General features: G+C 35.0%; 7 protein-coding genes across 13 annotated transcripts; 2 read left to right on the top strand and 5 right to left on the bottom strand.

Annotated features, from left to right (window-relative positions):
• LOC104779895 (momilactone A synthase-like) lies at positions 14,349-17,588 on the bottom strand. Of its 4 annotated transcripts, XM_010504317.2 has the most exons (4): positions 17,450-17,588; positions 17,265-17,339; positions 14,867-15,297; positions 14,349-14,740 (listed from the first exon to the last, which is right to left on the bottom strand). In XM_010504317.2, exons 1-4 carry the CDS (start codon positions 17,479-17,481, stop codon positions 14,364-14,366), a joined length of 915 nt encoding a protein of 304 aa, XP_010502619.1. In that variant the 5' UTR covers positions 17,482-17,588; the 3' UTR covers positions 14,349-14,363. The 4 variants fall into 4 exon arrangements, 1 of the variants encoding a protein (XP_010502619.1); XR_002037667.1 differs by lacking the exons at positions 14,349-14,740; positions 14,867-15,297 and adding an exon at positions 15,973-16,876 and having other exon boundaries at positions 17,450-17,583; XR_766602.2 differs by lacking the exons at positions 14,349-14,740; positions 14,867-15,297 and adding an exon at positions 15,973-16,998 and having other exon boundaries at positions 17,450-17,513.
• On the bottom strand, positions 18,583-20,172 carry LOC104779891 (secoisolariciresinol dehydrogenase-like). Of its 2 annotated transcripts, none has more exons than XM_010504314.1 (4): positions 20,058-20,172; positions 19,880-19,957; positions 19,504-19,772; positions 18,583-19,260 (listed from the first exon to the last, which is right to left on the bottom strand). In XM_010504314.1, exons 1-4 carry the CDS (start codon positions 20,075-20,077, stop codon positions 18,722-18,724), a joined length of 906 nt encoding a protein of 301 aa, XP_010502616.1. In that variant the 5' UTR covers positions 20,078-20,172; the 3' UTR covers positions 18,583-18,721. The 2 variants fall into 2 exon arrangements, with proteins under 2 accessions (XP_010502616.1, XP_010502617.1); XM_010504315.1 differs by having other exon boundaries at positions 20,070-20,172.
• On the bottom strand, positions 23,680-24,651 carry LOC104783562. Its single transcript, XM_010508707.1, has one exon. It carries the CDS (start codon positions 24,649-24,651, stop codon positions 23,680-23,682), a length of 972 nt encoding a protein of 323 aa, XP_010507009.1.
• On the top strand, positions 30,941-32,663 carry LOC104779890. Its single transcript, XM_010504313.2, has one exon. It carries the CDS (start codon positions 30,962-30,964, stop codon positions 32,495-32,497), a length of 1,536 nt encoding a protein of 511 aa, XP_010502615.1. The 5' UTR covers positions 30,941-30,961; the 3' UTR covers positions 32,498-32,663.
• LOC104779889 (transcription factor ICE1-like) lies at positions 34,689-37,270 on the top strand. Of its 3 annotated transcripts, none has more exons than XM_019244541.1 (5): positions 34,690-34,843; positions 35,068-36,151; positions 36,371-36,595; positions 36,701-36,871; positions 36,946-37,069. In XM_019244541.1, the coding sequence occupies exons 2-5, from the start codon at positions 35,135-35,137 to the stop codon at positions 37,027-37,029; spliced, it is 1,497 nt and encodes a 498-aa protein (XP_019100086.1). In that variant the 5' UTR covers positions 34,690-34,843; positions 35,068-35,134; the 3' UTR covers positions 37,030-37,069. The 3 variants fall into 3 exon arrangements, with proteins under 3 accessions (XP_019100087.1, XP_019100086.1, XP_010502614.1); XM_010504312.2 differs by having other exon boundaries at positions 34,691-34,813; positions 36,946-37,270; XM_019244542.1 differs by lacking the exons at positions 36,701-36,871; positions 36,946-37,069 and having other exon boundaries at positions 34,689-34,813; positions 35,068-36,185; positions 36,371-36,462.
• LOC104779888 (light-regulated protein) lies at positions 43,493-44,284 on the bottom strand. Its single transcript, XM_010504311.1, has 3 exons — positions 44,011-44,284; positions 43,783-43,935; positions 43,493-43,675 (listed from the first exon to the last, which is right to left on the bottom strand). Exons 1-3 carry the CDS (start codon positions 44,205-44,207, stop codon positions 43,600-43,602), a joined length of 426 nt encoding a protein of 141 aa, XP_010502613.1. The 5' UTR covers positions 44,208-44,284; the 3' UTR covers positions 43,493-43,599.
• On the bottom strand, positions 47,788-51,701 carry LOC104779887 (RING finger protein 10). The gene is made up of 9 exons (XM_010504310.2): positions 51,432-51,701; positions 51,156-51,205; positions 49,745-51,052; positions 49,412-49,500; positions 49,020-49,122; positions 48,790-48,894; positions 48,449-48,572; positions 48,188-48,361; positions 47,788-48,115 (listed from the first exon to the last, which is right to left on the bottom strand). The coding sequence occupies exons 1-9, from the start codon at positions 51,625-51,627 to the stop codon at positions 47,964-47,966; spliced, it is 2,301 nt and encodes a 766-aa protein (XP_010502612.1). The 5' UTR covers positions 51,628-51,701; the 3' UTR covers positions 47,788-47,963.

Here is a 51,707-nt window from a genome sequence, read left to right as displayed (position 1 = left end):
TCTCCTATGCCGTCCAACAGATTTGTCTCTTCATGCATGATCCCCGGGAGTCTCATTTTCAGGCTTTCAAACGCATTCTCCGCTACATCAAGGGTACTATCTCCCACGACATTCGTATGACGAAATTTTCCTCTCTCTCACTTACGGCGTACTCTGACGCTGATTGGGCTGGTTGTCCTGCTGGTCGTCACTCCACCTCTGGCTATTGTGTGTTTCTTGGCAATAACTTGATATCTTGGTCCTCTAAGCGGCAAAACACAGTCTCCCGTTCTAGTGCCGAGGCTAAGTACCGTGGTGTAGCCAACGATGTGGCAGAGGCAACTTGGCTCCATACTCTTCTTCTTGAAATGAAAATTCCGTTGTCTCGAGCTACAATAGTCTATTGTGACAATGTCAGTGCCATCTATCTTGCCTCTAATCGGGTTCATCATCAACGGACTAAACCCATTGAGATCGATATCCATTTCGTCCGGGAGAAGATTGCGAGGGGTCAAATTCGTGTACTGCATGTTCCTTCCCCTTACCAGTACGCCGACATCTTCACCAAAGGCCTTCCATCCCCATTATTTCTTGATTTTCGGAACAGTCTCACCGTCCAGTCTCCACCACCAACGCTTCGACTGCGGGGGAGTGTTAGACACCATATATAGAATATGTCGATTGTGTAAATATTCTGTGAGATACGCTTAGATATTCTCTAGAACATTCCATTGTACCATATACATATAGTTTACCTAATGAATGATAGACGACACGGAGTTTACCTCTCTTATATAAACATGAAGAAAAAAGATAATTTCCTAATCCATAAAGAAAAAAGAAATTGTCTAAATCCTATTAGAATTAGAATAGGTATTTTGCTAATTGAATAGCCGATACCTAGTTCTATAAATAGGGGTGCTAAGGTTAGGTTTAGCTTTAGCACAAATAAGAGAGAGTTTATCTAGCTACTAAGTTTTAGTCTTTGAAGAAAGAAAAGAGTTAAGAACTTAGAGAGAGCTTAGGATTTCTTTAAGAGTTTTGAGTGAATAGAAAATTGTTTAGAACAAACTTGTAAACAAATTTTCTATTAATCAAAAGAGTATGTGAAGAAATCTTTATTTCCTTGTTCAGATCATTAGTTCTCACACTTTCAATTGGTATCAGAGCAGCACTTGTTCGGATTACTACATGTGAGATTCTGCGGAGAAGATGGAGAGCTACAGAGATCTAATCAACAACAATAAAGTCGTTTTGGATGATGGGAACTATAGGTTTTGGAAGTCGAGAATCAAATCCATAATAGGAGGTATTGATCGCCTTGCTTGGAAGACTGTTCTGGAAAAGTGGGAGGAACCAACGATCAAGGATGAATCAGGCAAGTATATACCTAAACCCGAGGCATAATGGACTGATGAAGAACAAAAGAAATCTAAGTACAATTCTAGAGCTTTAAGCGCTATCCATTGCAGTTTTGGGAGGAAAAAGTTCGAATTAATTCAGGGATGTGAAACTGCCAAAGAAGCATGGGATATTCTCCAAATTCAATACGAAGGTACCACAAAAGTGCAGAGTTCGAGAAAAGATATGTTGGCTTCCAGATTCGAGAATCTAAGGATGGAGGAACATGAATCAATTTCAGACTTTAGTTCAAAGTTAAGTGCTCAGGCTCAAGAAGCTTTAACTCTTGGTAAAACCTATAAGGATCAGAAGTTAGTCAAAAAGTTTCTAAGGTGTCTTCCATCAAGATTCATGGGATACAAGACAGATTTATCTATGTCTCACGACTTAGACAGTCTCAGCTATGGCGAAGTGGTTGGAATGCTTCAAGTACACAAGATGAAACTGAACAGAATTAAGAAACCAAAAGGGATAGCTATAGTTGTTAGCAAAGACATAACTGATCAAGGAGAAGAAGATGTTGTGAGCTTATTGGTAAGAAGATTTGATCGTGCATTGAGAAGGATAGAACAAGGTCAAGGTCAAAAGAAGACTAGTTCATTCAAAAAAACCGGTGAAGACAAAAAGGCTGATATGCATTGTCATGAATGTAAGGGATTTGGACATTTTATCCGTGAGTGTCCTACGATCAAGTTACGAGATGCCAAGTGTACAATCTGCAAAGGTACTGGACACACACATGATGATTTTGTAAGTAATCGTCAAGGTAAGAAGGAGAAATCTATGATCAGTATCGAGGACAAATCAGAATGTGATAGCAGCAGTGAGGAAGACCTCATAAATTTAGTGGCTATGGTGGGAATCACTGAGTTTGAGAATGGAGAAGAATTAACAGACTCAGAATCAGAGTGTGAAGAAGTTCTTGATATTGTTCAAAACTAAAAAGAAGTACGAGAAACACTTATCGCACTAGGAAAGGAAAATCAAGGATTGATAAAAGAGAAACTTCGGCTTGAAGCATTAGTAATATCCTTACAGAATGAGTTGGTGGATGAGAAAAAGATTGCTAAAGACTCGTTGGATCTAATGAAAGAAAAGTGGTTTTGTCTGCAAAAGCAGATAAGCTTGAAGAAGAGCTGTGTAAAGAAAAGAAGAAATCTTCAGAATTACAATCTGAATTAGATCAGCAGCACAGGAAGATTCATATGTTCGCTGGCACAAAACAACTTGACAAGATCTTGAGCTATGGGAGAACTGAGAAAACTCATAGAGTTTTAGGCTTTACAGAAAGCAGAGACACTGAACCAAAGTTCACCAAGTTTGTATCTGCTGGAATGCATAATTATAAGAGAGAAGCATCTACAACTGTCTCTAATAAGTCTTTTAGCTGCTATTTTTGTGGAAAAATTGGGCACTACAAACGGTATTGCTACAAATTTTGGGCTAAAGTGAGTAATTTGAATCATCAAGGAAGCTTTTTCTGGAATGGAGTTAGGAAACAAATTTGGATGAAGAAAGCTGATCTATATCAATCAGGACCAACAATGGCTTCTGGATCGGGATTTAGATGCCATATGGCCATGATTACCGAAGAGCAAGAAGACTCGGAGCCTTGGTTCTTTGATAGTGGGTGCTCTAGACACATGACTGGAACCAAGAGTAATCTACAAATATTAAGAAATTGAAAGGAGGTACAGTAACGTTTGGAGATGGGAGTCATGGTTTCATACAAGGAGAAAGTACAAAACGTGATACTGAGCTTCCACAACTTGTGAATGTCTATCTGGTTCAAGGATTTCGCGCTAATTTGATAAGTATTAGTCAACTCTGTGACGAAGGATTGTCAGTTTTGTTCACAAAAATGGATTGCAAAGCACTGGATGAATCAGTTAATGTCAAGTTGTATGGTGTGAGATCAGGAAACAATTGTTACATGTGGGAGAAGAATGCAATTAAATGCTACAGTGCACATGGAAGCATAGATCTCTGACATCCACGACTTGGTCATTACAACGCTTGTGAATAAAGAGATAATTCGAGGAGTACCCAAGCTCAAAGGAGAAGACAATATGGTGTGTGGACCGTATAAATAGGGAAGTCAAAATTCAACACAAAAAGGTTCCTGATGTACAGTCAAAGTCAGTTTTGGATCTGATTCACATGGATTTGATGGGACCAATGCAGGTAGAAAGCTTAGCAGGGAAGAAATATGTGTTTGTGCTAGTTGATGACTACTCCAGATACACTTGGTTCGCTTTATTCGTGAGAATTCGGATACAGTAGACAGTTTCAATATTTTAGCCTTACAATTACTTAATGAACGAGGTGGAATCAAGAAAATACGAAGTGATCATGGTGGAGAATTTCAAAATGAGGCTATGAAGGAGTTTTGTGAACAACATGGGATTGCACATCAATTCTTGGCACCAAGAACACCACAGCAGAATGGAGTGGTAGAAAGAAAGAACAGAACTCTTCAGGAAATGGAAAGTGCTATGATTCATGGGAACCAGGTTCCTAAGAAATTTTGGGCTGAAACACTGAACACCGCATGCTACGTAGTCAATAGAGTCTATGTATGTAGGGATACGACAAAGACGCCTTATGAGTTGTGGAAAGGCAAAACACCAATCCTGAGCTAATTCCATGTATTTGGATGCAAATGCTACATATTAAATGACAAGGATTATCTTGGTAAATTTGATTCCAGAAGTGATGGGGGTATGTTTTTGGGATATGCTGAGAGTAGTACAACATTTAGAGTCTACAACAGACGTACAGGTCTTATTATGGAATCTGTCAATATGGTGTTTGATGATCAGTCTGTTGCAGTACGAGATGATGATTCAGACAGTGATGCAGAACCAGTAATTATTTCAGAAACACACTATGTTAATTCTGAATTAAACACTTTTGCTCTTGTTCCAAAACCAGAAGAGCAAGTACATAAGAATCATTCGATCTCTGATGTTATTGGAGATTTGAACGAGAAGATGAAGACTCGAGGGGTTAAGATAGACTTTAAGAAGATGACAAGTCACTTTACAACTCTAGAACCAGTTTTCTGTGAGTGTTTTCTGTCACTGATTGAACCAAAGAATCATATAGAAGTTGTTCAAGATGATTTTTGGATTATCACTATGAAAGAAGAACTGGAACAGTTTGAGCGTAATGATGTTTGGGAGCTGATTCGTAGACCAATTGATGTGAATATCATTGGGAATAAATGGATTTTCAAGAACAAGATTGATGAGAGTGGAGTTGTGGTTTGCAATAAAGCAAGGTTAGTTGCACAAGGTTATACTCAGATTGAAGGAGTGGATTTTGAAGAAACTTTTGCTCCAGTGGCAAGACTAGAATCTATAAGATTGTTTCTAAGAATGGCTTGTATTCTGAACTTCAAGGTATTCTAGATGGATGTCAAAAGTGCCTTCTTGAATGGGACTCTTCAAGAAGAGGTGTATGTTGAACAACCCAAAGGTTTTGAAGATCCAATTAGGCCTGATTATGTATACAAATTAAAGAAAGCTCTTTATGGTTTGAAGCAAGCCCCAAGAGCTTGGTATGAAATGCTGACTAGTTTTCTTATGGAATAGAACTATAACAGAGGTATTGTGGACAAGACTCTGCTTATCGTAGAACAAGATGATGATATCATGATGGTTAAAATTTATGTTGATGACATTATCTTTGGAAGTATTTCAAAGGAGTTGGTGGATAGGTTTGTGAGTAGCATGACACAAGAATTTGAGATGAGTCTGGTTGGAGAGCTAAAGTATTTTCTTGGGTTGCAGATTACACAGTCAGATCAAGGAATTTTTATTTCTCAAAGCACCTATGCTAGACAACTTCTTAAAAAGTTTCAGATGGATAAATGCAAAGAAGCAATGATACCTATAAGTACTTCGTTGAAACTATCAAAAGATATTGATGGTAAGGATGTCGATGTCAAGCAATATAGAGGAATGATTGGCAGTTTGTTATATCTTACTGCTAATAGGCCAGATTTGAGTTTCAGTGTGGGTATGTGTGCAAGGTATCAGTCAAACCCAAAAAAGTCTCATCTTGAAGCAGTCAAGCGAATTATCAAGTATGTCAAAGGAACTGTTGATTTTGTAATTTGGTATTCTAAAGGTTCAAACAAAGGTTTGGTTGGTTATTGTGATGCAGATTATGCAGGGAGTGTAACAGATCGAAAAAGCACAAGTGGGGGTTGTTTCTTTCTAGGTAACAATCTAATAGCCTGGTTGAGTAAGAAACAAAATTCAGTGTCTTTATCTACAGCTGAATCAGAATATTTAGCAATGAGGAGTTGTTGTACTCAGTTATTATGGATGAAGCAGATGTCAGCAAACTATGGTATGGATTCAGGGGTACTACAAGTGTACTGTGACAATAAGAGTGCAATTGATATTTCTAAAAATCCTATTCAACACTCAAGAACAAAGCACATTGATGTGAGACATCACTGTATCAGAGAACTGGTTGAAAGAAAACAAGTTTTGATTGAGCATGTTGATACTGAGGAACAATTAGCTGATATATTCACAAAAGCCCTCGATTTTAATCGATTCTCAACCTTGAGAAATTCGATTGGTGTTTGTGAGATGTGAATTATTCGCAAGGCAGGAGCTGGTACAGGAGGAGATAGGGTTGGAAAATGTGGTACGGCTCAAAATCTAATCATGAAGGTGGTTGAGTTATTAATTATGGTTGTGGTTTAGTGAAAACCGAGTTGAATGGCTGGGATATTGGAAAAGATATTCTCGAGATATGAGCGAATATTGTGATTTTTGAATTCTCCAAAAGTTGAAAAACAAAATATTTTGTTGAGATATGCAAATATAAAAAAATTGAAGAGTCTCTCCAACTTTGGTTGTGTCGAAAAAGATTTTCTGAAAAACCCTAGTAAACGATGGTGAGGGCAACTCGAAGTGGTTTGGTGCAAAGAGGAAGAAGTCAGGAGATGTCTCGAGGTGATGGTGTTGTCAATCGACCCCAGTTAGTTGATGAGTCAAGTGATGCTGAAGAAGTTCACCCAAGGATTGTGTCGTATGGATCTGACAGTGATGATGATTCATCTAAGAGTGAGTCGAGGAAGAATCAAGTAGATCAAGGAGAGGATGATCTCGAAGAAGAAAATCCAATTGATGATGGGGTAAAATTTATTGGTAAAAGAAAAGGGAAGGATCTCGTTTCGGAGTCTGATGAAGAGATTGGATTTGAGGAGATCTCTGTACAAGAGCAGTTTGAGCAACACACACAGAAGCAGAGGAGCAAGAAACAGAGAGCAGTTGCGTCTGTTAACAAGAAGAAGTCTGGTTCTAAATCGAAACGACCATGATCCTCAGAACCAAGTGCTAGAAATGTTAGAGCAAAATCTGGGATTCAATCTGATGTGTTCGTCTCCAAGGCAGTGAAGTTGAGGTATGCTCAGTTCTTCTCTAGGAACTTTACGGCTGAACGACAGTTGGATATGTCTCAATCTGATGAATTTGGTTTCATTAGTAAGATTGTGTCTTTAGGACTTCAAGCTACAATTCATGACACCTCTATTTATGTGAAAGAGGTTGTTTGTGAATTTTATGCAAATTTGCCAAATGAGAAAGCAAGGAATGGTGTTCAAGTGTTTGTGAGGGGACATTGGTATAATTTTTCTCTTAGAGCAATTAATCAAGCTTTTAGTATTGCACCTTTGACTAAAGCTGAGAAGAAAACTGATGTAGCAGTAGATAAGCTGAGTAAGGATGAACTTGCAAAAGTTCTAAGTGACAGAGACAGGTTGGCTTGGACTAATTTGAAAGTTAGGGATCTCCCTGGAGAAAGTGCAGCTCTCTTAATGTTGGCAGCATATAATTGGGTTCCCTCGGTTCACAGGAATCATCCTTTATTCAGGCGAGCTCAGGTAGTATACAAGATTGTTAAGAGCATCCGGTTTGATCTAGGGCATTTGATTTATGATCAGATTATGGACATGAGTTGGAATGATGCTACTCGCTATGTGATTTTTCTAAGAACAATCTTTGAAACTCTTAGAGTTCAAGAAGGTCCACTCGAATGGTCAGATGAAGAGGAAGCTGTGTATGCTGAGTGTTATACTAAGGATGTTAGAACAGGATATGCATATGGTGTTAAGCATAAACTGATTCTAGAGAATGAAGAACCGACGCCAGTTCCTCCAGTTAGCAGGCAAACAGATGAGGGAGCTTCTTCTACTTATGAGGTAATTCAGTTAGGTAGCATTCGTATGCCACATATTGGTCAAGAAAGTGTTGAGATCTCGTATGAAGCATTGGTTGATACTGCACAAGCTCTACAGCGACTTACAGGTGTAGTACATAGGCTCATTCAGAATCATCCACTGTCCAAGATGCTTTAGGTGTTTTTAAATGTTGTGTTCTCAAGCAGGGGGAGAAGGAGCAGAGATTCTGGAGGAGCTATTGTAAGCAGGTCAGAGATTCTGGGGTAGTTGTTTATTTTCAATCTACTTTCAACAATCGTATTTGAGTTGGTTCTTTGTGTTTGAATTAGTCTGACTCATGGTTCTTGTTTTGAATGGGATTATGTTTTAAGACTTTATTTGAAGTTATTTGTTTAAGTTTCTTGAGGATGTTTGTGTTTTTAAACATAAGTGACTGATGCTTGAGAAGCACAAAGTTAAAAAGGGGGAGATTGAAGATGCAGTATTTGAACAAGAGGATGAACTACTTCCGAAGGACAAAACACTAATACAAGAACAGAGTATCAAGTTATTCATGTCGGCACTTAACAAGGAAAAATCTAGAAGCAGGAGGCTTCACGGTGACTTAGAAGACACTAGAAGCATCTAGAAGATCAAAGAGCTTCATGTTTACAATGGGAATGTAAACATGAAGAAAAATGATAATATCCTAATCCATAAAGAAAAATGAAATTGTCTAAATCCTATTAGAATTAGAATAGGTAGTTTGCTACCTAAATAGCCGATACCTAGTTCTATAAATAGGGGTGCTAAGGTTAGATTTAGCTTTAGCACAAATAAGAGAGAGTTTATCTAGCTACTAAGTTTTAGTCTTTGAAAAAAGAAGCTAATAACTTAGAGAGAGAGCTTAGGATTTCTTTAAGAGTTTTGAGTAAATAGAAAATTGTTTAGAACAAACTTGTAAACAGATTTTCTATTAATGAAAAGAGTATTTGAAGAAATGTTTATTTCCTTGTTCAGATAATTAGTTCTCACACTTTCAGTGATCTTGTTGTTGTTCAGAATCATAAGCCCTCTTGTCCAACTTCTTGACAGCAAACAACAGTAAAAGACAACATTAAGGGATGTTCGAAGAAATCAAACGAAATCAAAATCAAAATCAGAAACCAAAGAGAATAGAACAGTATAATTAAGGGATGCGAAATAAATCGCCGAGGAGAAGTTTGAAGAAATCAAACAAAAAATCAAGATCGAAATCAGAAAACCAAACTGAGTTACTCAATCGTGTTAAACGATGGAACATAAAACCATTGCAAAAAAGACATGTAAGCAACAATTGTGCTAATTTGTATTAATTGTTTTAATTTGATTGGCTAGCCATTTTAACTGATTGAATTGAAGTATACGTTTAAAAAATAGTTGGAAAATCCATTTTACAAATTTACAAATATTAGTTAATTACGTTATTTAATGTTTATAACTTTAGTGAGTGACCTTGGAGAGTCAAAACTAAAAGTATGTGTTTATAAATAATTTTGTAATTGCAATTGAGGCAAAATCAATCTCATAACAGTAACAAAAAGTGTTATGTACATAAGTGAAACCGCCAATAATTGTGCTAATAATATTAGTTAGATATAATAAATCTGTTTGATGTTATGTTTTATTATAAATTGTGTATAGTATATTTTTAGCTTAATTTATTACAAAATTGTTTGATGTTAAATCTATTATGTATTTTAGTTACTAAAATGACATTACAAAATAGTTTTATAATACAATGTCTTGTAAAATATTTAGAGGTGTTTGCTTGTTGTCTTTTGATAACAAATTAAATATATGTTATTTATGTAGATAATACACATTTAAATATATTAATTGGTTGGTCAACCATAAAGTATGTCATGGTGTTTTTTTTTTTTATTGTTGTATGATATATTTATTTTTTTAATTAGTTATTTAAAATATAATAATATATTTAAATTTAGTTAATAATAGATATTAGTGTATTTAAATTTAAAGAAAAATACATATGTATTAATATATTATTCAAGGTGTTAAGTAGTTTTGTGAATTTTTGATAGGTGTCAAAGCTCTCATATGACATGTGTCATTCTCTCTTATTTGAAAGTTTTAGAGAAACTCTACTGTATTATATAAGATGACTAGAATTTGTACCCGTGCATGAGTAGGATTTTGATTTAAAATATTTATAATCAATAGAAATTGTTGAGCTCAAATATAATCATTCTAACTTTTGAGTATAAATCTATATAAATACTAAACTTACTTTACTTAGTGATATACAACATATATATTTTTGAAGATAATATTTCTTTGTTATATCTATTTGCGATTTTACGTGGAATTTTAGCTAAATTTTTTATCAATAAGAATTATTGAATATAAATATAATTTGAAGATTAAAAGATAAATCTATATAAATGCCTTACTTATTTTACTAATCTATATATAACATATATTGTCTAGTGTCGCAATAATTTTGTCGACAATCTTCTGACCTTTTATCTTTAAAAGAGTTCGTTTCATATTCATATCTCATGAAAACATACTTTTAAAAATTCTGACGTCAATGTCGATCGTTGACCTAATTATAGAGACCATTTAAACATATCGATATTCTACATTAAATGCAAATATACAAAGTTTTATGAACAGTTTTAATGCTATGTCGCTACAATGAGGTTGTCCAAATGCATCATCTGCCATAATAAAATTTTTGACTACGTCAAGAATGCTTAAATGATGAAATGTTTAAACCCCATAATGAATATCTATTCACTAATCCAAGTTACATATTTTTCTAAAATCTCATATGTTATTTGCAGATGTTAATTTTGTGATGCAAATCCGAGCTTCGTCTTCTCAAAAAAAAAATATAGTGTACTTTAAATATGTTGTTTTTACCAATGTTTTGGGTTAAAAGCATTTGATAATATATATATATATATATGTTATATTTTTATATATGTTTTATATCATTCTATAAAATTGTAGATCTAGTTGATAATATACCTTATGAGATATGCTACACAAATCACATGCCACTTTTTGTAACAGCTTACATATCACTTTTTCTATATTTTCTGACCTTTGATTTTTGTTTTTATAGGTATATTATTTTTTCAAAATTCTTTTTCATACTTTTCCCAAAAAAAAGTGTGCCCCTTACAATGTCTTTGTTTTAGATCAAAACTTTTAAGTTAAGTTAAGTTAAGTAATTAATTTTTCTTTCTTATAAGTAAAATTTAATAATAAATCTTTATGGTAGATGTTTCTTAGAAACTAATGTTTCACTTCAATTTTATTTTCATGTTTAGATTTTTATAAATACAATTACATAACTTGCTTTTTTTACTCCACCATGCATTAAAATCTTACTTACATTCTAAAACTCATTAACACATTCTAAATTTTGGAATATAATCATTTTTTTGATTATAATTTTAATAATAACATTAGTACTAAAACAACTTTATTATGAGAAGAGAACACTGTGCTTTGTGCATTCCTAAAACTCATGTTAACATGGCAAAGCCAAAATCATTTTCAAGAAAATTAAATTAAAAAACTAAAACTTTAGCTGCAGAAATTAAGAACAAATAATTAAGAAACAATTCCAATTCTTTGAATGACCAACTAAATCCACAACAGTGGTCTAACGCAATATTATGCAATTTAAGCAATAATAAGGAATAAAACTAATACCAAACAAAATAGGAACAATAGTCTGACTCTGATCAGTACACTAAGAATATGAGATTTGCTTTAATAGGCTGTGTAAACATCATCCAGAGATCACTCTTATCTCTCAATGACAAATCCAGATCAATCTTCCATCATCAAACTCTTCTTTTGAAAGCCCTCTGACCTGAAAATATATAATTTCTTATCATGAGATGTAAGAAAACCAATCAACAATACAGAAGTAACAAATCACCAGGTTTTTAAAATATATCCTTTTGATATAAAATTAGGTCACGAAAAAAAAAATCTATTTGAGAGCAATCTTTTGAAGTTTTGGAATTTCTTCAAGTACTCAAGATTTGGTTCTTTAAATCTCTGCGTTCATTGCCGCAATTGTCGCCTCCTTTTTTTTTTAATGTTCCTCACAATAAAAAGCAAATTCACAAAAATAAAACAAAATCGGATAAATGAAACTGAAGAACAGTTGTAAGAAACCGTCTTCTTGCCTTATTGGTTGCCATGGTGTTACCCATGAAATTTAATAGGAGTTTACCATTCATCAAAGCACATTTGAAGCAGTATTCTCTTAACATTGATAATGTTATCATAACTGCAAGATAACAAAACATCCGTAGTGGATTAAAAGGAGACGAAAACTAAAAAAAAAAAGTTTTATTCTTTTGTGTCGGATACTGCAGAAGCTTGAACTAAATGCTTCACTATGAGAGTTTTCGGGGACCAAGCACGACGGTCGACGAAGTTGCTGCCGCGTATGTTCGGTGGCGCGTCCTTATTTTTTGGAACTTAAGTCAAATGCCCTCATTTATGGCTCGTGGCATTTCTCTACATATTCACATATTAATAATTTTATACAACTACATGAAATACACCAAACCAAATCGATCCATGCGAAAAGTTCAAGTTTAGCATTTGATTTATTCTTATGTGCCAACTAACTTCGGCTATTTAGATTCAAACTTGGTTTGCTAAATATATTTTAACTGAACCGATTAACTCTTATAGATTTTGTAACATTTTATTTCTTAAGGTCTTTAATAGAAGGGTTTTTAGTAATAAAACCCCTCAACTAAAGATAAATAGTAATAAAACACCTCAATTATATATCTAATGAAAACACTCCTCAACTTAAAATCCGTTAATGAAAAATCCCTTCCACCCTCATTTTTGTTAAATTTGGATGATCACGGTTAAGACATAGTTAAGTTATAACGTTGCATTCTAAGGAAACTAAAAAAACGACATGTTTTTAATTAGTTAATAACTTTGATAGAGAACCAAAAATCTCATTACAAATCTGAGTCTTTAAACCTATTGAAACATTAAAAAAATTATGAAAACACGATTAGCATCAAAATTAAACATGTTGCAACATCAAAATCCAAAAAAGCAAGACTTCATATGACAAGCTAAGTTCAATGGGTGGTCGTTTGTCTCTTTGAAGGTCTTCCTGAAGGCAAATTGGGTGGTTTAAACACTGACATGCAATCGAAAGAAAAGTGTCATGTACAATTATAGTTGGTTAAAAGACTAATCCAAAATCTCAATACAACTACTGATACGAAGTGTTGTGTAAATGTGATATAAAATCACTCGTCTTAAATGTCACATAGATTTCACGTAGATGTTAGGCTTAGGGAGATCAAATATGTACTTTCATAATACAAATTTCCATATGTATGATTAAATTGCATTTCGTTTGCTGTTATCTATCCAATCCAACATAGAAAAAAAAAATAGAAAATACAAAAGATGCTTCCTAAATCCTAATAGTTATCGAGAAGGAGGAATCAAATTATAGTACTCTCTCATTAAATATTTACGAAGTTACACTCATCCTAAACTGAACCAGTGGCGGATCCAGGAGAGTTTTGAACCTGGGACACATATTATTAATATATCTAAAAATTAATACATAAGTATATTATATGATAAAAAAATATGCAGCAAAAAGGTCAAAAATCGGTACATGGTGGCATCGAACACCCGAACTGCCGTTTCAACTAACAATAATCACTACCAACTGATCCAACAGATAATTATTGGGCAAACTTACTAAATAATACATAATAATCAGTGTGGGTCACGTGCCCCACCTACTTATACTATAGATCCGCCACTGAACTGAACTATAGAAAAAAGAACCAACCTTCCCATGATTTTCGGTTTCTCAAAGCTGAAATCAAGAAGAAGAGGAGAACGAACAAAACACTCAATATGATAAAAGTTTTCCCTATTCACCAGCTTATCTCTCAAAACTGAAAGAATCGATAGAAGCAATCACTCTTATTATCTCCTAATCGACTTCGACACCACACAGACTTCAAGGAATCTCATTTTAATAAATTAGGGTTCGTCAATTTTAGATGAAACTGGAGATTTATATTTTGGTAGAAGAACATTATGTTGTTGTATTTCTTTATATTTCGTGTTGTTTTAGTTATATTGTCATTTTTTCTTTTTCTCTAAACCGCTGTGTTTTGATTTATTGATTTAACTGTGAGCATCCATAAATGATTATTATTGGAATAGAATGATGAGGTGTATTAATTAAAATATTTTCATTAGTTACCTGTTTTAATTGATGTGTCAGAATGCATCACAATACTGATGTGTATGCTGATGTGTCATGCAAAAAAAAAATATAAAGAGTTATCTTCAGAATGCATCACAATGCTGATATGTCAGACAAAAAAAAAACTGATGTGTATTAATATTATAATTTGATAGGTTAAAAATTTTAACTGAGTTGTCAACACCACCTTCAATGTTGAAGTTGATGTTCAAGATAAAGAGAGAAACACATTTTAGTTTTATTGTATCCATATATATATAGATTTTAACTAATTATGATGCATGTTACGACTATCAAACTCAACCCTTTATATTTTAGTCATATAGCTCGCTAGCCAAATTAGGAGGTGGCAGTTTGCCGTTTAAAGGCATTGGCGGAAGAAAGATAAGAAGTAACTACATTTTTATTTTTTTGGTCAAAAGAAGTAACTACATTATTAAGCTGATTATAAACCTTAAATCAAATCTTGAAATAAGAACTTACAAAATAAATTATTGATCATTATGAATCTGAAGGAAATGGAAAACCAGCGATCTTGAAAGCAGTCATGCCACCGTCCACGACCAAGTTATGTCCAGTAACGTATTTACAATCGTCGGATACCAAACACAAAGCAGCTTTAGCTACGTCAGCTTCTTCACACTCGGCTCCTTTCAGCTCACCCATTCCGTTCACTGTCTCACGCAGCTTTTCCTCCGTCACCTTCGGAAACACTTTCTGAAGGTAACGGAGAGTGAGCGGTGTCGCCACAGCACTCGGCGAGATGCAGTTGATACGCACACCATGTTCGCAGAGCTCGCTAGCCACAGACTTGACGATTCGGGGAATTTTGAACTTTGAGATTGTGTATGAATGTGGTGCCAATCCTCCGGTCACGCCTACATTATTTGGACCAAAACAAAAGTCAAATTTGAGCGTTGACCGTTTTAATAATGTCTTTGATAATTGTTATTTATACAACTAGTATTCTAACAAATTTGAAACTTTGATTAATGTTTTAATACCTGCAACGCTTGATGTGCACAAAATGCATCCTGACCTAGCAGGAATCATAAACTTAGCGGCGTGTTTGATGCCAGAGACAACCCCAAAGACGTTAATCCTCATCACTCTCTCGAACTCCATCATATCAAGCTCCGATATGCTAGCCGGAGTCATGGGTCCAACAATCCCAGCGTTGTTGTACATCACGTCTAGCTTCCCATACCGCTCCACCGTCATTTCCACGGCCTCGGCGATATCCCCCTCCACCGTGACATCACACCGCACAAACTCTACCGCCGAGCCTAGCTCCTTAGCGGCTTTAACCCCGGTTTCCGCATCTAAGTCGGCGATCACAACTCGGGCACCGTGCCGAAGAAACTCGCCGGCCGTGGCTTTACCGAGCCCGCTTGCACCGCCGGTTATGAGAGCTACTTTGCCTTCTAGCTTCTTGCTGCACAAAAATTATTACTGCTTGTAACATAGTAATATACAGTACAAATATGTGTAATGTTGTTGACATTTTATAAACTTGACTAGATTAGGACTTAGAGTACGGATTAAAATTTCTTTTATTTATATTGTAGTTTTTCTATAAAATATAATTTATGTGATTGTTTTTAGAAGTTGTTGTAAATAAAAGTTAAAAACCGGACTGAAATTTAGGACCGGGGTTAAAAGTGATTGTTTTTAAAAGTTATTGTGAATAATATTAATTTTTGAGATTTTGTTGCCTATAAATAGTTACTTAAATATTCAGTGGAGATTTTATTTTATTTTTTGGAATATCTTTTCTAAGAGGATCTCAAGTCGAAATTTAACTAATGGTTAAAACCCATATAACATATAACCTATCGAATAATCAAATAATTAATCTTATAACTCATATTATATAGTCTACATCAAAAAGTTGTGTACTTCCGTTTTATTATATAGAGAATTTTAAATCTAATATACATATGCCAAATTGTAAATTGAAAAAAAAAAAGAAAAAAAAAAAGAAAAAAACAATAAAACTTGTTATCAACCGCTTGTAAGTTGTAACATAGTTTATAAACTTGCTTCCGCTATACAGTTTTTTTTTTTTTGGGCAAATCAAATATATTATATCATAAAAAGTTTTAGATTATACATGAACCACTCATATATAACCAATGACACAAATAAAGGAAATTAAAAACAATTTCGATGAAGAAGTCGAAATGACCCTGCTTTGCAATCGAAAGCCTTACAAGCTAACAGAAAAAATCTGTTACGTCCCCTCTTCCCATACTGGTAATTGACTACCATCTTATAGATGAAACTCCAAAATACTTTTTACAATTACTTTTGTTAAATAAAAAATTTGAAATGTTGCTTGAAGTGATTCTGATTCTTGTCTTTGAAAACTCAATATAACATGCTCGAAACGCCAAATGCATTGAAGTCGGTTAGTTGCCACAATTTTCCTTGTCATAGAAGCAGAATTTCTCGACCAAAGAAAAAAGAGAACAACACCATCACCACTAGTCGCCGTTATCCTTCCCATCACGACCATGACTTGTGTTAGATTATACCAAAAGCTAATCCCATGAATATAACGATGAACTCGTTCCGGTAAAAAGAAAGCTTCCGCCCAAGGAATTTTGTCACCATCATCATAAAAGTTCTTCATCTTAACTTTAAAACCATATACTCCACAGCCCATGCAATCGATCGATAAGATGAAATACTCCAAACATGGCAATGGGAAAACATCACCATTGGAAAATGTTAAGGTCACAAGAAGTCCGTTGCTTTGTTCAGAAGAGTACTCAACCCAAAAATGTACACAAATAACCAGAAATCAAAGGATAGAACTTAATCCCAAATCAATTCGAGAAACATACCCCGTTCGATCTCTGCTGTTAATTATGTCCACCGGTTTGATTCCTCCATTGATTCCAGGATCAAAAACCCAAGTGTAACCTTCATACCCTCGGGTAAGAGGACAAACACCGGTTAATAACCGGAAAATACACCGGAAACAATAGAAAGCGCCGGAAACAAACCTTCTACGCCGGAGAAGTCGACGCCGGCCGGAAATAGAGAAGAAAAACGAACGGTTACTTTGCCTCATTGATATCGCTCAAGAGAGAGAAAAGACGAAACCGCTTTGACTTTCCCGGTTCTTCCGCTATATATGTTATAACTTATAATCCATATTCAATATTTAACATTTTCTGTTTATCAAAAAACATATTTAATATTTATATGTGTGAGTTACTGAGTTGTAGATATGTATGATCTACCGAATTGAGTTGACTTACGATCAAGATCAAGATCAAGATCAAGATCAATTGATTTAAATGTGAATTTATAAGAATGATATCTTTTATATTAATACTATGAGATGGATTCGGTCCGTACAAAATCATGAGAAAGACAGAGGCAGAAAATTACCTCGTACAAGTACAACCACCACCACCACCTGTCGAGTAAGTGGCTGAGGCCGTGGTGGCTGGCCGTTTAAAATTTCTGACGAAAGAAAGAGCACAAATAAACTAAAATAATCAAGCTGATTTAAATCCTTTTTAGTAAACGAAATTAGTAAATTAGTAATTGAGATATGATGATCTGAAGTTAACCTGACGATGGATCTGATCAGTGTGGCCGCCATGGATGACTACTTTCTTGAGATCCAAAGAGGTTCTAGTCTTGGTTTTGGTTATATCCTGATGATGACACACTAGTGATTAACCTATTAGCTACAACATTTTAATATTCAATATTTGGAATGGAGTTAAAAAAGAACTATATAACGTGGATGCTTCTAGGGACTAGGATAAAACTAATCTTTCAATATATATCTACGTACACTACATCACCCATCTTTCAATCGTAACTTTTAGTGTTGATTTAGGTAAAGCCAAGCTGAAGGCATTTGTGTGCTTCTATGATTTTAATTAAAAGTTCTTCAAAAAATTGTTTACGGTCTTTAGAATCGAGTCATTTTGCTTCTTTATGTTCGTACCTCACTTGTTTAATTTATAGTTTTGTACATCTTGGAACTGTCTTAAATTTTTTTGTCTTTCTTTCTTAACCGCTTCACATTGTTCTCTGAATTGATCTTTTACTAGATATGTAAGGTTGGCAAATTTATTCTAAAATACTAAAATTTCATAATGTAAGATGTGTTAACACAATCATTTTAGACTAACACATCTTATTGTGTAATTATCATTTTAAAAGAAAAGAAAATGAATTACTTACACAGTTACACAATCATTATCTAGGGAATTTCAAAAATACCTCTTTTGTAATACTATTTTTCAAAAATACCCCATCTTTCAAACTAAACCAAAAAAGCCACTAAAAATTGCAAATTTTCAAGATTTGTGTGTAAAGTTATAAATATATACACAAATTATATTTATATGTGTGTAGACTTTTTTATATATTTTATAAATACAGTATAAATACCTTTTAAAAACATTTTAAAAACTGTTTAAAAATATTTTAAAAACCTTTTAAACCTTTTAAAAACTTTGTAAATACCTTTTAAAATGTTTTAAAACTTTATAAATATTTAGATCGAGTCTAGAGGTAATAGTTATTATCTAAAAGTACCTTGTGAACTATATAAAAACTTTATAAATTTTCATATTTAAAAAGAGATATTTTTGAAAATGTATAGATGAAAAATGTATTTTTGAAAAGGGTACACCAAAAGGGGTATTTCTAAAAAATTCTCATCTTATCTCTATAAACTCCAAAAGGCTAAATCTATAATTCCAAGTCCATCAATATCATATCCCATAGATTACAAAAGATTACATCAATAATGACCCAAAACACTCATAACAACAACCATATTGAAAAACTAATAAAGAAAGACATTAATCAACTTGAGTAATTAACTAAGCAGAAGGGAGATTAAGAGACTTGAAACAAGTAAACCCACCATCAACAACGAGGTTATGCCCCGTTACAAACTTAGCATCATCCGATGCCAAATACAAAGCCGCTTTGGCCACATCTATCTCCTCACACTTCTCTCCCTTTAGCTCTCCCGTCGCGTTCACAATCGCCAAAAGCTGTTCCTCCGGAATGCTGTGACCCGCACCCGCAAACGCCTCACGAAACATCCTCAGCGTTAGAGGTGTGGGGATGCCTGCGGGAGATATACAATTGATTCTCAATCCATGCTTACACAAATCACTAGCAACCGTCTTGACCACACCCGGGATTGTGAATTTAGAGATGGAGTATGCGTGTGGGCCTAGACCCCCCATCAAGCCGCTGATGCTAGAGAGGCAAAGGATGGAGCCCGAGCCAGCAGGGATCATGGCTCGAGCCGCGTGCTTTATCCCTAAGACAGTACCTCGAACGTTGAGACGCATCACTTTATCGTAAGTGTCCATGTCTATGTCCGCTATGCTTGGTGGTGATATGGAGCCTGCATTGAATATATGAGCATGTATTATTTTATAGTGATATTTGATTGGCAAACTATTTTTAACTAATCTTAAAGAATGTTAAAACAAAAACCAAATTTGCCGCCTAAAAATTCATCACAACAAAATAAAAAAAATTCATATATGTATGATTTTTTTTTTTTTTCCATAGATGTATGATGTATTAGTATTAAGTATATTTTTTCAAAATAAATTCAATTGTAATTCTTTTATATTTTTCTTACCAGATATTCCAGCACTACTGAGCATTATATCGAGCTTCCCATGACGAGACACGGCGGTTTCCACGGCCTTAGCGACTTGTTCCTCCTCAGTGACATCACATCTAACGAAATGTGCAGCTGAGCCAAGTTCGGCCGCGACCGTATGACCAGCCTCTTCATCTATATCTACGATAATCACTTGCGCACCTTGGGTCACAAATTCTTCTGCCGTGGCCTTCCCTAGGCCGCTTGCACCACCGGTTATGACCGCTACTTTTCCTTCTAACTTTCTATATATACATATATTCGAAGCAAACAAAAGTTAAGAGGGGGTTTGTGTGTTTTAACTAAGATTTCAAGATAGAATCTCATTAGTACATATATAAAGAGGATCGACCTTGAAGAAGTTGAATACAGGAGAGTAGAGTTAACTGGCGTGGAGATCAAACCATTTGGTACGAAGAGTTTGAAGTTTCTGCAAAGGGAAGCCACGGAGAAAAAAATTGAAATGAAGACTAACCTGTTAATTAGGTAATCAAAGAAGAGATTAAAAGCATGTATTGTGAGTGTTTTACCTTGTGAATGACCTCAACATTTTATTCTTCTGCCTCTTCTTAGTTACTATACTATGTGAACGTGAAGTGGAGATCTTTTTGGTGCAAGAGCCTTAAAGCTTTTTATATCATAGGAAACAACGACAGAAAAGGTGGGAGAGAAGAAGTTTAGATTATATCAAGATCCCAATTTACTAATAAAAAAGAGAGTAATTTATTTTCTAATTATTTTACATTCTTTAATCTTTAAAGTATATATCATTCCACTTTCCACATAGCGAGCTATATATACGCATGTTTTTTAAATATGATTTGGAAGGGAAAAAGTGGATTTTGATTTGTAAAGTTTCACTTAATTTTATAATATCATATACTTTATCATACTGTATAAGTCTTTCTCAATGTAAGGCTTCTTTTTTTTTTTTTCGACTGAATGATTCCGATTATATTGATTTTCAAAGGTTTTACACAAAAACACAAAAAGGAACCAGAACAATCACATACAGGGAGCCAAAGCAACTAAAGATAGCTTTGGTCAGACACAAAAACTCGGGTAGCCCTGAGCTACATATGATTGTAATCGTTCATCCCTTGTGACGCTCTTTGCAATCAAGAAAGCTCCAAGATTAGCTTTTCTCTGTTCTAAAACAACTTTCCAATCAGCACAAAGCGATAAAGTCTCAAGCAACTTACTTGAGAAAAACTTAAAATTTGGCCACGCCTGAGGTCTGTTTATCGCCCCAACTAATTCTTGTTGTTCCACCGCAAACACTACTCTAGGGATATGTAAGCTTTTTATGCTCTCCATAGCCCACAAACAACTCTGAAACCCCGCTTCCTCTTTACTGATAATCGAACCTAAGGAGATTCGACTATGAAGCAGAACCCTTCCCACTGAATTCCTCAAAACCCAGGCCGCCCCTCCTGTGGCTTTATCTTTGTCCCATGCGGCCGCTACATTACACTTTAACCACGGTCTGCTTGGAGGTTTCCACTTCTGAGATTTCACACTATGCCTCTCTTCATTCAGGTCAAGTTCTTGAGCTAGAAACCATTCTTCCTTATCCTCCTTGATCTTGTTTACTAACTCCGAGATCAAAAAGACAGAGCCATCAAAGACCAAATGGTTCCTGTTTTTCCATAATGCCCATAAAATCCAAGGAAGGCATCTTCTTGTCGAAAGGGGAACTGTAACTTCCTTTGCAAAGGTGAGGACTAAATGGAGGTTCTGGTATATGGAATGTAGATCAAACCCATTCTCTGGTAACGGAAAACCTGTTACCGCCCAAACCTGTCTCGCAAAAGGACACTGAAACAACAAGTGGTTGATAGATTCACCTTCGAAACCACATGTTGCACAACGAGGATCCAAGTTCATCCCTCTGGAGTTAAGTCTTTCAGCAACAGCTAAGGCTCCACTAGCCGCCTTCCAAATGAAAAGTTTAATCTTGGAAGGGGCTAAAAGTTTCCAGATCTGATCTTTAATCCCATTAAATGAAGGAAGCATTGTGGCCAGAGTGATCTCCTCCTTTCTAAATAACTGACAGGCCAACCAATAACCTGACCGGACAGTATATTCTCCACTTTTGTTATGTTTCCACGTCATGAAATCCGGACTGGATAGCACCGGTTTGGACTTTGTGATTAAATCCACATCTCTTGGATAAAACAACTCCTGTAAAACAACCGGATTCCAATCTCTAGTTCTCTGATCAATCAGATCATTAACTGAAAGCTCCAAGTCTACCAGGATATTTTTCATAAGAGGTGGTCTCATCCTATCATCTTCCAGCCATGGAGTAGTCCAAACTTTTATCGAGACTCCATTTCCCACTCGTTGTTTTAGACCCTTTTTCCAGTAAATCTCTACCATGAAGGAGGCTTCTCCAGGCGAATGACGGCCTACTTCCACAAACAGCCGATAGAAAGGTGGTGTCATTGAAGTACCTGCTCTTCATGAACCGGGAGAACAAACAATGGGGAACTTGAAAAATTCTCCAGGCTTGCTTTGCCAGTAAAGCTTGATTGAAAAGCTCGATATCTTGGAAGCCCAAACCACCTTGATCCCTTGCCAGACAAAGTCTATCCCATGAAATCCAATGAATTTTCCTATGATTTTCCACTGCACTCCACCAAAAGGCTGCCATTGCACTCGCTAAGGACTCACACGTTGATTTTGGTAACTTAAAGCAGGACATGGCAAACACTGGCATTGCCATAGCAACACTTTTCAACATGATCTCCTTACCACCCGGCGATAGAGATCTTGCAAACCAGCCTGATAACTTGTTCTTGAGCCTTTCATGGATATACTCTAGCATGTCTTTCTTTGATCCACTGAAACATTCAGGCAAGCCCAAATAAGTTTCCGTACCTCCTTCATTGTCGATCCCGAGGATTACTTTTAACCTCTCCTTAACACCCTCTACCACTTTATCCCCAAAAGTGACTGAAGACTTGTCTAAATTTATTGTCTGTCCTGTTGCTTCACTATATATCTTCAAAATAACTTTTATAACCTCACATTGAGATTCTTCTGCCTTGCAGATGAATAGAGTATCATCCGCAAACAACAGATGGTGAATTGAAGGTCCATCATCCGCGAAACTGACCCCAGTCAATAAACTTGATGTTCAGCTTTGTTGAGGAGGTGGGTAAGTCCTTCAGTGCATAAGACAAATAAGAAGGGTGAGAGGGGATCACCTTGTCTCAACCCTCTTTGAGGAACCACCAGCCCATGCGCCTGACCATTTATCAAAACCGTGAAGGTCACTGATGTTACGCATTTCATCAAGAGATCAACCCAGGAAGCATGGAAACCTAAAGCGATGAGCAAAGACTGCAGGTAACTCCATTCTACTCTGTCAAAGGCTTTTGACATGTCCGTCTTGATAGCCATGAACTCCTTTGATGTTCTCTCGTGAGTTCGAAGACTATGAACGACTTCATGAGCAATGAGTATATTATCAGAGATCAGCCTATACTCCACAAAAGCCGACTGATTTGGTGAAACCAACTCCAACAGAAGAGGTTGAAGTCTTGACACCATGATATTGAAGATAACCTTATACAAGACCGAACAGAGGCTGATCGGACGCAAGTCTTTCATTTGAACTGAACTCACCTTCTTAGGGATCAGATTTAACTGAGTAAAATTCCATTCTTCTGGAAAAACACCCTCATCAAAGAACCTAAGAACTTCCAAAGTAAGTTGATCCCCAACAATATCCCAATATTGCTGATAAAACAACCCTGTCATACCATCAGCCCCAGGAGCACTCTCAGGTTTAATGGAAAAAACCGCAAATTTAACCTCTTCTTTTGATACCTTGGCCATTAGTTGATCATTCATAACCTCGGTGACCCTAGGTTGAAGCCCTTCGAAGAGATAAGACTGGTCATTCGGGTAAGACGAAGTAAAAAGCTTGCGGAAATAAGAGGCTGCCACTTCTCCTTTCGACGCTTCTTCTCGATGAACTACACCATTCTCATCCATTAGAGCATCTAGCCCATTCTTTGATCGATCTGCTTTAACTGATGCATGGAAGAACTTGGTGTTCTTATCTCCAGAGTTATGCCATTTCCTTCTGCTCTTTTGTTTCCAAAAACTCTCCTCTTCCATATGCGCCACCACCATTTGTCTCTAGAGTAGTGCCATTCTATCAAAAGAGGGAGCCAGAGAAGCATGCTCAATTTCTATGTCCCTTTGAATACAATTGATCTTTTCTTTTGCATTCGTATCATTTGTCCTTTTCCACATACTTAAGGCCCTTCTGCATCTTCGTAATCTTTCTGACAAGGAGTGACCAAACAGGGAGGTAGACGCTTGCCAAGCTTGCTTAATTGTTTCAAACACCAAAGGTTGATGAAGCATTCGTTTGTCGAACCTGAAGGATCCTCTGTAGGTTTCTTGAGAAGAGAACAGGTTAAGCAAGACTGGCCGATGGTCAAACCCTTCCTTCTCCAGAAACCGCTGATTAGCCACAGGAAAACTCTCGAACCAGGCTTTATTCCCAAAGCACCTATCTAACTTACACTGAATCCATAGGTCACCTCGTCTGCCACCCCAAGTATAGCTATTCCCAGAACTCTGATGTTCAAGCATACCGCAAGCCACCAGCATATTTGAGAAATCATCAAAAGAACTCACGCATCTCCGAGGACCTCCCAGCTTTTCTCCATTATGTAGGATCTCATTGAAGTCTCCGATCAAGCACCAATTATCCTTTCTTTGAATGCCAATTCTGGTGATTTTCTCCCAAACGATATGCCTGAGTTCACTTCTTGGATTACCGTATATACGCGAAACAAAAAACTTTCTGTTCCCAAACTCAACTCCAAGGTCAATAACATTCTTATCAGCCTGAAGGAACTCCAAAGTGATGCTTTTCTTCCAAAAAACCGCCAAGCCACCACATCTGCCAATAGGATCCATCGTATAAACACGATCGTAGTTTAACCAAACTTGAATATCTACAAGTACATTTCTTATGTTCATCGTTTCCATGAGAAACAAAATCTCAGGGAAATGTTTTTTACGCATTTCCATGACACGCTGAACTGTCAGATCTTGAGGCCGCCCCAATCCTTGACAGTTCCAGCTCAGAATGCTCATTAGATACTGGACGGTCCCTCATTTGGGACCACCTCTTGTTTTTTGCGCCTTGCGACTTGTTGACCTTCCATACTACTCATCGGACCCTTTCTCTTCTCAAGAGAGACCACTGATAACGCCTGAGCCGAACCAACTTCAAATAAGTCTTGCTCAGAGCTTTTTGGCTTTGGCTTCCGCTTACTGACGTAAGGACGTTTCCTCCCCTTCCCTTTGGAAGTCTTTGTCCCGGAAGAGCTAGCTTCATTGAAGCCAGCCACATAAGCCGTTGGACAAGACTGGAAACCATAGGAAGAAAAGGCAAAGTCTTCTGATCCCTGAGAAACCAAACGATTTCTTTCAGACTGGACTGCACCCACCATTAACTTCCCGATAGCATCTTGTTTAGGGGGATCCGGTTTAGCCGCAACAGGAGAATCAAACCCAAACACCAAGCCTTTCCCTCTGCTAAAGTCGGAAGAGATAATAGGAGCAGGCTCCATACGAAGGATCGTTTTCTGAGCTATCGGATCCTGTTCGACTTCTGCCACAGATTTTCTGACTTTCTCTTTTTTGAGAGCTAAGTCCTCTTCAGTAGCTAACCTCAGATACTGTCTCATTCCTTCCAAAACATCTGATGCTATTCTTGGCCTTCCTAACAACGGATGTAACCCAACCTGATCTTCCCTGAGAACCCCATAAAGAGGATCATCTTCTTTAATCACCAAATCTTTTTTGACCTTTTCCACCTTACGGCCCATCTTTCTATCTAAGAGTTTATCTTCAAGGAGTTTAAGAACCAGAGGACAATCCTCATCCACATGAGTGAGTCTTTGGCAGTTGTAACATCTTTTCTGAACCCGTTCATAAAAGAAGAACACCTTTGTAGATAAACCCTTCGGTAGGTTGATTACCTTTGATCGAAGTAACGACTTCGAGACATCAAATCGAACCAGAACCCTAACAAAGTCTTTATTTTGATACAAAGTAGGATCAAAGACCACCTCTAGAACTTGCCCCACTAATTCACCAAGAAGAGTTATCGCTTCCTTAGTATAATAATTCATTGGGATGTTCTTGATCTGCACCCAAAGAGAGACAAACTGCAGAGAATCGGATGGAGGATTAGCAGACCAACGTTCCATAACTAGACCCCATTGATCGTAGGATTGAAATCCCTTTTCCAGAACCTCAATTAGGTCAAACTCATGCTTGAAGATAAACTGAAAACGTTCCTTGGATAGGGCCACCCCACGGACCCTGCCTATCTTCTGCCACTTCCTTGGCATGTTAAAAATCAGACTGGACATGCTCTGACATTTTGGGTTCAGAAGTCTACCTATTAAACTCAAAACATTTTGATCTCCTGAGCTGAACTGAGGCAGATCCGGCATCTCGAAGGGTACATCTTCTTCTGATAGCGACATCGCTGTCATCGCCTTGTCCATGGCCGCCGACATACTGAGAAACCACACTTACTGATACACAGAACTCTACTTGCTGATACAGAAACACCCACTCACAACTTCTTCAAACACACTCTCTTAATTTCCAAAACAAGACAATCGAAAAAGCAAGAGGACCAGAAATGCGATCTCGAAAATTAAGAACTGATAAGAACAAACCCTAGCCTCCACGATATGATTCCCAAAAAACCTATCTTTTAACTTGAAAACGGTGAGTTTCGAACAAAGGAAAAGTGTTTTTCCAGCCAATTCTCTATTTTCTAAAGAGAGATAGACTCTATTAGAAAAAGAGGGTACTAAACCCAAAAGAGGGATTTCTGATTGATTACAACTGAAGGCTTGGTAAGGCTTATATTATGGTAACTCGGTTAAAATATTACTTAACAGAAAATGATGTTATATAGTTTACTCATAATTTTCATACATACCAATGTAATACGAAAATTAAGCCAATCGTAATTTTTTTTTGGGGAAAAATGTCTTCCTGAAATTGAAAGCTTAGGTTAAATATACACCAACTGAAATAAAACTTTTTAATATGTCGTTTTAACATAATTTCTTGTTTGTTAAAAAAAAAACATGTTCTTGTCACTGGACTAAATTTTGTAATTGTAATACATATGTGTTAATTTTGCAGATTCGGTGAGATGTTCACACATTCTTCTCTAAACAAATTTAATTCTGCTTTAGTACAAAGCATAGTCTACGTTGAACTAAAATAATGATACTAACTCCATCAATTCATCCAACCAATGTACTCTCAACAAAGACCCCATCTAGTAGATAAGAATTGAAAAACCAAAAAAAAAAAAGATTAAAGAAGAGAAGAATCTTGGATAAGACAGAGATTCCAAGAAAAGCAAAATCCACTGAAGAAGAGTGGTTGACCAAAAAAAAACCGAAAGATGAAAAAAATGAATTAAAAAAATAATTCATGTTAGTGGCCACTAACTTGGGTTGGGTAGGTTTGTGTAATCATGTAATAAAAACATAGAGTTTTGTCTATAGTTCTAGCGACAATAAAGGCAATTACAACACAGTTTTACAGGCTTTACTTCTCCACAGTCCACACACACAACTCACAAACCCCTCTTTCTCGATGAGTTTAATTTACGAGTAAGATAACTAATCAGTGTGAAATTATTAGGTAACCAGTACAGTAAACTATGATTAAAAATCCTGGAAATAACATTAAAAAATCAAAACCACTTTCGTTTTTGTCATTTTACGTATGGAAGGAGACACACTTTGGACAAAGCAAGCTCTATAACTCTGTCTCTGTATAGGCTTTTTGTCTCGTTTTACTAGAGCAACAGTATCTCTAACTTTTGTTTGTCACGTGGGTACACATGTTTTTTGATTCCATCACGGGCCTTTGACGTATTAGGCTTTTGCATGCCCAAATATATATTCTACTTGGGCTAATCTTATTATCTTAATTAGAGGTGTCAGTATCAGAACAAAAAAAAATTAGCGTATTAAAATATGGATATTCAAAAGTATCGATGCGACCTAAATACTAAAGTCGATACTCTAATATCAATGGTTTAAATCAATCTAGTATGATATGTATGAGAAGGCAAACTGATTTTAAACCGAATCAAAGGAGAAGTGAGTAGAAAAAAGAAGAAGATAAATTTAAGTTTTAACTTGAATACAGATTGGAACTAAACCGCATTAAACCATTTATAATATATATTTTATATTAGTTTGGATACTATAATATTTATACTAAAAATACGATAATTTTTAAAAACTGAACTGGAATCGAACCAAAATTAGATTAAATATTCATGATAAAATACTTCCAACAAAATACATGAAAATTTTAGGAAATGAGACAATTTTAAGAAATTTGGATGACTAAAACCACTATCCTAACGTAAAATAGTGTGGTTAGTGTGAATTTTAAGAAAATTATACTGTGAGTTTTTGGATAAATTCTTAAAACAATTCATATAATAATAATATGTATATTAGAAGTTGTCATTATGATTTTGTGACAATGAATCTTATGAATTGTTGTATAAAATCATACATTTCTTCGTCGAAGAAAAATGTTTCTGCTCTAAAACTTTACTTAAAAGCAAGCGGTAAATTAATGATCAAATAGACCAAATATTTGTAGTTAGTTTTTTTTGTTGAAAACTTGAAAACCCCATCTAATTATGATAAAATCATGACAATCTATTATGATTTATTAATAACCAATATTTATGTTAACCTCCAGTAAAAGAATTTTTAATAATGTACATGGACTTTGTTTTCCTTAAATAAAACATATCTACCTTATGCATTTATGGCCCAATTCAGTTAATTAAAAATAATAATTGACATACAACATAACCAAATATTTAAACTTAAGGCCAGTTAACTAGATGTTGTTGTTGTGTCTGTCCTTTCATGGTTGATCTGGTTGAACCAGTTGATGTAATTTGTGGCATTGCCAACAATATCCGTCAGTGTAGACGTCTTAGTCTGTGCCAAGCTCACATTCAAATTTTGCTGAGCCCTCTCCACAATTTGGACTGATCTGATGGGCTGTAACTGTCAACCGTATCGTCTAACTACCTCAACGACACTACAAAAATTTTGCAAAACAAAAATTAGCTCTAAATGGTTTTTTTTTTTTGGGTCGAACACCTAAATAATTTTTTATAGGAGAATAATCTAGCAGGATTAGTAAAGATTCAAGACAAAATACAAAGTCCATGAATTTGTAATTATTTTATTTTTTTTTGTGGAAAACTTGAAAAACTTGGAAACCCTATCTAATTATGATAAAATCGATTTATGAAATTCAGATAAATAAAATAAATCCAAACTTTCAATGATTTGGTAAGAGTTAATTTAAGAAAAATATTTCGGATAATTGGGAAATTTCAGAAATTTTTGAACTTCTTGATAACTTCCAAACAACATTTTTAAAAGTCTAAATTTAAATAATCAAATATGCAATTCTTATAACATGTTTATGCTATTAATAGAGTAATTTATCCGCATACCTGAAAATAATATGTTTTGATATTTAAATTATGTTAAAGTAAATTTATATATTTAACTAAATATTTAGTGTTATTGAAAATTATTAATAAACCAATATATATATATATATATATATATATTATGAATAATATTATTTATAAAATTTATCCTAGGTTGAAACTGATTATAAACATTATAAAATGCTTAAAAATGATTTGAACGAAAACATGTACAGTACATGTATAGATGAATATGGATCAAATCTTTAGTGTACATGTACATGTAAAGAATAATATGTTTTGATGTTTAAATTATGTTAAGTACATTTATATATTTAACTAAATCTATAGTGTTAATGAAAATAATTAATAAACCAATAAATATAATAAGATATATATATATATATATATATATATTTACTATGAATAAGATTATTTTTGAAATTTATCCTAGGTTAAAAATGATTATAAACATTATATAACTCTTAAAAATGATTTGAATGAAAACTTGAGTTCTTCGATTTGCCCTTTCCGGCTGCAGGGCTCCATGTCGGAGTTGTGGGAGGGTGTAGATCTTAGTTTCGCTTCTTAGTCTTTGTTTTCTTTGGTCTATTTCAGTGTTGTATCTCTTGTTGTCAGAATCCCCTTTGAAGCGAAGAAAGATTGAAGGAGGGGAAGCCATCAGCGGTGAGATTTGGTTGTGGTAGAGATGGATTTGTTTGCTAATGGGTTAGTCTAGGTTATGGCTCGGTTTTGGTGGTTCTCCTATGGCTGGTGGTTTGAAGGAGATGAACACACGTGGTTTCCTGAACTGGTATGGTACCTCTCTCGTTTCTCTCTTCTTTGGACAGTGGATTTTTTAACAAGGCTGTGTTGTTTGTGTTAGTATGGCTATAACTGATGGTTTCAAGTTGCAAAGAGAAGTTTGTGGTTTATGTCTTCTCTCAAACTTTTTTTCTATGTTGGTTTGTACTCAATCCTTAGTTCTACTGCTCTATTTGGTCTCCTAGCTAGTCAGTGTTTGCGCTATATTCTAGGTTTCGTTCCTTTTGCTTGTCATCCAGATGGTATTTTGTTGCTAGCCATCTACTAGCTCTCTTCTGCGGCTCGTTTGAACTGTGGTTTTGGGTTTTAGGCATAGTAGTGGAATCGTATATCATTTGTTCTCTTGTGAGGAGGTCACCAGTTTTGATTATGTTGATGGTTAAAGCTGGGTCGAAGAGGGTCTGCGTGTAAGAGCTGTTAGTCCTCTTTGGCTTGTCTCAGGTCGAATCTCAAGGTTATCTTCTTTGTCCTTAGTTTGGCTCGCCTTCTTCCAACTGGTTTTGCGCGACTGGGTGGTTGTGGTTTCTGTTTCTCCGATATCGTTCGAGCTTGCTTTCATTCCTGCCGGTGCTGATGATGGTTTGTCGACGGTGTGCTATCATGGTTTATAGTATTTTCGGTCTAATTGGTACTCTCCGGCGTTTACAGGTTCTATAAGAAAGCTTAGTGAGGTTCTTTCTGGATCAGCTGGGCAGTTCTAGTGCTTTGGTTTTTGTTCTTTTCTTAGTAACTTGGTTTCTAAATTGTTAGTCTTTGTATCTTTGCTTCTGGAAGTGTCTAACTTGCCGGTTTATGTCTCTGAAAGTGTTTAATTTGTCAGCTTATGTTTCTCTTGTTTGGGCTTAGTTTTAGGCGATTTTGTTGTTTTCAACTTTTTTTACTCAGCAGATGTAATCTGTTCAGTTCTAATATAAATTCAGATGACAAAAAAAAAAAAAAAAGATAGGGATCAAATCTGATCGGATCGGATCGGGTCGGGTCGGGTCGGTTTGAAATCTGGTCAAATCATAATCGTAAATAAATAAAATCGAAAAAAGTCGAAAACAGAGCAATTTTTCAATGGAGCAAAACCCTAAAACCCAGAAGAGGTCATGGCGATACACATGGCAAGCTCAATCTCATTCTCCGAATCTTCGTCTCTTTCTTTTCGATTCCACAACAAACCCTAAGACCCATTGCAAAAGCCTCAATGTTTCAACCATCCTCGAAAAATCTCAACTTCTCGTCACATGGACCAATGACGACGAAGACGAAGCCACAAGCAAAGAAGAGATTGTTTCTCTTCGTGTTCCTATCCCTAGAGTTTTGCTCGATGCTGAATCCCCTGTAAATTTCAAAGCTTTAGACGATCACATCGAGGTTAGACTTGTTCTGTTACTCCCCATTGATCATCCTTTAGTCTCAGACTTGAATTTGGGGATCGATTCTAGAGAAAAGTCGGAGCCTTTAGTGATGGGTTATGATCTCAAGACTCTATCTTTAATGGGAGGAGTTCATATTTACTGTAGAAACTGCTCAAATAGGTTGACAAAGAAGGAACTTTTCGATTTCTCAGAAATGCCGTCTATTAATTGGCGTGAATCTGCTGATAACTGGTTTGGTACTTGTTGTTGTTCGTTTGGTGGGATTAGTGAGAAGATGGTAGTTAAGTACACTAATTCGTATACTTGCTCTAGTGGGTTGTGTTTGATTAGTGCTACTACTGTTTTGCTTAGTAAAGATGATCTTGTAGAGTGTAATTTGTCTAATGGAATTGAATCGAGTTTAGCTCTGAGTTTTGATGTTGGTGGAGGTGAACCGGGTTCTAGAAGTAGTGAAGAAATTTCTGATGAGAGCCATGAGAATGGAGGTGAGAGTGTTTGTGGTAAAGTTGATGACTTGATGCTGGGTTGTAAAGATAAGGCATCAATGCCTGGGTGCTGTGTACATGACTCACATGATTCTAACGAGAGTTTTGAGATGGAGCAGCAGCTTACACTTGATAAGAAGTTGCTTCTTGATGGGTTTCTCGAGGATGTTTTTATGGCGAAAGCATCGAATGTGTCAAAGAATGTTGACTGGATCGAATTCGCTTGCCCTGAGTGTTCATCTCCTCTTGGAGCCTATCCTTGTGGCGTTGGGAGCAACGGTGAACCCATAGATGGTGGAGTTAGACTCTTCAAATGCTATATTTCTACATCATCATCGGTGGCCGGTGAATCCTCTGATGTTTTCAGGAAATACACATTGGAAAGAATGTTTACCAATCAGCTAGTGGAATGCGCCAAAGAAGAGTTGTCATTTCATGTTTTGGTCAAAGATCTGACAACTAAATCGCCTCTGTTCAACATCGTTATTCTGAACCCAAACTCTTGGTCCTCGACTGGTCTTTGCTCTAACCTAGACGAACCCGTTTCTACATTAGAGTTAAGCCCTGTTGTGAAGGTTCTGTTTTCTGATTGCAAGAGGTCGGTAGTGAAGAAGATTGATGAAGAAGTCTACATTTTGAAGGGACAAGGAGAGGAGTTGATAGAGTTGATAACAAATGCGAGCAAATGTCTTCCGTCTTCGTGTTCATATCTTCAAGGCTCACACGTCTCATCGATGCATCTATGATAATGAGAATCTTGTTTTTCACTTTTTTTTAGAGTTTTGCTTTTGGTTTTCCTCCAACTCGATACGGCTGCCCGGGCTACGCTTGTTTGTTTGATACCATATAAACTGTGTTGTCCCGCTTAAACGATTGTAATCGTTCTAATTCAAAGTTTGATACTCTTGAGCCTCGAGTGTTTGCTGTGGGGAAATTGGCATATTCCACTATTACCAAATCAGTCTAGCATGACCACGGAGAGAAGTATTATTGTAAACAATTTTTTTATAATAAATCTAAAACAGATAACTAGTGAAAAAGTACTTAAAATGATGTATATTGTGTTAACCTTTTTTAATTCCTTACCATATATCTTAGACAAAAAACATGATTCAAAATTTATTTGATTAATGTAGGCTGTTTTTTTTCGGCATCCTACATTAGTTAATCGTAAAATCAGGTACAGATTTTTAAAATAGAATGTTTGTATACGACACATGAATGAGATAATACAGAATTGAATACAGTAACACACATTTCGAAGGTAGATATATCTATACAAACACCCATCAACAAAATTATAGTAATAAATATGTATGTTGAAATTGGTGAAATTAATTCTTCACCCATTTCATGATGATCAAATTTCCAATTTTTTAAAATATTACTTTTCGTATGTATATATATATTCTCTAGTAATTGATTAAAGTTAATGTATGTATAAAATTGAAAATATCCATGCAAGGTATTTAAATAGTAGAAGAAATTAGTTGATATATAACAATTGCGAAGTGTTTAGTATCGAAAATCAAGCATATAAGATTATCAAAAACAAAAGAAAGTGTGCAAAACTCAAAACCAAATTCACAAAACGGGTAAAATGCATGTTTTTTTAACTCATGCATTAAAATTAGGCATGATCACGGTTACGGTTATTACGGTTATGATTTATTAACTACTGGTTATAGTTAGAAATTTTGTTGAACCTTAACCATAATCGTTTAATAAACGGTTACGGTTAAATACGGTTCCGGTTGAAACGGTTATAGTTATATACGATTACAATTATTTGATAATATGATACAGTTGATATTATTTAATGATATAATATAATTGATATTATTTATTTATAATTAATATGTTTTTCTATTGTACTCATATTTCTATATATCATATGATTTATATAAAATAAATGATTATTAGTACATTTTATTATTATTAACCATATATTTACGGTTAACGGTTACGATTAATAAATATTTTATACAGTTACGGTCTGGTTATGGTTCGAATATGGTCTGGTTACGGTTTAGTTTTGGTCATGCCTAATTAGAATCAATCATTAAATCATTTTTAAATTCAAAAAAAATTCTTACAAAATCAAGAAAAAATATATTTTAATAATACTATATATGCTAATACTTAGGGTGTGAATGGTTGTAGATTTTGGAGCGGACAAATCCTTCTGCGGACTGAACCGCTTTTTATTTACCATTCAGTAAATGTGGTCCGCAGTGGTGCGGTCCAAATAAAGCAGAGACAAGACCGCATCGGACCAACTACAAACCACTATTGCATACAAATAGAGTTGGTCCGCAACGGTCTGTAATCCGCCTTAAAAATGGAGCGGTCCAGACCGCAGATAGACTTAGCCGTCCTGACTACAGTTACCATTCAAACCCTTAATATTATTATTATTATTATTATTATTATTATTATTAATATTATTAAGAATAAGAGAGTGTAAAACCAAATTCATAAAAACGAGTAAAATGCATGTTCTTAAACTGATGCATTAGAGCATCTCCAATGGTCCTCTATTTTTACTTTTATAATAGAGGAATTCTACCATCTACAATGGTTTTCTCTATTTTTTTCCTCTTAAACTCACTTCTATTATAGAATTTCTCTATTATAAAAAAAAAATAGGAAAAACCATTTCGAGATGGTTTTGGAAACTAAATTAAAAAATTATTCTTCTTGCCAAAAAGACAAGAAAAGCAAAGATTTTAATAACATTAAATGAACTTTAACTATGTCCTTAAAAACTTTGATTGAATCATAATTAGGTAATACTCTAATAGTATCAGTTAAAGAAAGTGCATGGAAGACCCGCGTTGCATGAATAATCCCTAGTTAGACCCTCACTAATCATCATCATTAGCTTTTTTTGTTTCTTTTTAACTCTCTCCACATAAAGACAGAGACAGTGACACAGAGAGAGAGAGAGAGAGAGAAGAGAGATAAGCTTAAGCTAAAAATCAGCAAAGATGAAAGAGAGTAGAAGTGACGGTGAGATACGGTAAACGAAGCAAAGCAAAGAGAGTCACGAGAAATCTCGGGTTTGTGTTGAATGATAAAGCAATTTCATGGTGGGCGTTTCCACAAAATTGAATCCCAAAAAAAAAGTTTCAATTTTTTTTTGAAGTCTATAAGAAATGAATCTATCATTCTCTCTCTCTATCTCTATCTTCCTTTTCAGATTTCGCTTCTTCAATTCATGAAATACTCGTGATTCTACTTTAATGCTTCTCTTTATACTTTTTTAAGTCTCTGAAAATTCAAAGTTACTATCTTTTGTTTCAAACTTTTGCAGAATTTGTTAAAACAAGGTCTCAGCTTTGTAGAATCGTCTTTTGGGGGTAAAGCTCTCAGCTTTGGAGATGGTTCTTGACGGAAACAACAACGGTGGTGCGGTTTGGTTAGGTGGTGGTGGAGAAAGGGAAGAGAACGAGGAAGGTGGTTCGTGGGGAAGGAATCAAGAAGATGGTTCTCAGTTTAAACCTATGCTTGAAGGTGACTGGTTTAGTAACCCACCACATCCACAAGATCTTCAGATGTTACAGAGTCAGCAAGATTTCAGATTTCTCGGTGGTTTCCCTTTTAATCCTAGTGACAATCTCCTTCTTCAGCACTCGATTGATTCGTCTTCTTCTTGTTCTCCTTCTCAAGCTTTTAGCCTTGACCCTTCTCAGCAAAACCAGTTCTTGTCGTCCACTAACAACAAGTCTTGTCTCATCAATGTTCCTTCTTCTGCAAACCCTTTTGACAATGCTTTTGAATTCGGCTCTGAATCTGGTTTCCTTGGCCAAATCCATGCTCCCATGTCCATGGGTTTTGGTTCTTTGACACAATTGGGGAACCGTGATTTGAGTTCTGTTCCTGATTTCTTGTCTGCAAGGTCGCTTCTTGGACAGGATCACAACAACAACAGTGCAATGTTATGTGGCGGTGGAGGAGGAGGTGGTGGGTTCACAGCTCCATTGGAGTTGGAAGGTTTTGGGAGTCCTGCGAATGGTGGTTTTGTCGGGAACAGAGCTAAAGTTCTGAAGCCTCTAGAGGTGTTAGCATCGTCTGGTGCACAGCCTACTCTGTTCCAGAAACGTGCAGCTATGCGTCAGAGCTCTGGAAGCAAAATGGGAAACTCGGAGAGCTCAGGAATGAGGAGGTTGAGTGATGATGGGGATATGGATGAGACTGGGATTGAGGTTTCCGGGTTGCATTATGAGTCTGATGAGCTAAACGAGAGCGGGAAAGCTGCTGAGAGTGTTCAGATTGGAGGAGGAAAGGGTAAGAAGAAAGGCATGCCTGCTAAGAATCTGATGGCTGAGAGGAGAAGGAGGAAGAAGCTTAATGATAGGCTTTATATGCTTAGATCAGTCGTCCCCAAGATCAGCAAAGTAAAAATTACTTCTCTTGTATCTCCTTTTTAAGGTCTTTGTCTTAATCATTTACTTATTGCTCTCTCTCAGTTAACAGAGTATTGTTGTCCTGTAGCTTTTGTAGGGTTTGAAGTAAGAATTCTAGCATGGCCTTTGTTGTTGTCAAACTTTTGAATGTAGTTGCTTTACTCTTTTGAGGAAGAAGCTTGTGATTTATGAATTCTTGATGAATTGCAGATGGATAGAGCATCAATACTTGGAGATGCAATTGATTATCTGAAGGAGCTTTTACAAAGGATCAATGATCTTCACAACGAACTTGAGTCAACTCCTCCTGGAACTTTGCCTCCAACTTCATCAAGCTTCCATCCATTAACGCCTACACCGCAGACTCTTTCTTGTCGTGTCAAGGAAGAGTTATGTCCCTCTTCTTTGCCAAGTCCTAAAGGCCAGCAAGCAAGAGTAAGGACTATATATATATATTTCCATATAAGTTTTGCTTAGACGAGAAAGGAGAAATCAAGGATTCATGTTTGATACATCATTAACTCTGCTTCTTTTTCGCAGGTTGAAGTTAGATTAAGGGAAGGGAGAGCAGTGAACATTCATATGTTCTGTGGTCGTAGACCAGGTCTTTTACTTGCTACCATGAAAGCTTTGGATAATCTTGGATTAGATGTTCAGCAAGCCGTGATTAGCTGTTTCAACGGGTTTGCCTTGGATGTTTTCCGCGCTGAGGTAAGCATCTTCAACTTTTAGTTAAACAGTTGAGGATTGGTAGTAACATGTTCTCTTATCTCTTTATCTATCAGCAATGTCAAGAAGGACAGGAGATATTACCTGATCAAATCAAAGCAGTGCTTTTCGATACAGCAGGCTATGCTGGTATGATCTGATCGAGTCCATTGAGCATCTGTTGAACCGAAGCTAGAAGAACTAAAAATCTGTTGAACCGAAGCTAGAAGAACTAAAAGTCCCTTTTAAATCTGCAATTTTCATCTCAGTATTTTTTTTCTTTTTCTTTTTCTTTTTCTTCTTAACTTCAGTTTAAGCATGTAATGCAATTGCAAATGAGAGTTGTTTTAATTTAAGCTTTTGTGAACTCAATTTCTTTTTAGCAATGTTAACTTACAGTTATGTTTCATCTAAATTAGATCAGTAATTTATTAAATTTCTATTAAACTTTGTTCATGAGTGTGAACTTCTCAAAGAAGACAGACAAAACAGTTAGGTAAGAGCCTTTTGCACATATACGGTTTCAGACAAAAGTATTAGGCTGATGAAAAATTTTGGAGCTTTTTTAAATGATGTGAGAATGAAGAACACACACTTAGAAAAGAATAGTAAAAGGAAAAGGCAGAGCAAGAGAATAGTCCCTACCAGTTTTTTTTTTTTGTTTTTTTCTGCTTTATAATTAATGTTTTAAAGAACTTTTATATCCGTTGTATGCATCCGTACAAAATAAAAGATTTTTGAGACACAGAAAGAGAGAGAGAGAGGAGACAGAGTTAATGGCGGTTAGAGACAGAAGAGAGAAGAGAGTCACGAGAACGTAGAGGATGTGATGAAGTATGATGAAGAGAAAAGTTAAAGTAGTAGGGCCTTTCAAGAACCTAACATGTTACTATAATTTTTCCTATAGGGCTTTTTTTAGCTTCTATGATTATCTCTTGTAGTAGTAGTAGTAGTAATGAAGTCCTCGTGATGATTCAAGCCGTTTCGTACTCTCTCTTGTTTTTCAAGATGTTTTCTCTGTGAATCTCTCTCTCTCTCTTTTTAGAAGGATTCAAACATTACAATCTTGTCTAGTAAAAAAAAACTCTTTACTATTTTACCTCGAATCTTCTGTCTTTTACTATCAAGACTTACGAATCCATGAGCTAATGCTAATATATAGGCTTTCAGATCAGTTTTAAGAGAGGAAGAAGATGATGAAAACATGTTTTAAGATAGTAATATATACTTCTAGAGTTTATAATCAAAAGTTTAGGTGGAACTCTAATTAAGCTCTTAATCATAGTTTCACCTGAAATTTTGATAAACACAAGAAGTATATATATATATCAAATACGTTTAGAAAAATACTTAGATTCACCCCTAGGAGTGAACCTTGTATTCACCCCTCCCCTCTCAACCAATCAAAATGTTTTATCTAATATTATATTTAAAAAATAAATCAAAATTAAATAAAAAGCAAAACAAAATAAGAAAACAAATTCTGTATATTTTTATTTAAAGAAAATTAAATATTGGCCTGGTTTAGATTTTACAATTAAACGAGGTTATATATCGGTTTAGGTTTACAAATGAGGTGGTTAGGATTTAGATTTTACAATTAGAACAAAATTATATGTCGGTTTGGGTTTACAAATGAGATTGTTAGGGTTTAGATTTTACAATTAGAACGAAATTATATGTCGGTTTGGGTTTACAAATGAGATGGTTAGGGTTTAGATTTTACAATTAGAACAAAATTATATATCGATTTGCGTTTACAAATGAGATGGTTAGGGTTTAGATTTTACAATTATAACAAAATTATATATCAATTTAGGTTTATAAAAGAGCGGTTTAAGTTTTTAATTTTATAATAATATATATAGATTTTATTTTCTTATTTTATAAGGGGGTGAATGCAAAAAGTTCAGTAGAAGTGAACCTAAGTATTGCTCATATGTTTATCAGCTTTTTCCTCTTTTAGATTAATTAAACTAGCCAATTCGGAAATTAAAGTATCCGCTATAATTGGTCCCCAAGAGAGTAAGTAACCTTCAACTTAAGCAATTCTACACAGAATAATAAAATAAGAACCACTTCATTTTTGCAATCAAGATCTGCCATATATTCATAAACACTTTAAACTTCAAAACATCGAAAACTAATCTTAAAGTGTGTAAAGAGTGCAAAGCCAACCGAAGATATAAAATCTTATTGTCATTTGGATTTTCCTTTGATAACTTTTGAAGATGTATTGGTTTGTCTAAACTAGTGTCTGTGTGATTTAAGACTGATACATGTTGTTGTCTTATGTATGTGAGAAGTTTCTAGAAGGTTTGAGAAGGCAATATTGAAGGACGGTTTGAGGATGAATTGAAGAGGAAAACTACTATTGCTTTGGTTAATTAAATTGGAGTTTTACAAGGAAAAGGAAAATAGCAAAAAGGAAAAAGGTATTTTCTTATGAAATTTAGAAATCTTTTCCTATGGTGATTAAGAAGTCTTGATGGGTATATAAGGAGGTGTTGGGCACGTCATAGAAAGGTAAGAGAGCTGAGACATAAAAGTTAGAACCCTAGAGAACTTTATGTTTGTGTGCGGCTTAGTTTCGCGGTTTGGTGCTTGTGTTGTTCAAGCTTCTTTGTTCGTCAGTGTGACGTGTGTGTGAAAGTTTGTGACAATCCGTCCCGTAGACCCCACTAGCCTACCCGCTAACTGGCCTCCATAGGCCCCAAGCTGGCCCTGCAGGACATCGATCCTAATCTACTGGTGGATTTGGATGTGAGTTCCTTTCCACGGTGAGGGGTTAGGATCGATGCCCTGCAGGGCCAGCTTGGGGCCTATGGAGGCAAGCTAGCGGGAGGCTAGTGGGGTCCATGGGATGGGTTGTTACAATAAAAATCGATCCTAACCCATCATTGTGGATATCCAAATCCACCAGTAGGTTATTGGTGCGCCAAACGTTCCTCGAACCCTGGTCCCCACCCTTTAACAACCTTCCCACAGGACAAGCTGTCACAGGGCAGTGATGGGTTAGGATTGATGCCCTGCAGGGCCAGCTTGGGGCTTACGGGGGCAAGCTAGCGGGAGCCTAGTGGGGTACACGGGACGGGTTGTTACAATGTTGCTCAAGAGAGTTGAAGATCTGAAGTCCAGGCTCAGGGGGAATTTAGCCCAATGTTAGGTTATCTTGGTTTAAATCTAGGCTTGGTGTGAGTTTAGTTAAGAGTAGATTTATCCTTAAGATTTCATGTTATATAACGGAGCGGTGAATTAAGAGGGTTGTGCTTAATTTACGCGTTTGCGAATAGGTTGTATTTGTTTTCTTGTTCTAGTGAAATCGAAATCTGGACATGGTCTCGGGGAGAAGGAAAAACCGAACCTCGTTAACAAAGTTCTTGTCTTGTTTACTTTCTGCACTTTATTATTGCCTCATCCGCATTTACAATTTTCACTTCACTCCATGTCTTATACTTGGCCTAAGTGAAAGGGGAATGAGAGAAAGGCTTGAACTTTCATATTTATGCTTTCACCATGTCTGTATAGAAAGTCTCAAAGAATCTAGAGAATTGGGCTTTATACGAGACACAGGGGAAGAACATAATACAAGAATGGTAAGGCATCTAAAAGAAAACTTAACTTAAGAAATCTTGCATTAGCATCAATTATAAGACATCAAAATGATGAAATGAGCATGATCAGAGGCATAGAAGATCTAAATGATAAAAAGAAGAAGATTTCTATATGTTCCTAGGGAAACCTTATAGACGAATTCACACAAACCTCAAAGAATTAAAAACTACTATAAGTACGTACCTTGGACGACTCAACTCGCAAGAGATCTTCCTCCAAATGAGCCACACCACCTTTACAAACCTAATCAGACATTTACTCTATCAATAGTAGTAACGTTTCAGCAAATAAGTTTAAACGAAAACATGATTCACCTTTGTGTTCACACATCACACTCAATAAGTCAGCCAGATACAAGAACTCATTCCCATAAGGTCAACACTCAACAAATAAAATAAAAGATCCAATATACGATTCCAATCGATACATGAATAATTAAAGGGAATCTATATATGTTGATTTGGATATATATATATATATATATATATATATATATTATCACACAATGAAGATGAAAAATAAATATTTGGATTTATAAAAGATAAAAAAATTGTTGACAAAAGAGTCAGGGTTCTGAAAAAAATGGTAACGCAATTGAAAGGGGAATGAGAGAAAGGGATTTATATATATAAACAAAAAATTAAAAATGAATGAAATTATGAGTAAAATAAATTTGATGTAGCAGACGATAAACTTTTGATTTATTAGTGTGAAGAAAAGAAGAAAGAAAGAAAGAAAGAAAAAAACCTCAATTTATAGCATTTTGGAATTTTGACGTTATTTTCAAGGCAAAGTTTTTCTAATATATGTTGTTCACATTTTTTTTTTTTGGTCAACGTTTTCCTTTGTATTTTATATTATATATTAGCTTTTTACCAATTTTATTAACATTATTACTAATTTATAACATTTTGGAATCAATTTGACGTTATTTTCAAGGCAAATTTTTTTATATATATTGTTCACATTTTTTGTGTTTTTTTATCGGGTCAACGTTTGACATTTTCCATTGTATTATATACTATCTATTAGCTTTTTACCAGTTTTACTAATATTATTACTAATTTATAACATTTTGGAATCAATTTGACGTTATTTTCAAAGAATCAATTTGACGTAAGGCAAAGTTTTTCTAATATATGTTGTTCACATTTTTTGTCTTTTTATCGGCTCAACGTTTCCCATTGTATTTTATACTATCTATTACTCGCTCCGTTTTTTTATTACTTGTCTTTCTAGAGGTTTTCAAACAAATTAAGAAAATAGAAAAAAATTCTAGTATATCCTTGTTTGACTATTAGAATTATAAAGGATTTAAATTTTTATTCATTTAATAAGGGGTCTATAGGATACATTTTTAGTAAAAATGACATTGGAAAGCGAGAACGACAACTAAATTGAAACAAAAAATTAGGCCTAGAATGACAACTATTTTAAAATGGAGGGAGTAGCTTTTTACCAATTTTATTAACATTATTACTAATTTATAGCATTTTGGAACCAATTTGACGTTATTTTCAAGGCAAAGTTTTTCATATATGTTGTTCACATTTTTTTGTATTTTTTATCAGGTCAACGTTTGACGTTTCCCATTGTATTTTATACTATCTATTAACTTTTTACCAATTTTATTAATATTATTACTAATTTATAGCATTTTGGAATCAATTTGACATTATTTTCAAGGCAAAGTTTTTCATATGTTGTTCACAATTTTTTGTATTTTTTATCGGGTCAATGTTTGACGTTTTCCATTGTATTTTATACTATCTATTAGGTTTTTACCAATTTTATTAACATTATTACTAATTTATAGGATTTTAGAATCATTTTGATGTTATTTTCAAGGCGAAGTTTTTCTAATATATGTTGTTCACATTTTTTTTGTTTTCTTTATCATGTAAACGTTTCCTATTGTATTTTATACTATTTATTAGCTTTTTACCAATTTTATTAACATTGTTACTAATTTATGGCATTTTAAAATCAATTTGACGTTATTTTCAAGGTAAAGTTTTTTTTAATATATGTTGTTCACATTTTTTTTGTTTTTTTATTGGGTCAACGTTTCCCATTGTATTTTATACTATCTATTAGGTTTTTACCAATTTTATTAACACTATTACTAATTTATAGGATTTTAGAATCATTTTGACGTTATTTTCAAGGCAAAGTTTTTCTAATATATGTTGTTCACATTTTTTTTGTTTTCTTTATCATGTAAACGTTTCCTATTGTATTTTATACTATTTATTAGCTTTTACCAATTTTATTAACATTGTTACTAATTTATAACATTTTAAAATCAATTTGACGTTATTTTCAAGGCAATTTTTTTAATATATGTTGTTCACATTTTTTTGTTTTTTTATTGGATCAACGTTTCCCATTGTATTTTATACTATATATTAGCTTTTTACTAACTTTATTAACATTATTACTAATTTATAGCATTTTAGAATCAATTTAATATTATTTTCAAGGCAAAAGTTTTTTAATATATGTTGTTCACATTTTTTTGTTTTTTTATCGGGTGAGTCCTCTAAACATGTAAAAAATGTAAATTAGGTTAAAACTGGTAAAAAGCTAATAGAAATAAGGTTAAATTAGTAATAATGTTAACATGTTTAGAGGAGTATTTTTTTTACATGTTTACATATTATTATTTACCTATTTTCACTAAAATTATTACCAATTTGCCACTATTTTTCAAAACTGGTAAAAAGCTAATAGAAATAAGGTTAAACTATTTGAAAAGTTTTCTAATATGCCGTTCACGTTTCAAGTTTTTTAAAACACATGTAGATTTTGTTTTTTTTTTTGTTTTTTTTTGTCAACGTTTCTTATTTGTTGTATTTACATTATCTATTATTATTATTTTTACTAATTTTCATTAATATTATTACTAATTTGACGTTATTTTCAAGGTAACTATAGAGCTGAGCTTTGATCTAGATATCAAGTATTCACACGTTTACTGTTTGATGTAAGTTTGAGAACTCTGGTCCCTGATTCGTAAGAAGCTAGGTTTCATAAATTAAGGGGGTGGTTACGGAGAATTTGTAAAGATATAAAACACATATTCACAACATCACATAAAAAAAATCTTGTTTCTTCTAGTTGGCATCTTTTTGATAGTCAGGTTCACAGAATTCTCCACCAAGATCATCGCAGGCCTCTTCGCGGAAGACGCTAAGTTGTCACAAAAACACACACAAAATCAGAAGTTTAAAAAATTTAAACTGAGAATTTTAGAGGTTAAGAAAATGAAAAGGGTTTTGAAAAAAGTGAAGTTTTACGTTTTGGTGTTGTTATACTCTTCGTATTCTCTGTCAACAGGCTCTGAAACCACGGGACGTGAGACGGGCTTTGATTCGAGCTTGACTTCAGGGTAAATGTCAGCAGAACAAGCGTATCCGCTGATTACTTCGCATGCTTCAGCTGGGAAAACACTAAGTACAATAAAGATGTTAACGAGTCAGTAGTAGAGATGAGAAGAGGGGGGAAGTGGTGATATAAGGACTTACGAAAGGATGGAGGAGTTGTAGTCGACGGTGTTAGGATCAGATGTTGAAGGAGATGATGATGTGTTGTTTGATCTTAGAGATGAGAGTCTTGAAGCTTTAGTTGCGTGAGGAAGAAGAAGACTGAGCTTTGGAGAAGAAACTGAAGAAGAAGGAAGAGGAAGAAGAATGGTTGGTTTGATGTAAAGCGCTCCCTGCATTTTCTTTCTTTGTAATCTGTTTGATCTTTTGAGTAAAAAAGATTGGTTTAGTTGTGATTTTTAGATATTTTGGTTCTGTTTTGGAACAGTTTATGTATTATTTATAGCCAAAAACAGAGCAGATTTGTTTTTTCTCTTTCACTTTGTTGGCCAAGTAGATTTACGTTTTATTGACTCAATAATTGATAATCCAACGGACTAAAATCACTCACTGGTCTAACAAAGAAGATAAAAAAAAGTTTGAAACAAAAGGAAGAGATATTAATGAAAGGATAAGGTTCAGGCTTTGTATGTAATATGTGAGAATGAAAATCACTGGATAGGTATCCACCACACCACTACCCTTGGAAGAAATTTTATCCAATCTTTTTTTGGAATTTTGTGTGTGTGTGTGTGAGCAAGAATCATATGATTTGAGATTAAGCAATATACAATAGTAATGGTTTGGAGAGTCTGAAATGAAATAAGCATGATACATTCTTATTCGATTATTAAAGGTTTTAGTTCTGGGGTGGACAAGAGAATAAGCATATCTGTTTAGCGTCCGAATTGATTTTATTGTCCAACATTTAATCGTTTCTTTTCCCTTCTCATGGCAGCACCAACAATGAGACTAAAACCTTAATTTCTTTCAATACTAGATTATTTAGCGCGGGTATATATTTATTGATTGTTTTTAAATAGGTATATAATGTCATATAATATGCAACAATACTATAATGCTTTATCTTTTATTCTTTTTAAGACAAATATTATTAAATATATTTAAGTATCATTTATGTTTATTCAGAAAGAACAAAAAAATTCACTAAAAAAAAGAAGTAAAAATCATATATGGATAAAATAATCATAAAAATATTATTTCTACATATTGATGTTGATAATAATATACTTTTAACACATGACAAAAATAATAGTTTTAGTCTCTGAATTATTATTAAGGCAACTATTTTATTTCAAACACATTATTCACACACTATAATGTAAATCAATATATATATATATATTTATTAATAAAATATATAAACTTCTATTTATTCAAATAAACATCACAACTATATATCGATATTCAATATGCACTTTTCACATATCAACTACAATTCAAGTAATTAAGGAGAAGATTACAATATTGTTCCATGATATAATAATAAATCAAATTTTAAAGCAGTCCACTTAATACAATTGTGTTACACATAGATGGTCTAGAAGTGTGGAGAACGTCGTCACTGCTGGATTTGAGAGGCAGGTTGCATAAAACTACAGCAAGTCAGCAACTATTTTGAAGATAAATTGGTATGCTTAAACATTGATTTATTTAACATTGTGGATGGTCTTTTGTACTTTATAGTTCATTAAATATATATATATATATACACACATATAATTCATGCTATTAATATGTGAGTTCCACACATGGCCTTTAAGACGTTTGATTTTCCATGTCTCAATATTTCCAGTCACCGTTTACGAAAAGAGAACCACTCACTTGAAGTTCGTTGTGGTTGTCTTTGTCTTTTTGCCAAAATCATTTTGGGAAAACCTCTTCAAGATACTCACAACGGTCTTTTTGGTGTTCAATCCATACACACAACTGTGCCATTCTCCTTCTTCATCTCTACCACACACTTCTTCGCCATCAAAAGAATCTTCATCGCATCAATCACTCTTTCCACATAACTTTTCTGCTTGTCCTCATATTTTTCAGACAGGGATTGTAATCGGTTTAGTATTGTTGAACGCACTATCTTTGATCATACTCATACTTCGATATGTTTCATGTGTTACTGAGATCTTCTCTTTGAGTAAGGCTTGTTTCTCTAAATTCTTAGCTTCTTTCTCCATAAACACTTGTTCTGTTACTCTCAGTTTCTGGTTAGACAACGGAGTTTAATCTTGATGTTAGTCATTTTCTCCATCAAGCTCTCTATCTCCTCTCCTTTCATCTCTACTTCATTACGTAGTCTCTCTACCATCTTTTCCAGATTTACAATCGCAGATTCCCTCGATGCAACATCTTTAGCGCTGTCTTGCATTCTCTTCTCTGTCCCTCCGTACGTCTTGTACTCTTCCAAAATTTTTCGGGCTTAGTTTTAGTCATCTATTAGCTTCTTGATTATTGCTTCTCGTTCTTGGAACAAACCGTTGATCAGTTTATGCTCTTGGTTCATGCAGATAAATCTTCTCGACATCGGTGGTTGACACGACATCTAAATTTCGTGCATCGCTTCACAACGGTGCTTCCACACAACCTATAATTAAATACTATTAATGAATTAGTATGTATATTTAAACAAAAAGGTTGGCACGAACCAAAAAGAATCGATAGGTAGTTATAATCTTATTGTGAATAAAACACTTAGTATTTATAAGAACTAAGAGGCGTTCATGTTTTGGGGTTTTACATTTTTTACAATTTTCATCAACACATCAAAGAAGAAATTTATATTTTTAAAAGATACTACGGGCCATTATCACAACCTATATTCGTAAAATTACCTTTATTTTTGCATAAAAAAATATACGTTATCTTCTATATATATATATATATATATGGTATTTTTTTCTTTTGTACAATTTTTTTAATAATGTTGAAAATGTTAATTAATTAGATGTCTATTTATAATTTACTTATATAATCTAAGAACCATATTAACATATAATCATAGGAAATTAGGCATTTTAAAATTGGGAACGTTTACAAAAACATTTATGATTTTTCTTTTTATGATTACATATATTAAGGAAAGAGTTTAATTGAGTAAATTTTAGTTTTACCAAAATTCTAACGCTCACATGAAAGTTGACATGTCGAATCTTGATTGGATGTTTTAAATCTTAGGTGGACAGACTTAGTAGCTTATAGCTTCTACTTTTATTTAGTATAGATTTCAATATTTGACAATTTCATAAAAGTATCAATTTCTATTTTTTGGTGTTTTCAATTTCTATTGGGAGATAGATAACTAGATATAGATTTGTGTAGATATCTAAACAAGACACATTTTCTCTTTATCTAATTTTATCCTTTTAGATTCTCTTCCTTCTAACCAAAAAACCAAACCCACTCCAAATTAAAAATTTGCTTTATTAATAAAAAAAACAACCCCAATATAAAACCCAAAAAAAAGAAAGAGCTTTTTTATGAGAATATCTGAGAAGCCACCTTTGGTCACTTTTCAAATTGACATGTATCTTTTATCTTTAAACACTATAATTTAATTAAACACCAGGATTAAACAACTTTTTAAAATATATTCTGTCCTTTTATCGTTATTCTCTATTTTTTTACTTTATTTAAAGATTCCTTCTTATGTGAATTTCTAATAATTCATAAGTTAAACCGAGGCTTAAACTGGAGATGTTTGTGATGAAAATAGTCATGAAATAGTTGTATGGATTGTGATGTATTTGTTTGTTCAGGTCTTTTCGGTACAACTCAAAAAATTAATATTTGTTTCTTATTCTGAAAATTCCTACATCAGTTTCTCATAACTTCTCTACGTTGATGCCAACTAATTCTGAGATATATAAAACCTCTACATGATGAAGTTTGATGAAAGGACTTTTACACTTGGCCAAGGGGATCAAACTCACATCCATATAAATAATGCACAGTGAAAAAAAGAAACAAATCCAAAGTTCAAATTTAACTTACTCACCACATCCACAACCTCTGGTTTTTTCTTTATTCAGTATTTGTTCTCAGATGAAAAGATTATTATACATACACAAATCCATAGCATTTTTAAATGCTATTCAGTAACGGCGTACACTTGTTGTCGACAAAAGTACCCGGCTCTGTTTCTTCCCTCTCTTCCCGGGTTCTTTGATTGTTGCGGCTGGTACGCTTGGTGTTGTTGTTCTTGATGTTACACTTGCGAATGATGTCATGTTTGTGGTTCTTGCACCTGAAAACATGTTTAGAGCTCATCAAACTATTCTATAAGAATCTGTAGAGCTAGAATCAGTGGTTTGGTTACCTGTGGTTGCATTAGCAACTTCACTACTGCTGCTGCTTTGAACATTTGTTGCATCGTTATTCAAGTTGGGGGAGTCATGGCCTGCTGCAAAACCGTGCCTTGTCACATGTGAAAAGGAATTTCTCTCTCTGATGTTTGGAGGGCTAGATGATATTGGGGCAGAGTTCCCAAGGGCTAAAAACGGACACAACACAAAAGCTTTCTGATTAGATCACTTAACCTCAAATCCAATTAACAGACTAGAGATTTCCTATTATTTACCTTCAAAGTCATCCAAGGAATATGGAGGAAAGTCATTATGAGACGACTGCCCAAAACTGGCCATCAATGGTACAACAAGCTCTGCAGCTGCAGCTACTTCAGCTTTAATTTTATCTTTCTGCTCCTGAAAAATGGACATAATATGAGTTGTTAGCCCTGATTTTTCCTTTTAACCATGGAATTTCGGAGAGAGTAAGACACAAAGCAGGATCATTTGCTATATGTAATCAAGTTAAAAATACTAACAAAAGTGAACAAACAAAGCCCCATGAGGTTGGAATCTGAAAGATTTTAGACAAAGAGACCATGGGTTGTGTATCATGGTTAAGAAAGAGGAATACCTTCCTAGCACGGTCTTTCCTCTGCTTCTCACGCTTCTTGATCTCATCTATAAATGGAGCAAAGGCATCAGGAGGCAAGGAATCCCTCATATCAATCTCACATATCTGAAAATATTACCAAACCGGGGATAACCTCATGAGAAAAACGTCAACACATAGCAACATTTGCTGAAGATAGAACCAAATGAATAACATGTGCGGAAGATAGGAGCAACCAATGGAAAATAAACCTGAAATGTAGTTGTTAAAGAAAAATGACTCAAGAAGCGGTAACGTCTCCTTATGGCTTCCGACTGGGTAACAGTCTCCATTTCCAGTATCTTTCCACTCACTCTGTCATTTCATGGATTGGAATCAGAACACAACTGGAATAACAAACTACAGAGGATAACTTTTTCGCTGAACAATTTTATTGATTTTCATACTGAATAACAACAATTCAATCTTTCTATCGATCACCAATGCCTGATTTCATAAAATAAGAAGCCATACATCATAGACTTTTGAATCAGTATCACAAATCCATGCAAAAAAGATTAGACAACAATAAACTTCCATTGCAACCTATTCCCTAGTCTTTGGCATACGAGAATTGTGATGCATAAAAGACATGGACTCTTACCTTGGTGGAAGAAAGTCATAGCTGCCATAGTGATGCAGAAGGCACTTCACATTTAAAGTGTGAAGGATAATGTGCTGACCATCAACAGACTGTATAGGTAAACAACCAGAGCACAAAGGTAAGACAACTTGAGCATCTTACAGATAAAACCACCACAATTACTTTTGATATCAACAAAACACCCTAGATTATTATTAACATTTATTTTCATATAAAAGAATCTGACTCTGTTATATTAAACGACCAGCCCATAGCAATGGAACAATGAACAATCCTCATGCAGCTCATTAGTACTTTATGCAAACACAACAGTATGCATCAGAAACTCATTACCTGATAAAAGTTGTATGCATCGTTGTCCTTCAGGTCTTTGGTGTTATTTTGGTGCGACAGGAAACCTTTGCTACCATTATATGAGGAAGATGATGGTGCGTCTTGGTCTTCTAGAGGACGACCATTATCCCAACTCTTTTCCAAACTAAATTGTGATTCCCCATCTGACTTATCTACTGAAGAATCTTCAATTGATTTCTCTTGATTGTTGGAACCGCTAGCTGTTGCTCCATGCGCCCAGCTTGGTGCTTGATAACCAACTCGAGAAACATCAGGAGGTGAAGATGATTGTGTCTGATTTCTAGCTGGTGTATTCAATTTGCTGTAATTAGAGAGCCTATGCTCATTCCAGTACATTTTTCTCTGCTCCAAACGATCCAAAGCAGCATTTACATATAGGTGCTTCTCCATGTCTTCGACGAGTCCAGGATCTGCCTTTGTAATCCAAGAATCTAACTCTGAAACTGCTTGTTTGACAGAAAGATCAACATCTTGGGTGAAAATGAACTTTGAAAACGGATCATATATCTCATTATCACCACTAGTAACAGTCGAGTCATACTCAACTTTTCGGGTGGGAGCAAAAGAATATTTCTTGCGGGTCAAAAGTACAAACTCGACGGGATCTCCTACAGAATACTGCTTAACGTTTTCAATATAAACAGTGTATAACTCTCTTGGAGAAATCATCACGAAGCACAATGGACACCTCTTGAAGCAATCTGCCTTGTGGTTATCCACACCAGTCAACAGATACTGTAGAATACACGGGAAACAGAAGATATGCCCACAGGAAGTTATCTGCGGACATAGAGGATACTCCAAGCAAATCGGACAGTGAACAGGAGACGGAGTAGAAAACCTGACACAAATAATATTATCCCACTGCAGCGTTTTGTCAGGATCCATAGAATCAGGAGAATGATCTCCAGTATCCAACACAACAAACTTGTAATTGGCCTTAAGAAACATATCCTTGTTATAAGGCCTTCCCTTGTACTGTTGCTTTCTTTGAGGCGGAGGAGGACCCCTAGATTGTGGCGGCGAAATCGGATCATACTGAAAATTCAGTAAATGGTTCCCACTTATGATATTAGCTCTTCTACCAGTTGGATTATGATGCGTAACACCGCCTCTAGGAGAATTATAATGCCCGGTGTTATGCTGCAATTGAGAAGAAGAAGAACCAGCAGCTCCTCCAGTACCTCTTCCTCTAGACCTATTCCTTCGACCATCATATCGGAAATGGTCACGTTTATCAGCATTAGGTGGGGAAAAACTCTCCTTCCCTGCTCCAATTTGCGTCATCTGCAGAGCATAGAAACAACAACGAACCGACCATTCAACAAAAATGAAAAGCAGAGTAGACTTAAAAGACTCATCCTTTACTGAGAAAGCAACTAAAGTTTACCTCTTTGGAGGATCCACGGCTATGTCCCTCCTCAGCTGCAGCAATCGGCTCTACAGTTCAAAAAATTCAAAATTGAGACAAAGAAGTGAGATATTATTAAAAAGCTGAATTTTTTCAAAGAAACCCTAAAAACCCAAATCAAAACTCAACCAAATTAACTGCCTTTCAACGTACAAAAAAAACCCTAAAAACTCAACCAAATTAACGAGTTCAATGTAGAAAAAAACCCTAAAAATTTAGGGGTAAGGTGAGAGTTTATCAATCAATCTTCCTTACCGGAGAAATAAGGAGTGGGTTCAGAATGTCCGACGAATCGAGTTCCGGTGGAAGAGATCCGGGAAGGAGGAGAGGTGGGAAGAGGAGAGAGAGAAGAAGAGTTGTCGCCATGGTCAGAGCTAGGGTTTAGAGAGGAATCTGTATTAGAAGAAGACGAATTGTGACCTTGGTTATGCGGTGAAGGCAAGATGGACATGAAAATTTTAGGGATGAGAGATGAAACTTCGCCGGCTCAGAGCCACCGCTTCTTCTGCGTTTATGCGTACAGAGATTTTT

This window comes from Camelina sativa, chromosome 4 (assembly GCF_000633955.1).
Source record: "Camelina sativa cultivar DH55 chromosome 4, Cs, whole genome shotgun sequence".
NCBI classification, from domain to species: Eukaryota; Viridiplantae; Streptophyta; class Magnoliopsida; order Brassicales; family Brassicaceae; genus Camelina; species Camelina sativa.
This window is presented reverse-complemented; position numbering and strand designations above follow the sequence as displayed.

Bases quoted from the DNA above. Each gene is read 5' to 3' on its own strand.
- LOC104779895 (XM_010504317.2), bottom strand. From the start codon at position 17,481: ATGGCGGCCACACTGATCAGATCCATCGTCAG. The intron at 17,340-17,449 runs GTTAACTTCAGA...TTCTTTCGTCAG, and splicing joins CTGATCAGATCCATCGTCAG to AAATTTTAAACGGCCAGCCA. The intron at 15,298-17,264 runs GTAATTTTCTGC...ATTTTTGTGCAG, and splicing joins GGTGGTTGTACTTGTACGAG to CAAGAAGCTAGAAGGCAAAG.
- LOC104779891 (XM_010504314.1), bottom strand. From the start codon at position 20,077: ATGTTGAGGTCATTCACAAG. The intron at 19,958-20,057 runs GTAAAACACTCA...TTCCCTTTGCAG, and splicing joins ATGTTGAGGTCATTCACAAG to AAACTTCAAACTCTTCGTAC. The intron at 19,773-19,879 runs GTCGATCCTCTT...ATGTATATATAG, and splicing joins CTGTATTCAACTTCTTCAAG to AAAGTTAGAAGGAAAAGTAG.
- LOC104783562 (XM_010508707.1), bottom strand. From the start codon at position 24,651: ATGAGCATTCTGAGCTGGAACTGTCAAGGATTGGGGCGGCCTCAAGAT.
- LOC104779890 (XM_010504313.2), top strand. From the start codon at position 30,962: ATGGAGCAAAACCCTAAAACCCAGAAGAGGTCATGGCGATACACATGG.
- LOC104779889 (XM_010504312.2), top strand. From the start codon at position 35,135: ATGGTTCTTGACGGAAACAACAACGGTGGTGCGGTTTGGTTAGGTGGT. The intron at 36,596-36,700 runs GTAAGGACTATA...TCTTTTTCGCAG, and splicing joins CTAAAGGCCAGCAAGCAAGA to GTTGAAGTTAGATTAAGGGA. The intron at 36,872-36,945 runs GTAAGCATCTTC...TTTATCTATCAG, and splicing joins TGGATGTTTTCCGCGCTGAG to CAATGTCAAGAAGGACAGGA.
- LOC104779888 (XM_010504311.1), bottom strand. From the start codon at position 44,207: ATGCAGGGAGCGCTTTACATCAAACCAACCATTCTTCTTCCTCTTCCT. The intron at 43,936-44,010 runs GTAAGTCCTTAT...TATTGTACTTAG, and splicing joins TACAACTCCTCCATCCTTTC to TGTTTTCCCAGCTGAAGCAT. The intron at 43,676-43,782 runs GTAAAACTTCAC...GTGACAACTTAG, and splicing joins GAGTATAACAACACCAAAAC to CGTCTTCCGCGAAGAGGCCT.
- LOC104779887 (XM_010504310.2), bottom strand. From the start codon at position 51,627: ATGTCCATCTTGCCTTCACCGCATAACCAAGGTCACAATTCGTCTTCT. The intron at 51,053-51,155 runs GTAAACTTTAGT...TATGCTCTGCAG, and splicing joins GCCGTGGATCCTCCAAAGAG to ATGACGCAAATTGGAGCAGG. The intron at 48,573-48,789 runs GTATTCCTCTTT...TCCATTTTTCAG, and splicing joins GGAAAGACCGTGCTAGGAAG to GAGCAGAAAGATAAAATTAA.